Consider the following 72089-nt stretch of genomic DNA (forward strand, 5'->3'; position numbering starts at 1 on the left):
TCACACCTGAAAAATTACATTCAAGAATGCATGCACCTCATGTCCAAGCACAGTTTTTGAAGCTGGATGTCTTCTCTCATACATATGTGAAGATATGCATTTAACAAGTGCCAGTCCCTTACTATCACAGAGTGGCCAAGTCAAAAAGGTTCCTCAAAGTTTTCCAGCTCCTTTCAAAAATTGTGTTCTGTGCCTCCCTTTTTGGTCAAAAAGATGTTGAGAAGTGTTATCACTTGTCTGACAAAAAACTCACCCCCTCTCCCCTATTCATATCCATTTATATACACTTTCTGTAGTGCCAGCAACTGTATTTCAGCTTAAATACCATTTTCCTTTCCTCCCCCTCAGTATTATAGAGAACAGTCCTTCTGTCTCATTCCTGTTGACCTGCTTTATATCCAGTAGTTAAAACAGACATTCAGATCTGTTTACTGTCTCATTTGGATTTGAATCAGTAAGCTGGATGCATTGTTAGGCTATTGAATAAACATGGGTCACCAGAACATCCCTTTTTTTCTTGGCTATGTTTTGTGAAATATTCGAGGGAATAGTCATGTCCTAAGATTTCCTACCTGGCTGGTTACAGAGTGGCTGCTCTGGCTATGGTACCAGTCTGCTCTGTGCTACCGAGATTTGAGTAGCTATTTAGCATGTTCGAAGACAGAAATGTCAGCACCTTTTAAAGAGTTTTACTGTGGAAATCTGGATGCCTTTTGGAATATGGGCCCATGTAGGTAAATTTAAAAAAATGCAGAAAAAATTGTAACAAAATGTTCATTCTAAATAAAATCAAGAACCTTCCTAAATATTTAATTTACATTGTTTATTTTAGAGGCCCAGAAGGAAATCTGAGTAGATTACATTTATTAAGATTAAAAAAAAACTTTTGAAAAAGAGAAAAGAAAAAAAAGTAATCATTTTTCATTGGTGCCTGGTGATTTTGGTTTTTTTTTTAACTGTTTGCAAATCTTCAGTGTAATGGTTTGAAACCCAGTCGTGTCATTTCTTTACGCCCACACAGAGCTGCAGTAGTGCAGACACTGTAGCAGGCAAACCATATTACCAGCAACGGCCATTAAAACTCTTCCCACTCTAAGCGTGGGCTCACTTCACCCCCTCTCCTCTTTGCACCCACCCCACCACCCACCCTTCAATTTTCAATTGCTTAAAAAGAAAAGAGAAAGACATTGAAAAAGGAAAACAGGATGCTTCTTTTGTTTCAACGCTATTCCAGAGAGACCTGAACCTTTCCACCTGCCTGTGAATTGGCCACCTAAAGGTTAGCAAATATTTTATCATTTTCTATAGACAGAGATATAATTCAATTATAGATGGTAAGAGAAAGATTATTAAGTTATAATTGTTTTAATGTAATGGTTATTTCAATTAGGAATGAGAGGGATTTTTTCCTAAAATACATAGCATTTTGATAGCAGCCCCACTTCCATTTTTAAGAAGGCTTTAATCAGTATTTTTTCATCATTTAGTCCAACCTCCTAAACTTTAAAAGATGGATTAGGGTTATTATTTTTCTGTTAGCGCAACCTGTTGATTACAGACTGCTGGCTGGAGGTTTTTAACTCTTTCCTAACAAGGGAAATGCACAGGAGCGAGTTTCATGAAAGGACAAAAGAATGGAAATCCTTTGACGTTTTTAAATTTTTTAAGCATTAACAAATCTGTTTTTGTCATTGTGAAGCCACCAACAGTGTTGCAAAAATAACAGATGTGTTAGATACACATCTCTTTAGAAAGAAGAGATGTAAATTTAAAATAAAGCCATAGAATAAACTAGAAAGCATTTCTTAAGACTGGAACTGAGAAGAGTAGCAGTATAAGAAGTAGAATAGGGAATAATCTCCTATACAAATAGCATGAAGACATCAAAAGGGCCAAAGCAATGTTGTACTTGTACACTAGAATATATTTTAGCTAACAGTATTCTTACTGATGTTAAGCCTTTTGGATATTTTCACTTGCAGATATTCAAGAAAAGGATAATCAAAAAGATACAAAACAGTGCATATTTAATAACAATCAAAACACAGTTCGTGCTATTTTGCAATGAAAGGTTCTAGAGATCATTAAGATCAGCTGGTACGTTTTGTATGGCATATTATATTAATGTGTTCTATCAGATTTTTAATATTCTGGTAAAGTGTTTACAAAAATGAACAAAAAGTTTAGCTGATATAACACAACGATGATGAAAGTGTAATATCAAAAATATTTGTCCACCGGATCCAGTGCCAGAATTTCAAAGTTTGATAAGCTTGTTTTCTAGATGCTTTGTACTTCTGTCACAGATGAAGCAGAGCAAATCCTCAGGAACAATGATTTCACAACAAGTAGCAAAATTTTCCAAAGTCAGAATTTGAGCAAGAAATGTTATCACTGAAAGACTATTAGGGTTTCAGAAAATTAGGTAATTACACATTTTCATCCTGATCCTGCAGGGGACTGAAGCTCCCAGCTTTGGTAATAAAGTTATGAGAAGTCTGCACACTGCTGGCAGAACTTGCAGTCTTCTCAGATCAGATCCCTTAAGAACAAGTAAAAATGTGAAGTCAATACTTCTGTTATGAGACATTTCAAGATATGAAGTCTAACTGAGAAAAGAGCAAAGGCAGAAATAGTTTTAAAATAAAACAAGACTAACAGTCATTTCTGGGCTAATCAGAGAATGTATCAGGTCCATTTGCTAGTTTGAACTGAGGTCTAGAAATCTCCAGAATTAGAGTATACTCATAAACATTTTCCGTTGCATTGAACAAGTAGTGTTTGAAGTACCTGTATGAAATTTATTTCTGGCCCTGTAGTTCATAACTACTTCATTATATTTACATAGAAGTATCATTTAGTCAGTCAAAGGGATCTTCTTCATAAGTACTGGGCACCCTGTGCTAGCAGTCAGTGGCAGACTGGCAACTGGGAGTGATATTTCCAGTATCTTTATCTTCTGCTGACAGTAAGATACTGAGTGCTGTTCTCAGCATCTTTTTCCTCATATAAAAAATTACAGTTAACAATCTCATGGGATACTTCCTCTTCATTTAAGTTTGTAAACTACTTTAAAACATGTAGTTGACAGGATTTTTGAAATGTATTAGCTTACTCATATAAGAAGCATGCTTATTGCTGTACTTTCACTTGATCCCATCTTTGACTCTAAAAAGTCTTTGAAAAGTACAGGAAAAGGATACCGGGTTTTAGATACCTGGGAAGGAGCCCTTTCAGCCAGTTCGTGGAATCTGGAAATGCATGCTAACAGTATGTGGGCTTGATCTCTACAAATCCTCATCAAGACCTGAATTAAGTGTGTAGTGAGTTTGTCAGCACCACATATTCCCTACTCTGTACTACCTGACAGTAGGTTTATATATCGATAAAATAGCTATTATGCTGGATCTTGGGCCAACTGAAGTTAATTGTTTTTTTTTTTTTTTTCTGAGCAGGATAATGTTTTGAACTTGAATGAATATATGTAATCTTCCGTAGAGATGCTAGCTTAGGAAGTGACACCTAAAAATAGATTGGTTTAAAGCAGAAAACAAAATCACTTAATTTTAAACAGAACTAATGCAGTATAATACTGGTCCTCTTTATTAAGTGTACAGTGCAAATTACTTGTAGTCATTCCAGTAATCTGTTCACCTATATAAATGGGAGGAATCATAGCATTCTGTGGCAGGAGCCTGATTCCAGACTCTCTTATTGAGGATTTAGGAATTTCAGATCAAGCTTCAAAACACTCAGCTGAGCCCTGAAGCCTGTGTGATGGTGGAAAAAATTAATTCAATCACTTGCTTTAGTTGTAACTTGCTTTATTTATTCCTTTAAGCCCCGGGATAAGAAGTTTGCCAGTTTAGCATTTAGAATTTAATATGCTACTGATGGTATTCTAAATGATGAAATTTAAAAGCTCATATATGTTTGAGAGTTGTCAGTAATTCCAGCATATTGCTGGAATTATTAGTACTGTTCAAAGTAAGCGTCCTTTTTAAGTAAGCTCATTGTAACTCCAAATAATAGTCTCAAAGTGAAATAAAATACAATTGTCTTAAGATATGTGATAAAAGTGTAGAGAAACTAATTTTGACTGGTTCTACAAAATGCCCATAATCATGTCTTTGGATCATTTCTGTTTAGTGCCAGTTATTCTGTTTTCCTGTTATAAGATGTGTATCTGTAACTCCATTAGTTTGTTGACTGTAGCAGAGTCTTATATGGGAGAATCCATTCCTCTAAGTAATTACCTCCCAGCAGAGCTGAGACTAGTTGCTGCATTTAGTTACTTTTATCCATATGGACAGGACGAGTCTGTGAACCAGAAGCATGAGTCATTGCAAGCAGTTCCCAATGGCAAGTAGTTTTCTAGATTCACTGATTTTAAGTGTGTGCAATACCTTTAACTATTGTTAGAAGTGTTTCAGGGTATGATAGAAACTAGAAGGGTCTTAAGCTACAATACTTGGCCCTGGTAAGAGTTTATTTCCCCTCAGTAACTAAATGACAGGCAAGAAAGATAGGAAGAATGAGAAAACAGAAATATTTCTGTCCCCCAAATTAGAGACCTACTAAAATAGGGTCCAGAAACAAATTGAAAGCAATCCAAGATTGATAAAACTGTGTGGAATTAAAATCCATTTACATCTCTAACATTAGTCAACTATCTGAATTACTAAAGGAAAGGACTCCCAGTAAAGTGGAGTTTGTACAAACAATCAGAAGTATTACAGTTCACCAGTATCCAGTTTACAACAGCAGATGCAGGCTCTAGTTACGTGACACGGACAGATGCTCATTGTGGTAAGCTTTAGCATTTTGGCATTTGTGATACAGATCAGTAGTACACATGATGTTAACTAAAAAAAAAGATTAAAAGCTACATTTTCCAAAATACAATGTTGCTAAGGAATTTGTACATGCCCGATATGCTGATTTTGTAAAATTATGAGGAATGACTCTTGCAGTTTAGGATTTACTCAGTCTAACAGCAGTGTAGGGGTTAGACATTTCAATCAATCAATATTTTAACAGAGGTATACCTAAAGAACAGCTGTCCCGTAACAGGAACATCTGGGCTGTGCTATCCTTTTTGTTTGAGGAAGCTTAATAAAGTCAACTCACATGATCTAAACTCTTGAAATGATCTTTTCACTACTCTTGACAGTGTCTCATCCTGTTTTCCCTACAGTTTCTCACAAATCTGGGGAGGTATGTTAAGCATTGTTGAAGCATTTTGCCTCCTGGTTACTGCTTCCTACCCCATTGCAAGGCACCATTAGAACCTGGTGGATTATACCCACTCTGTAAAAGTCTGGCATTTCATATCTAGCAAGTGTCTTCCCGCCTCCATTGTTTTCTTTTCCAGCATGTTTTAAGAGCTATTTTTACTACGTATTTTATAAAGTTACAAGCAAATTACCTTTAGGGGTGTAAAGAGAATATTTCTACCACTGTATCACTTCAGTATATTTCACTGAATGATGCAACTGATAAAGCAGTGTACAAAATGCCTACATTTCAAAGACAGCTGATTCTGTTTATAGGTTGCTAGATGAATAATGATAACTGACAGGAAGAAACTGAAATGCTGCTTTATTTTCTTCAGTTTTATCTCTTCCTGTTTTCTGAAGGTTGTTACTATGACACAAGGTAGAAAAGAGAAACAACTTCCTACTTCTGATCTTTTAAGTCTTTGCCCTTGTTTCTCTCTCTGCTTGCATCAGGTATTGACAGAAATGAGACTTCTTTTACTGAAATGGCTGGCTCAATAAACGGTACGTAAACTGAAATTATTTATAGACAAAAGAGAATTCCTCTTCTGTATGCTCTACAGTATTATATCTGAGGTAGGAATCACAGAAAACTTTTAAAAAAGGCAAAGATTTCTAGTACAATATAGTACATTATTTATGTACAGCATGTCAAAAAGCTGCTTCTGTATGGTTACAAAAATAAACTAACTGTATTGTGTCTGGACATGTAAAACAAGGAGATCGAGCACTGCATCTGCTTAAAGACTATGATGCTCTTCACAGTGGTGTCAAAAAAGTCATATACAAGCACAGGAAATTTGTTGTTACATGTTCCTTGAATGTTTTTAGTAATAATGATGGACAGTTAATAGTGTGATTACATGTGACATGCAGAAGACAAAAAAAAATCTTTTGGTAGTATAATCTGAGATTCTTACAACAGTGCTGATAAAATGAAGTAAGCTTTATAAAATACATGTGTGATAAAGAATAAATTTATACAGGAAAGGGGAACACATTACATTTAAATTGTATTGCTTATACTGGTTAACAGAATAAGACAGGTTCTGTTATGTTGATTTGTCATCTGAAACTACTCCATTGACTTGACTGTGTTACACAGACTTACCTATGCTGGGTACCTGAAAGTATAATTCAAATGAGGGACAAAATAATTGCATTTCAATGGAATTTTATTGACCATTTATGATAACTTTCTAATAACTGAAGAAACTCACTGAAAAAATTCTGGACAGGCCAAATCCTGCTTTTAGTTTTGTTAACTGGAAAACTTTCCTTGTCTAAGTAGGATTCATTTTTTCCACTAGTAGGTCAATGCTACAAGTTACTTCAGAGCAAACTGAGCTCAGAACATCATGTAGGAGATAGTAACAGAACTTAGGGGATAATCAACAAAGGAAGATTTTCTGTTTTAGGCAAGGACTATCCAGAATTAGCCTTGGAGTAGAAGTAATTTGAGAAAAGCTATTTTTGTCAATGTGTAAAGAAATATAGTGGCTTTTTCTATAGAGAAACTACAGATGTGGAAAGTGTGATCTTATTCACCACACCAGAATACAAGGCACAGAAGATTCACTTATAAAGACAGTATGTTTCACAGCAAAGTATCACTTGCTGTGAAAAGCAGCAAACTACCACAGCTGGTCGAAATATATTATTAAAATATTAAAATTATGAAACTTGTTTATCATAGTTCAGCTTAATTGTTAAGCATTAGCTAAAATTTCCTTTAAATTTTCTGTAGCCATTAGCTTGTGATTAACATGAAAAAAATCCTGATTTTTCCATATGGAACATTACAGAGCACTGAAACTATTCTCAGGATTGTACTGTATTTTGGGCCCTGTATGTGAAATTACACAGATATTCTGGTACTTGGGAACTACAGGATTCATATTTAAAACATCTGTCCACGATAAGTCTTACTAACTTACAGGCTGGCCTTGAAATACCCATCAGCTATACATACAAAGTGGGTGTTCAAAGAGAGAACGTGCTTTGTGACGCTGGAGCAGGCTTATCTTGCTTGACACATAACTACTCAGTTCCACACTTCTCCAGAGGAAGGAGGGGAGCTCAAATTCCTTTTCTTCCTTGCGATCGGTTTCATCTGTTGTGGTTTAGTTGTTAGATGCTTTAGCCACATAGTGTTCCCTCACCCTCTTCGCATCTTATCTCCTGAACATTATCTTTTTCCCTCAACTTTTAGTTATTTTCACATCTTTAGAAAAACAACAGCATGCTTACTTTATGAGTACCATTGTCTCATGCCTGATCACTTGCTCCTGTTTTTATTGCAACTACAATTGCAATTTATCTGCGCTGTGCAGATAAATTACGCGTGGCTATTACATGTGTTTTTTCTGGAAATATTATGGTTTATGTCTGTACAATGCCTGGTATTTTCAGTGCTCCTGTTATCACAGTATCCACCTATCAGTAAAATTTACAGTAGCTGAATTGCTATATAAAGGTGACTGTATGGCTTAAAAAACAGCTTAAACGGGCTTGAAATGTCCATATTCTCATTTTGCAAATTAGAGAAATCCACTTTAATCCTGTAGTGCTAACCACACTGCACAGGAAGGATAATGACTTAATTCCCTTTATAAGCCATATTCTTTTAACATTCTCTTATCAGTATAGTCAATACCTATATTATAAAGCCACTTAACTCACTGTTCCATGCGGAAATCTGTAAAGTGGACAAGAAAAATCCATGCTTGATAACTGCGTTTAATTTACAAAATCCATGAGAAAGAAGGGAAGAGGCAAAATGTAACACATTGCTGTGTGTGGATCTGTTCATTTTGCAGGTTGTGTTTTCTGGGATTTTTATTATGGTTAATTACGATCTTTGAGTGAAGAAGAAGAATCCCACGAGGCGGTGGTCTCTGTTTCATAAATGGTCTAACCCAGAGCTCACTGCAGTTGGTGGCAAGCTTCTCGCTACTTCAGTGGATCAGCAGCAGGGCTGTCGTGGCACTTCCTGCGCAGTGCGACTCTCCTGTCCTTGCTCGAGACCAGAAGGAAGGTCAGAGAACACACCTGAGGGGCTGCATAGCTAGTTTTGCCTCCTCTTTTCCACTTTGTGTGTAAGCAAATGGGTTAGATCAGGGCGGAACTGGAAGGAGCCGTGGCTGTGAAACGTGAGTTACCAGCCAGCGACACAACTTCCAGAAGTGGTGCAGGTTGCGAGCATGCAGTGAAATGTATCAGGCATTAGGTACGTTGTTTTTTCTTTGCTCAAGAAGACTAATATTTACAGTTGTTTTGTGAGCTACACATAAGGAAAAACATAATTTAAACCATCCTTTACCATCGGATTATAGGCCCTCTACAGTGTGATTAAAGGCAATATCCTAATATGCAAAACCTTTTCATTTGCAGAAGAGTGTTAACCGAGAGGTTTGCTCTTTCAGTGGTGCATACATTTATTATGAAAACAACCCAAATTCCTAGTCTATTGATTAAGATACTAATTAAATTTATTACTGAGCACATAACCCATTAACCTTAACCTGTGTCCTCCTGTCATTAATAAAAAGTTATTTCCACAGCTTCCCCTTTTTTTCATGTGACATGTGAGTGAGACAGTTAGGAAGTAAGTGAACTTCTCTTGGATCTTTGCCTTATCAGCTGCTTCAACAGTAATTGAGGAATGTTTAAAAACCAGTAATTTCACTGAGATTGCTATTTCTCCTTTATATGAATTATTTGCAAAATTATCTTATTTTTTTCCACAAATTTCTTCAGTAACTCTATATAACAGAGATATTACTTTAAATAATGGTAACAGAATTGACATAGGGTGTGTGTCACGTGGCTCTAGTCCAAATTTCCAGCAACACTTTTGAGGAGAGTGCTTACTGTTTCCAGTAATGGTTAAAATGATCCAAGAAGGGAATAGAAACACCACCACTGACTATGCAGTAAGGCAGCAAATTGCAGATTTGACATTTAGCCACTGATTACGTTAGTTCAAATGTGCTTTTTGTGACTGTTTGCACAAGAACAGGCTATTATTCTTAACAGCCAATAGATAGAGAGTTGTGAATATAGCTGAATAAAATTTTGAATAATCATTCACAGATTGCCTTCTAATTTTCACACAAACTATAATTACAAGAGATTACACGGCTGTCTATATCATCTCTTTCAAAAGTAATTTTCAACTATCTTATTTTGATAGTTTCTGAGTTTGTTTCTAAGGAAAAAAAAAAAAGACTAGCTAAAGTTTTGTTAAAACAAAAAGTAGTCTGGACCAGCACCAAACCTGAATATGTTGGACAGATTTTCATAAGAATGGCTTCACTTCTTCCAAAAACTGCACCTACAAAACGTTTCAAGCTGGGATTGAAGATATCTAAAAATAAACAGTATGCCACAGCATTCCCTTTAATTAGACAAAATAAATTTGGGCTAAAATACAAAAGACAGCTTTAAATTATCTGACTATTTTGTTAAGATACATCTGTTCTACTTTGCATGTATTTACATAAGCCTTACTGGTAAAACAGGACGTTAGTTTCCTTTTGTTTCTGCATATTCGTGTTACATCAGCTGTGGCAGTGTGTTGAGCCTGAGCTTACTTAAACTGGGACACAGATTACATGCAGCCATGTATAATGTTGTGTGTTTGCAACAGGTTGCCCAAACTGGTTCTGCAGTCTGTATTCTCAACTTTTTTCAAAACCAGACAGGATAAAATCCTGACTACAGAGCTGGCTGTACTTCCAACCTGAATTGTTCCGTGTTTATATGTTAACAGCACTAAATCTGACTAATCCCTTAAACTTTAACTTTCCAAGACTACAGGATTTTTAGACAGTGAATTATTATTCTGTCCAATCTGTGTTAAATGCTAAGTTAAGTACCACTTAATTTTTTCAAAATGTTGTGCTTTCTGGATTAAATTAAAAGAACACAATATAAATATGTCATGTGAATATGGTTCCAGAAAATTAAAACTGTATTATTTGTGGGGTGCCAAGAGTAATATAACAAATATATTTGCTGTTTTTATAGCACCTTCCATTTGCAAATTTGATACTTGGATTTATTTCCGTGGGTACTTATAATAGATTTTAAGTGCATTCTTTATCATTCTTTACACTGTACTAAACCACCCTAGCTAAGAAATGAAAGATTAATCAATGTAATTGGAGAATGAAGTAATTATTCTCTGTATAATGCAAGTATATAAGACTGCCATACTCTTAAGTGCTACCTTTCCCAGTCCGGTGGTTGGCTTATTGTTATACACAGTAATAAAAAAAAGAAACATTTATTTTATTTAGCTAGCTGAGGATTCTTCCCTATTTTTTTTTCCCCTACAGATACATGAATATGTGGTAGATTATCTTTGAAATGGAGGCACAGAAGCATTCCTGTTTTACAGCTGCACTAGCAGAGCAGCCAGTTCCAGCCTCGTCTCTCCAGCCTGCACAGGGTTCGTCTGGCCGCAGCCAGAGCAGCGCGACTGCCCAGCCGGAGCCAGCGCTGGCACAGCCTGTCTATCTGAAAGCCCTCACCATACCGCTGTATCAGCCTGTCCAGCCAGGATGCTTTCAGCCAAACAGTCAGGCAGTGACTGGCAGAAGCTGTGTAAATCTAGACAGCAGTAACATACCTCTAATCCTGAATCCACTTGTTCCTTCAGAAAGGACAGATCAGCCTCAATCACTTTTTCAAAAACAGCTTGGGCAAACTCTAACATTAAACATAGTGAGCACTTTACCAGTTTTATTGTCACCAAATTCTTGTGTAAATGCATCTATTGGAAACGCAGGAAAATCAAAAAATGCTGGGAAATACATCTGTAAACACTGTGGACGAGACTGTTTGAAGCCAAGTGTCCTTGAGAAACATATTCGCTCTCACACAGGAGAGAGGCCCTTTCCATGCACCACTTGTGGTATTGCATTTAAAACTCAAAGTAATTTGTATAAACACCGACGAACACAAACACACGTCAACAATACCAGACTACCCTCAGACTCTGACAACAGTGGCATATTGGAGCAAAATGAGAAAGCAACAGAGTGTGTCACATCACACCAAGGCACCAAACTACACAGTAGTGCCCGTGAAGATGAGGGGGTGCAGATTAAACAAGTAAATTCAGAGACGAATGTTGTAAAAGACACTAAGAAGCTTTTTAATGACCTTCCACTGCCAGCAACAAGCGATTCATCGTTTGCTTCAGAAAATCACGTAAGAACTAATCAGTCCTTTAGTTCCAAGATTAATCAAGAGGTTCCTGAAAAGGAATCTTTACCATCTCCAGTGGTTCTGCAATGTGCTCAGCCCCAGAGAAAGAAGATACAGGAGCAAAGAACTCCAGCTGCCAGTAAGCACCTCCAGTTGCAAAGGCAGCAAGCAACCTATTCGGACAAACAGTGGGATTACAAGCCATTGGACTGCAAGCTAAAGAAGTGTGAGAGCACTGACTCAGGGTATCTGTCACGCTCGGACAGTACAGAACAACAGATGCCACCATCCAGCCCGCTGCACAGTCTCCATGAACACAGCACTGAACTGGAAAGTGAAACTGCCTTCAGCAGCTTAAGGTGCACAGCCGGAAGCAGTGCAAAGCTAGATTCAGCTGAGAAAGCGACAGCCCTGATGCTAGAGAAAAAGAGGCTGGAAGAACACATCTCAAAGCTTATTTCTCATAACAAGAGTGTGGTGGATGATACCCAGCTAGATAACGTTAGGCCCAGAAAAACTGTCCTCTCTAAACAGGGAAGCATCGATCTGCCAATGCCTTATACATACAAAGACTCCTTCCATTTTGACATCAGAACTTTTGATGTAAATAGGAGAAAGAATCTTTCCCTTTGCTCAGCAAAATCTACCTTTGCACCCCTAGAAAAAGGCAAGCCGCTGTTTTTCCATTCAGTCCCCACCCAGTTCTCCACAACGGTAGACTCTGTGCCTGTTACAAGAAGCAACTCTCTGCCCTTTGTGGAGGGCACCAGACCGGTACATGACAAAGCAGGTTGCTCAACCCCCCTTTCCCTTACTAAGCAGTCTGTAACTACAAGCTCTTCTAGTTTGGTGCCTAGCAACAATCTTGCTGCAAATTCGGTGGATTTTCCTAGCAGCCATCCCCGAGCACTCGTCAGACAAACAGCAGTGGATGATCTGCCGCTAAGTAACGTAGCTGATTATCCTCCTCCCTCTGAGGAGGTGCAAGGGAGTAAAAAGCTTGGGGCTGGAGGAGAAGTAGTAAGTGCTAAAAATAAGAAACAAAATCAAAGGAAATTAAAGATGTTCTCTGAAGAAAAATGGCAAATGTATGGAGATGAAACATTTAAGAAAATCTACCAAAAAATGAAAAGCAGTCAAAACGCCAAGAAAATGAAACAAAGGGCGAATAAGATTACAGATATTACAGGCTTCACTCCTGATTCAAAGGAATCAGCCAGTGGTACTGAAATTACCCAGGAAAGAAATGGCAGGAGCTCTTTAAGTGACAGTCTTTCCTCCCTTGTGCCAGCAGATTTAAGCACTGTTAAATCAGAAACCTGTCCTAATGGTAATCATGCTCTACAGAACATGTCCTCGGAGGAAACTGCAGACGGTTTAACCTACGTAATGGAAACATCACATTCGGTAAATGCTGGTGCACATACAGTAATGAGCAAAACTTCCCGAGACCTCAGTGGCAGTGACACAGATACAAACACAGGTGGCAACAACACATTACAAGCGCTGAGCAGTTGTGAGCTCAGGCTTCAAAATACACCGTGTCGGCTGAACAGCAGCGTAATGAATGATGACTCCTTGCCAGTACAGAGTAGCAATTGGGAAGATTCACAAGAAACTGGGAAAGAAGCCAGTCCATTTGAATCAGAGTGTAAAAGTACTTCAAACAGTTATGGAAACCATCACAGGAATAAGGAAACCGGCCAGCATGCCCTGGCATCCCTGTGGGTCCATTGCAACAGCAATAGAGAAGCCTCAGGGAAATCTCAGAACTTACCATCAGAAAGAAAAAAGCCAAAAGTTGAAGTGGAAAGGAAAGAAAACATTATTTTAAAGTCCTGTTCCAGGCCCAGTAGTGAAAAGAATGCGGTAGACGAAACGGAGGGAGTCTCTTGCAGTCTCGCTCAGTGTCTTTCCACAGCGCCAATGAAACTCTCAGGTAAAGCAGAACAAAAAATGAGCACCTCTGGAGGTGCTGAGAGCGCGGAATATATGAAAACAATCGGACTCCCCACAAACCCTGTTAATTATAGTGACAGTAACCTTTCACATTCAGCAGGGATCTCAACAGCTTCATTTGTGGGATTTCTGGGGCCTGAGTTAAGGAGAAGTCATTGCAATTCTTTCGCCTTGCACAATGCAACAGATAAAGATGTCAAAACACATCTTGTGAAAACAAAAGGAAAAGTACCGCTTTTCAGTGACAGTGTTGTTGATATATCTGCCAAAATTCATCATCTGCAATCGGGTCAGTTAACTCCAGTCCCACAGAAAAATGCCTTTTCTCCAAAATATATCCTTAAATTGCCACAAGACAAGAGATCCTCAGATCTGTCACTTCTGCTTAGATCAGAACAGATTACACCATCTGTGTCTGTGACAGACACCTTCACCAGCCCCCCCTGCTCTTCCAGCAGCAGATCACTCAGTTCTGATTCTAATGACGTGTTTTGGTCCCCTTTAAAATCTGGAGTGAGACAAAAAGCCAGCAGAGCCGAGCTACGATGGAACATACAGGCAAACTGGAAAACTCCAGCGTTTTGTTCACCAGTCAACTCACAAACCACAAGTATCTTAACCACAGTAGATAACACCTTTTATAACCAAAACTTCAGGCAGAAGGAAATGATAAAAGATGCTTGGAAAAACAAATACAACAAAGATAAATTAAATTACCAAAGGCAAACTGAAGACAAGTGGATAAGCGTAACTACTTCTTCTGCACAGACCCCCCAAAAGAAAATATGTTTTACTTCTATGTATACAAGTGGCTTTTTCATATCAGCGGATATCAAAGAAGAAAAGAGGGTTTTACATCACCTTTGCTCAGGCAGCAACTCTCTGGTGATGACGTCAGGCCACAGGGCAGCTTCCAGCAAGACCCCAGAGCAAGCGATCCTGGCATGGGGCACAGGCGGCAGTCCATGCATCCTTAAGGACCTTTCACCAGCGCTGCAGGATGTGGAGCATTCTCAGAGCTCAACAGACAGCTCTACTTATTTTTGCCATTCTTTTGGCACTTTTTATTGCCACACTACTCACTGTAAAGAATTGCCAGCACTTCCCCACAATAGTTTGACTTGCTACTCTGGAAGTTTAACAGTATCGAGCACAAAGAGCACCTTCCCATCGTTGAATGCTGAACCTCGATTGACTTGGTGTTGTTTAACAAGAAGCCTTCCTCTGCCTGCTGAGCAGAAAGGGAATGCAGACTCTGCTTATTCCTCCATGCACATCTGTGACAAGGAATCTAGCGATGAATGCACACTATCAAAATACGATATTTCTTTTTTCAAAATGAAAAATATTAGCAAGACTGTGGCCTATGGCTTAACAAACAGGAGTTTAAAAACACTGGTTTCATCCTTTTCTAAAGGACAACACATGCAGGAGGTAACATTATTAATCCTGTTCCCTTTCTGAAGATGGTATAATTGCCAAAAAAAACCCTCTTTTATTACAAAAATATGAGCTAATTATCAAAAATGTATTCATGGCCATATACAGGCATTTGTGGGTACAGAGTTTACACGTTACATCTTTATAGGACTAGTTATCTAGTCATTCGGTGCATGAGCTGTACATACTTTTGTGGGAGTATTTAAGTTTCTTTTGCTTGAGAATTTAAGTAGGAATACTGTTTAGCTAGAAAAGTGTAATTTCTGTTTCTTAAATTTTCCCCTTGGGGTATTTAGTCTTCTGTAACAGCGTATTTATTTCACTGCTTTCATTTAAAATTAGTATTTGCATTGGAATAGAACTTTGGAGACAGTTAAGATCAAGTATCTATTATACTTGGAGATATTCAAAGTCAAAGATAGACTATGTATCAGAGCTTGCTCTTTTTTCTTTTGTATTCTTTTTCTATTTTCTATTTTTTAAGATTTGAAGCAATAATGAAAATCCTTCATAAAGACAGACCGAAAAGTCATCAAAACCAAATTGCATTAAACTCTCTAAGGTGTTTCTAAAGCTTGGAAGCTTTTCTTTTTTATGTTAAATGAAGCTAGACTAGTCTATCCGTACAGATCCTAGAACAGCTTTGTAAGAGTAAGCTTACTTTCTGTATAATGAAAAGAATACAACGGTACACACAGTAATGCCGAACAGATACACAAAAGCAGTGAGGTTTTTTAATTTGATTTTATAATAATAGATGGACACAGTGATTAGAAAAACTAACACAAATTCTAGGAGAAATTCAGAGTAGCTCAGGAGCTATGCTTTTTAGTATAGATTTCCAATATCTCAATTAACGTAATTCAGGATTTTCCTGTGCTTTCAATTTTTTCAATATTCTCAACAGTTAAGCTCAGCAGCTCCTGGTGGTGCTTTTGCAAATATTTCAGAGCAAAAGAAGAAAACAATAGTTTGCAAAAGGGAAAAACTCACAACAAATAAACTCAAGAGGAGCCACAAACAGAAAAAAATTAAAGTCACCCCCAAATGGTAAGGAATATAGTTTTCAGTTTCACTGGATACAGACATCATTTTGCTACAATAGGTATAATAAAATCCACAGAAAATAAAAAGGCATCCCCACAAGTCAACCTGGTCGAACCTGGGAGAAAAATAAATCTCTCAGAGAGAGCTATTCCTATATTGTAGCAGTTCTATAAAGGTAAATTATCAAAAATATGAATGTACTGTTTACTATCAGTAACAGACTTTTCTAAGCAAAACAGACAAATACCAAAGAAAGATGACTGGTCAGTTGACTCTCACTATGCCTTAGAAATGGTTCTTTTCTGTCAAAATTATCAGTATTTGCTTGTGTTTGAAGGGATCCAAAATACCGCAGTTTTTATTCCCATTACAGTGAAAGGGAACATGCAAGACCCTTTTGTCCTCAGTGGATATGTATCTTGAACATGTATTCACAAGCAAATGCAGAAGAATAAATATCAAGTTGTAACATTAACATAAGCAGCTGCAGTTTAAAGGATCACTCAGTTTAAATAAAAAGCAGGAAGAATTTGAGTATAAAACTATCAAAGCACCATTGCATCAATCAGCACAGTTCCTCCGACTTTAATGGGAGTTCATATCAGTGGAAGATTTAGCCTTTAATCTTTCAAGAGTGACAGGCAGCAGAATGTCTGATGAATTGTTTTAATAAGAAACATATATTGTATGCATACATCCCTCTGACTTTATTTAATGACCAAAACCAGACAGAATTACTCCCTTGTGAACAAATCAGTAGCAGTAACTTAATCACAGCATCTAGTCTGGCAACTAACACTGCAGTTTTGAAGGATCAGAAGAACAAAAATAGAAGACTTGGGTCTGTGCTATCCAAACAGTCTAGTGTCATTCTTCTAGGACTTTTTTTTTTGTTCTGTTGGTCTCAAGATTGATACATTTGGCTGTATCATATAGGTACAGGAACCAGAAAGCCCAGATCACGCATTTAGGTAGCTAACTGGCCAAACTGTTAATCACTAAATATATATATATATACACATATATATATATACATGTGTGTATATATATATATATACACACACACGTATTAGAAACATATATATGTTTATATATGTTTTATATGTTATATATATGTATACATATATACACACATATATACATATGTGTTTTATATGTTTATATATGTTTCTAATACACAAACACCTAAATAAGCATGTCCTTTTAGATTTATTTATTACTCTGTGTATAGTGATTGATTCTACTGATACAGGAATGGGACTTTCCAATATACTTCAGTCTGGAAATCTGATCCCACATCCTTTAACATATTCTCTGTTCTGAATCATTAAGACTAACTGAAAGATCTAGCTAGAGAAAAAAACAAAACAGTTGGATTTTGCAGTGTGAGTTCTCTAAGAGACTGAAGTATTTATGTTGTTTATTAGTGATGAATAGGTAGCACAGAAGTGAGATTAAAAAAAGCAAAAGAGCCAACAATTTATGCAGTCTTGTACAGGTGATCCTGATGTAATTCAAACATTTGAGAAGTGTGTCGTTTTAAAATTCCAGCTATAGGAAAAAGGTCTCTGGAGCTGGTATTCCTGAATCCTTTTTTTCCCTAAGAGAAAAGGATATAGGATTTACTAAACCCTACTGAGGAAAAGCTTTAATAAAATGATTGTGGGTCTCTGTTGCCCAACATCCTGATTTTTCTGAGCATACATAAATTAAGATCTCTTTCCTAGTAGTAAATTCCTGTTAGACTTAAATTTGCCCGATGCCGTGGTATTATTCTACTATGGCTGCTTTTAAATAGCATGTGTTTGTTTACCTTTTCACTGAGAACAGTACTATTTGCAACACAGGTACAGGAGGAGGCATGGACATGGATATGCTCAGTTGAAAACTAACCGACTAAGCAAGCAACACTGTTTTCCACATAGAGCAGTGGATGTTTTGAAAAAGGGCTACCCATCACAACCCTGTAAATCTAATCAGTATAAGAAGTGTCATTCTCCTCAATCAAAGTTACAAGGTAAGTATTTACTTTAAAAATAGTTAGACATGATAATTATATTCTAGCATTGTCACCTCTCTTTTACTTCAAGTACTTATAAGGGACACTGTTACAACATACTTCCTCTGGAAAAAGCTCTACACTTTCTCACTGGTAGTTCATGCTCTTGTCACTTACTCTGCATTTGGGTACCAAAAGACACTAATTTGAAACAGCCAACAGTCACTGAGCATACATTCTTTATTGCTGATCACACCAACCACCATTGTGCAAGATGCTCTCTTGAATCTCCCTAGCTGCTCTTGTGTAAATACAGCGGAAAAGGAACAGGACATTATATGAATTCATTTTGCACAAACACCACACATTGTCTCAGGATCACACCGTTCAACTACAGTGGCCCTTCTGCCTGTACATCTTGAAATATGTGGAAAGCACTTATGTCATAAATAATGATAATGAGGGGACGAATGTCACATTTTGAAACTTTGCCTCTTAGCTGCTTTACATATCATTTGCCTGAGCCTGTAAGTACAGCTAAATAAGTTAATTTGAATACATTTAAAAAAACACCCATTCCACGGATGCATAGACAGGATGATGATGGTGACATTTTTAGTATGTTCTCTTGAATTTAACTAAAGAATACTTAAGTAATTCACTTGAATGTTTCTGATTGTGTCCTCATTCTTCATATTTCACAGATTGGTAGATTTTTAGGATCTTGCATAGGTTATCTCAGTAATTATGTTTAAAACGAAGAGGGGACAAAATAGAGTATTTTATGATGATAAAAGGTACAGTTTACCAGAGCAACTCATCAGAGAAGCTTCCTGCTGTTGAACATTTTGAAATTTTACCAAGGATTATTTGAGCAATACAAGGTGGTGAACACAATTTAAAGAGTGCTTATAGCATGTACTTAAGATACACAGATCAAAAGTCAAGAATTCAAATAGTCTGGAGAATTCAGGAAGAAAGGCTCTGTAAGGATACATGCAACATAAATACTAGAGACACCTGAAAGTACTATGGAGCTAATCTACAAGTTAAATGCTAGTTGTTAGTGTAACATTTTAATGCAAAAGCTAGCTCTTGATTGTACATAGCTCTTACAACACTAGAGTATTCAAAAACTGAAAGCTATTAAATAGCTTATGACTGTTGCAAAAGCAGATGACAGTGCTATTCTCAGTTGCACAATGAAGTCAGTATACAAATATATGAACAGTATGAATTGCACCCCCCCTTTCTCAAAATAGAAGAACTATCAGTTAATTATACAATATCTGCAACTTTGCACTTTATGCAATCTTTACTTGAGGTAGTTTTTGAAAAAAAACCCTGAGAATTCAGTTCTCTGGTCTACTGTTACGCATGTTACAAAACTGAAGTAAAGCCATGTCTTTGATATAATATGATTAACAGCCAGACACTACATTTTACTTCTAGTCATAAATAAAAAGCAGGCCTTCTGACTGACTAGCATATGCTAATGCTACCAGTAAAATGAAGAAAGCATGATTTTGCTGAGAGGTTTTAGTCCTGTCTTCCTACTTTTGCTTTTGCCCCCTTTTCCTAATTGCTTTAGTTCTAACACAGAGTTCAGATATATAGTACTACCTGTGAAAAGCTGACATGGTCATTATGTTGTTCAGAAAAGTAGATGCATATCAAGTAACAGATTTCTAGCAGTATTACTTATCAATACCATATGCCAGTGCACCTTGGAATTTTACACAGCTAATTCAGTTACTCCCTAGCCATTCCTTGACTTGCACCAACATACCTTGTTAGTTTTCTTTTCCTCTTGCAAGAAGAGTCAGAGATTTGCTTGTTTAGTCTAGCAAAATTAAGGTAAAAAGTATAAGACTGTTGTCTGCATCCCACAATGCAGTGGTGAAGCCAGAGAAGAGGATACCCAGTTTAAACTGAAGGCAGAAGAACTAGTGTCAGCACAAGGAAAGACACAGTATGGGTACAAATAAATTTAGTCTTGGAATTAAGTTTTTAAACTACTAGAGCAGTGAGGTCCTGAAATAACCTTCCTTTAGAAGCCTAAACAGTTCAGTTTCTGAAACAAGATTATATGTTTATGGTGTGGTGTGGGTTTGGAGTGTGGACTTGCTAGAGGAATTTGCCACCTTTCTGTGTTTCAATGAACAGCTCCTGGCCCCCAAACTTTTACTTAGCAGTATTAACGTAAATGGTGTTGATACCACAACCATCTTGGAAGCAGAGATGATATCTTGTGTTAGCTCATAGCAGATATGAATAACAATTGCTCTGCAAGACAGTAATGGCCAATAAAATGCCATACATACAGTAGTTGAGATAAAGTATCAGGTTTAAAAGACAAGTACATTGGAAATGTACATGAAATAATAAATACATGGAAGTTAGTTAAGTGATATGATGGGAAGCTTAGTAAGTTCTAGCATATCAGTGGAATAAACATAACAGTAATTTCCTCTTTTCAATAGGAAATTTCCTACACCAGCAAAAAGAGGCATCTTGTTCCACCTCAGACAAGCCACTTTGCAGAAGGAAGAAAGAAGGAAAGAATAACTCAGGAATATTTTCCCATGCTGAAAATCTAACCCATGTTAAGCAAAAAGACAAAATGGATAAAAAAGTAGGTATTCTACCTTAATTTGTGCATGACTGCTTATTACAAAAAAAATTGCTAATTACAACTTCAATTATACTCAGCTGTTTTAAAGTTGACGTTTTATCTACTTTTTCTGCAACCCAGATTTTGTTTTAAAATGATGTCTTAAAGGTATTTTGGGGGCTAAAATACAATGAAAACTTACTAATGTTAGAATTTGCTCTTTTAAAAGAACAGCTAAACTTGTTTGATTTGAAATTGATATTTCCTATGCTTGCTCTCAGAGGATGGGTTGGCACTGCCAGTGGAGGTGCCAGGAGATGTAGCAGATAGCATATGGAGACAGAGCCGGTTAGTCTGAAACAAGGAAAGGAGGATAGAAATGGCCATGTAGCAGTGTAAGCGCGGGCTTCAGCTACAGATACATTCGCAGCATCACAGTAGGGCTTCTTTAGCCCCTTTGTGGAAGCCTGTGGTACTGTAGTTTCAATGCTACTGATGATAGCTGCACTAGGTAGATTGGCCTTAGATGTGTCTGCATATGCTGCAAACAATGCTTTTGTATGCAGTGTCAGCACAGCTTCTGGGAAAAGTATTCCCTGCTTATCCTGTTCTTCCACTTTTCTGTAGACTTCCACCAGCCATGCTTGGAGAAAGAAGCTACTGAGCTGGATGACTCTTAGGTTCTTCTGTAGCATAAGCAGTGGTTTGTTGTGTAACATAAGCAGTATCATATTTAGGAACCTAACCCTTAAGATGTTCTTTACAAAGTAATTGTATTTCATAAACATATCTCCGCATCTTGGATACTGCCATATTGCTTGCAGACTCATCCCAAACCTTTTGCCCATGTTGCATATACATCTTTGCTATATATATATATTTTAATATTTTTATATATATTTATACACACATAAGTATAACTTAATGAAAAGAATATATATACATACGTATTTTTATGTCTTGGATGATAAGAATGCAGCTTGAAACCCCTGTCATTCATAAATTACTACCATGATCTGTCACCTAACCAAAAAAAAAAAAAAAGAAAAGAAAAAAGTATATCCCTATTACACCCCCAAACACACTGGGAAAAAAAGTTTTCCTCATCAAAAAAAGGATAAATAGCTTGGTTTGCAGTTGATATTATGCCAGGTGATATGAATTACAGCAGAGGTAAATTTCTTATGCTGATATAGTCAACTTAATTACTCTTTTTACAAAGCATGGAATTGCTCTAGATTGAAATTTTTAAATATAAACATTTTTTTCCCCATAATTTCTGCAGGACATTTCTGGGCAAATCAGGGAACATACAAGAACAAACTTCTCTTTTCAGAACATTACACCTCCTTTGGAAATATCTGTGACAGCTCATTCCTTTTCATCCACAGTTAATACTGCCATGCAGCAAGTCAACAATGACGTAGAAATATGCTGTTTAGTGACACAACCACTCGTGCTCCAGCGATCAGTTCCAGGGGAGTCACAGCCAAATGTCTGGACTGACTCAATGGCATCTTCTTTTTGGTCTTGTCCTTTTGATTTTCCAAATACAGGCACAGATGGGCAGATTGACAGCACAAGCTCAGAGACTACTGATCCGCTTTCCTTACGTCCAGAAGCAACCCAGGGAAACATACTAAACACAGAGTCAGAGAGTCAAAGATTTGGTGCATTAGACCTGGTGATCCAGGCCTCAGGAAAGGAGAAATGTCCAACTGAAGAAATTACATATTCATCTCCAAAAGAAAACTCAACTGCCAGTTCCCAACCTGGATGTTCACATATATTGGGATCAAAAGCAGAGTCTCTTCTTGAGTCAGACACAAGGGCTAACTTACCCAAGATAGCATACACAGAGTGTGCAAACTTTTCTCAAAAAATCCTTCATGGAAATACGGACAAGAATGGAACCTACCTGCAGTCAGATAACTACAGAAGGCCACATGAAACAAATACTGCTACCTTTAAAGAGCCCTCAATTACTCTCAGGTTCCCCGAGTTCAAGACTTATTCTGCAACACCTTCCAAGACATGCAAAAAAAGAGGCTTAGAGATGATGAGGAAGCAAACCAGAGTTGAATATGATGACACTAGCAGTGATGACGAAGATAGGCTTGTTATAGAAATATAGCAAATAGGCTGCTAAGATGCTCAAATGATGGTCCATTACAGAAGGAAATGCCATGGAAATTTGATCTACATTTCTAAAGCACCTTTAGATCAGAAAAGCCATTCCTCAGTGCATTAGGCAGCATTCTCTTCTGAAGAGAGACCTTTATTTCAAGGACTCAGACTTTTTTTTTTAAAAAAAGCTTATTTGAAGCAAAGCAGGAGCTGGCTTCACCCATTTAAATGCAAATGGTAAACCTATATTTATGAGGAGTTTCCAGTATTGTTAACTCTCTTACCAGTCTTACATAAAGCCCACAAGTGCTAGCTGCTAGTGTTTTTATTATTAAAAGGCTGTAGTGTATTTATTCACTAACAACAATACTATAGCAACAGCTTCTTCAATATATAAGCTAAGATTTCCTGGAAGGGTATGGCTGTATTCTCCTCTATGTATTCCCCTCTCCTCTTTTTTGTAGTCACTGCCATCTGTACTGGGAGTGATACACTGGCATTAAGGGAAAGATATATTCCCTAAGTGTCTGTGATACTGGCAGAGTCTGCAAAAATGCTGATCTTTTTCCATGTTGCACAAATGTTAATGCTTCTTTGTGACCAATTACACAAGCATGCCTTGCTTTGTGTTTTGTATCTTTTACGCCAAGATCTACTCAAGTATTTAGTTCTTTAGTACTGTTGGAGATTATGGATGTTAGCTATTAATATTTCCTTGTAGTAAAATTTCTGACAAGGATTTTCTTGTTATATTCATCAGATTGTGCTCCAAGAAATTAATCTTGAATTTTTCATTTTTATTGTAATCTTAACTGCAATTATGCTATTTTATCAAAGGGAAGAAGCTATATGACTTAGCTTGTTTTCTTTTCTTACCTTTTTTTTAACAAAAAGTTTTGTGCTACAAAATCTAAAATTCACTGGTTTCTATGTGAATAAACAATTAGATAAAGCTTAATTTGACCAAATATATTCACTTGCTTGATTAAACCGATAAACATTAAAACCATTCCCCTTCTACATTATATTCAAGTTTTGTACTTAAATTTCTACCAGTTTTTGTATTGTGAATCATGCATAGGGTTTTTATGGATCAACCTGCATGGGATATTCGGAATTGCTTTTACGTTAATCCTACACAGGTAAGCTTAGGTAGATTTTACCCACAAAGAGATCTAGTATAATGCATATTAGAAAAATACATATTTATAAAAAAAGATGCTGAAACAACTAACAGAGATAAAACCAACTACTAAGTCGCATGTAATATCTGTATTTTCAGATGTGTTACAAAGGGTGGTAACTCTTGCAGTTGTCCATACAGACGGCTTCATGTTTAGCCTCAAATTATGTCTGTAAATTTATTGTTAGAGAAAACAAAAATCACAATCAAAATAATATACCAATTCCAAATTCTAATGTGGGAAAAATGTTAGGAAAAAATTCTCTTCTTTCAGAATACAGGATAAGCCATGAAGGATATCTTTCCCTTTCTAAAAATGTTACAATATTACACCTGACCACAGAATTTTCAGTAGCATTACAACAACAACTGATATAGAAAATGCATGGAAAAAAAATCCAACAATATTAGTTTAAGGAATTATGAATTTTTGTTCTCCTACTTTATTTCTCGTTTATCAAATGCTGAGATTTTATAGCACAGATAATAGATTAACGTTGCACACTTTCCCTAATTTGTTGGGTTGTGATCAGATTTAGTCTGTAGCCCAGAATGACAGTGAACTGGCCTATTCTTTTACTATATGTTAGGATAGACTTCCGTTAACTTCAGTTTTATTTCCATATACCACAGACTGAGAGGTTATGGTGAAATAACAGCTGAACTTAGGAAGCTTTGTATTAAGAGCTCAGCAAACATGGGTGTTAGTTCTGGGTTAAGAGATTAAGAAGCATGAATGGCATTGACAATGGTGGACTGCAAGGCCCTGTAAATTGCATATTTTGTTGACTGAGATGCCGTACCTAAAATACCATTTTGTTCAGAATGGTGCAGCTAAACAAAAATGATATAGCTACAGGTTGCTTCTACCTTGATTTTTCTCTTTATATTGTTAAATTATTTTGTCTTAATAAAAATAAAACTTGAAGATCAAAATAACACAAACACTGTGCTATTTATTAAGAGTTACTTCTAGAATCAAACTGCAGTGATGCAAGTCCAAGAATGTCAGAAGTCTCCGGGTATTTACTGAGTAGTTTGCAGTCCATAAGCTTTCTGCAAACACATCTTTTCATATTATATTCACATTCTTCACAAATAGGGACATACTCAGTGAGCTGCAAGTTTCTGTTCATAATTGTTGGGAGAAGCTGTCAGCAAATTAGAAAAGGTCTACTGGATAGCCTATACTTAAATTCTAATGTTTTATGCATAAAATACCTTGAAATATATCTTCAACCATGCAGCAGTAATCTTAGTACATGCACTAGTATTACAACTCAATCATTTAACATTTAATTATTTTATATATACTGTCATCATAATTATACTAAATTTCTTAGTCTACATCAAACCTTAGCAAAAGAACTAACATGTTGCTCAGGAAACTTCTGAGGCAAAATTATTAGCAAGAAAAAAGTGTTGACAACATCACTAATATGACAAGTTTCACTATGTTTGATATTACGAGGACAAGAAAGATCAAAGAGAAATCTCTCTTTAAGTCTTTCTTATTTTGTTCAGTGTTCATGCTCTAAGACAAACTGGAGACCAATGTTGTAGAGAGTTATCTGAGCGAGTCCCAGATACAAAGAACTTAAATAGTACCAGTTCAAAGAAGACTAATATTAGAACACTAATATTACTCTAATTTGGAAGAAAAGAGAGAAAGAAGCAGGGAGAGGAAGGGGAAGGGAGATGCCATCATAAAAAATACAAAAAAAATACAAAAGTCCCCAGAAAAAAGACAGGGTTGCTGAAATGCCTCTTCAATAAATAGCAAGCAATGTATACGTGATTTACATGGAGTAAACCCAACATCTGATTCCCTTAGGAAAGCTATGGGTTGTTGTCAGTAAATCAGAATAATAAATTCAGGCTGTAATCATTCTCTTTTTTCTTATTTCATAAACAGTGAAAGGGTCTTAAAAAGCAAACACTAGCGGGTATAAACAGGGGAAAAAATGTAAGTTAACTAGCAAAAAAGCCAGTAATGGTAAACATACTGTACTTGAAAACTTTCAGAACACATAAAACATCATGTTCAGATGGAATATATTCAGCTGGTTCAACTTTATAGGCTTGAAAATTGCACTGAACAGGCTCCCATAATTTAAACATCCCATAAATAATAGAGGTGTGACAAACCTTAATTATCTTATTTAAAAGATTCTGCATATGACTGACAAGTTGCAGTCCATAACAAATTCAGCTCAGCTAACATTTCTGCTCTACCTCAAAATAAAGGAAAAAGGAAGATGCTCTACATTTTACCAAGGAATAACCTTATCTACAATCACTCCTCACTCAGAAATGTTAAGTCTCTTTAGTGAGCAAGTAGTTTCAGAAGTTACAGTGAAGTATATACACAAAGAGAGTAACTCAAGAAAAATATCCCTTGCAGTGCTGTACCAGACAGAGGCATGTCACTGAAGTAGCACGTCCATACAGAGAAAACTATTCTCCAAGGTCTATACCCAGAAAGTTTTTTTTTTTTAATTGTGGTGAAGAAAACTGATGAAGACTGCTTGAATATCATTCCTTTTCCCTAGACTCTTTGGACACCAGTTGTCTGATATGAACACACAGGAAGTCGAGGATCTGGCTGTCCGTTTCACAGAGACTGATGACAAGCAGATGCTCTGCGTAAATAAAATTGGCTAAAGCGCAATGATTTGGATCAAGACACGGACAATCAGTGGATTTTAAAAGGCTGGTAAGATATAGGCGTTACAACAGCATGAACTAGAGAAGACTGTAGCCAGCTAAGCTAAAACAGAGTAACAGAAAGAATGATTTGACACTCTGAAGATGACAGAAAAGAACAGTTACAGAATGTCCGGTATATTTCTACATCTACATATATCACATATTTTATATAATTATATACACACATGATATAACTATATAGTATAAGGTACATACATTTCAACACTTAAAGCTCTAAGTGTACTTGATGTCGTTCCATCCACCCCACCTCAAATTAAAGCCCTGAAGAGGTTCTCATGTAGAGGGCCTCATTTCAGAAAAGCACCTACACACCACCTTAATCACGTACTCAGCCCCTGCATCCTGCAGTGAGACTTAAACAAGAGCTTGAAATTGGGCAAATGCTCTGATAGTGTTCAGTTGATAAGCTGTCTTTGCTTAAAGGGAAAAGTGAACGTGAGTATTTTTCCAATGAACCAGTCAAAGTTTTGGAAATGTTTTCTGATGGAATCCTTCGAAGTTACAGTAAGATTCAGAATCTGTAGAGAAAGCAGGAGAAAAAAGGAAACTGCTTACAGAGGTATACACAAGTCACATTGTTCTCAGAAATACTGCTGGGCAGACTTTATTAAAAGGCTATACTACTGTTACCACGCTGGTATTTGCACAAATACCTTCATTAGTTAATCATACTAACAAAAAAGTATATGCATGGTTCCAGTTGCTTTCTTTAGCTTCAGATCTATATCCATCTTCATTTTCAGACTCCCTACGTACCTTTGTTAAGGGTAACATAGACGATTTTTTGAATTTTTATCAGAATTGTTCTAGACCATTCCATTAAAAAAATCTGACAAAGTAAAATTTCAAATGCTTCAAAGTTCTACAAAGTATCTTAAGAAAAAATGGATAGTCTTTTAGAGCTGATGGAAAATGTTAGTGCCTATTAAATCTGAGCCAGCTGTAAAGAAAAGCTCTGGCAAGCTCCTTTTAGAGAGCAGAAGACAAGATAACCAACACATCAAACCAGACCAAAAGCCACTATATTCACCTCTTGCTTGTTCAAGAGTTTTCTTATTTTATACATTTATGGATGGGTAATGAATTTGTTATATAAAATTTTTAGATAATGCTTGTGGTTAAATGATGTGTTTAAGTACAATTTCTAGACCAGTTATGTGGAAATATTCTAATGTTGGACTCAGAAGCAGTATGCAGAGAAATATTTATCCTGTGTACACTTCATAGTATTAAATATAGCAATTTCTTTGCCATACAACAGCTGCAGCTGAAACAAAAATGGGATGATTTTAAGTTAGCCTACTATTTTTCCTTATATAAGTAATCCTTGATATTTTAGCTCAGTTACATGGTGTAAAAATGTCACCTAACATTAGAGCTGAAAAACAAAAATTAAAATCATAGTTCCTTAAAAGCACTGATGTATCTGTGGTGGTAGTTTTGGCAGTAGCAATAAAGAAGCTGGCAACTCCAGCGCAATCTTTTTAGCCATACCAACCTTAAAAAAGATAGATCTGAATCACATACATCAATGTGTGAAAAATGTCATCAATGTTCTTGGTGTAAGTTATGGAATTAGAGGAGTTTGCATATCCAAATCCAATTGGCCATGTGGCAAACAGTGTATTTTGGCTTCTGTGAATATACTGTATTCACAGAAGAATATACAACGCTATATTGGCAAATTATTCCCAAGTTTTTACACAGCAAAAACATCAATCATGCAGTGATATATTTAATTATTTTGCAAATGTAGCTGAACATCAAAGCCACATGAGGGCACCAGGCACAGAAAAATCTGTGGTTCTATCCTTCAAAGTTAGCAGCATTTCTGATGGCTCATTGCTTTGCTATAAACAAATCTGAAATCCCTTGGCGCATCAGTGCATCTCATCATGTTTTTTCTCCTTCTGTTGAAGGATGAATATTAATAAGGAATGCTAATTACTGATAAGATCTATATTCAACACTTACATCTACTAAAATGGACTGTAAATAAGTGGATGCTTCTTATTTGCCCTCTAGATATGAATAAGAACTATTCCCTATTGTTTCAAATGTTTACATTAAATCTAACTATTATTTCTACTTCGCTGATCTGCCTGGCAAACCCTAACTCACGCACAAGGGTGGATCAAAGGTGTGTGAACCAACTGGAGCAAACCCAGGGGTCACCAACAAATATAACCATATGCCTTAAACACATAATTTATGAGACAAGACAGAATCAGCAAGAGCTGGTTAGCCAACAAGAGATAAATCAAGAAGATATGTGCAAACAAATTCAGTAAAAAGTTATGGGAAAAGACTATTGCAATATTCTGTTTTCCACATCCATTCTGAAAGGATAAGAAATGATGAGTTTAATCTGCAGCAAAGGAGAAATAACCGAGAAAAGCTCCCTATTTTAGGAGCAACTAAACATGTAACAAATGGCCCAGGGAGGTTACAGACTCTTCATCATTTGGGGACTTCAGTAACAGTTTAGGCAAGTATTTCTTATTATATGGGCAACATAGATATAATTATTTTAGGGCTAGGACAAACTTTCTTTCCAGCCCTCTTTTTTACTAATAAAACCTTGTTTGCCAATAGCTTCTCCAAAATATCATGCCTGAAATATTTAGTATCATGTCGCTGATTTTGTATATGCACTATTGACAGACACACACAATTACATCTAAACACATTTGCTTTGCACAACTTGCAGTGTATATCTGGTTTTGTATGTTGCCTGTGTTTTATTTACAAATGAATTTGCTCCCATTCATGAGTGTTTATATTATAGTCATTACCATGTACTTAAGTAGCTTTCCTAAACCATTAATTTTACCTTAAGGTTTCGTGTGAAACTACGGCTACATATCAAGACTCTTGGCCTACATTTTTCATTTACCATTCGCATTCCACAAAAGCCACGTGGATGAAAAGGTCAATATTACTTTTTTTCTTTTTTAGATTATAAAATACTGTCAGATTTTAATAGTATGTTTAAAGTGTCTTGATATAACCAGATAAATGTCATGTAGAAGCATATCATGTAAAAGCTTCATCTTCCAGAGAACTGTAAAGTTATGACAGCTTTTCTGTTAAGTTTAAGCAATAATATAAAATATAAATACGTGGTTTTCTTTCTCACAGTCTAAGTCAATGCACCTGTTTACTGCTCACAACAACTGCCTAGGTATGTTCTGTATTTACTTAATGTTTGAATTTAGAAGAACTCCAAGAGCCAGTTAAACAAAGGATGAACTTGCTTGGACATTTGTGGATGCTTTGCAAGGCAGTCAAAAGGGATTCTTGTGACTATTCTGGCTTAAAAAGACACTATATACATCTCATTATCAGTCTCTAATAATTGTTAGGGTTAAAAAAGAAAGTCCCCTCCCCAAAAAACCAACAAGATGATTCTAATACAGTCAATAAATTAGTCCAAAATCCAGTTTCTTTAACATTGCAGGTTTGTGTATATATATTTGTAGCATCTTTTTTTTCCCACTTACCGAAAAAACAAGCAATTCTTTAAGTACTACATTGGAGTTATTAATATAGTATTTACTTAATACAACAATGACTGGAAGTGTTTCAGATTCTAAACAAGTTCAGATACGTTAAAGTCTGATTCTTTTTTAAGATTATTCCGCCATTAACAAAATGAGCAATTGGATGAGAGCCATGGGAGTGTCGTTTTGTTTCATAACCTCCTGTGGTTTTGTTTTCCAGCTGTCTTAAATGCTACTTAGGTTCAGTAGTACTGGTGATGAGGCCAATTGTTCTATACAAATGTTGAAAGCTAAACCTTTCTGGATTCATGCTCAAGCACCACAAAGGAAAGCCTCTTACACAGGATAAGATGTATTTTCAGGGGCAAAATTAAGCTCATGTTCTCAATACCATCCACCCCCAAACCTGCTTTTACCATGGTAGAGCTAGAGCAAATGTCTACCCCTAAAAATCTTTCTATGATTTATTATTCTTTACTGTACATATCGTATTCAGATTTTTCTTAAAAACTTCCCTCATTTCATTGTACATTCCCAAATAAAACATTTTATCTCAAATACACAGCTGGGAGTATGACAGGGTCATTTGGATGAGCTGCTGTTGTCCTCTCTCCCCTTTAAAAAGGAGCCACTACAGAAATTTCCCCCTCTCCATCAAAATGGTTTATGCAAAAAGAAAAGAACAAAACCTATTCCCGTAGCGTGCTTTGGCAGCAACCTAGGTTAGCAGCTAAATAGGGGAAAGGGAGCCAGGGTTGCTACTACCTATGTTAGGAAGCCATAGTCTGAGAAGAGGAATGCTTTACTGGGGAAAAAAGCAAAGGCTATAATATTTAGCTTGGATCTCAAAAACTGTACATACAAATGCAATTATGAAATTCGTGTAACTAGCAATTTAGATAGCTATGTGCACATACATGTTTATGTATGTTGGCTGGAAGGAGGAACAGGCAAAATGACACCTCTGAAAATGTAATTTGACCATTAATTCCACAATGCCTCACAATGCTCCCACTACTTAGAAAGGATAATTTGCACTGAGCTCCTCAAACGGAAAGCAATACAAGCATATAAAACACATCATCACAGCCCCTGCAGCCCACAAGTGGTTTTTATTCCAGCACTATACTCATCCCTCTTATGAAGAAGTTTTGCACAACTTTGTTGGTTCTAGTTATGGGTTATACTGGCTCTAAGTGGAGCAAATATTCAAATGGGAAATGATACAAAGGTCTCAGACCTCAAAGCAGTAGTTGTCCAGAAGCAAGAAAGTAAATATAGCTAAGTAAATCACAAAAAAGCTGCCTCATCCAGTGCAATATTATAAAGCTCAATCCTTAAAAGCTCAATCCTTAAAAAGAATTTGCAAACTTTGATTTCAAAATATGAACAAAAGCAAAACGGTCATTATTCTTAAATGTTTGATATGAAAAACACAAAAACTACTTTTTTTCATTTGTACCAGATGTGCATATGCAGATGTGGCTTGCTGGACAATAGTCAGAAACATGGAATTAGGGAAATTAATAATTAATAACATGCCTGTGGAAACATGTTTGGTGCTTCAAAAAGAGTTTAGGTGCTATTAGATCTGGGAGAGTCTCCTTACCCTGAAGATATTGTCAAATTTGAAGAAATCCCAAGGAGGAGAGAAAAACTGATTGGGGAAATAGATGACTTGTGCAGAAAGATTGGTTCCTTTAATCTTCTGCTATCAATTTCACTGATGCCGTCCCACTAAATTCACTGAAGACACACCCACATAACCAGGAGAAGAGCTTGACTAAACAATATGATATGAGGAATTAGAAATGTTTAGGGTTAGTTTAGTTTCCTTGGGAAGGAAAGGAACTGGTAAAATATTTTAGGAAAACAACAGGCCATGTAATAAGATTTAAACTGAACAGAAGGAAAATAAAGCCAGAGAATGTTCCACTGCAATTACATCTACTAAATACCTCCTCTGGGATACTTGAAACGAGGCAAGGAAAAGCCACTCGTTGTGCAAAATAAATCTACACAGGAGGTCACTAGAGATTGTGATCAAGTAGTTTTTCTCCTAGTAACCTACTAATGATTCCTTGTCATTCACAGAATCAGATATGATGTCTACACCCATTGTTTCTCTCCACCTCAATTTACATAGTAGTGACTAATGCGTAATGAAAATTCATCCAAGCTGCAAGTATGTTCTACAAAGAAACTGCATTGTTTTTATGTGCTGAGAAGTCTACCAGATGTTCCATTTTGTATACATCAAGAACACACTGTGTAAAAAATAGCTCCGCAAAACACCATTTTCATTATAACAACTACTGAGTTCTATTACAATGCCACAGCAAAAAAATGTGTCCAGAAGGAGAGCAATCTTACCAGTTAACCCTTGCCTCCTGGATAATATGGTCAAGAGAAAGTTCCCAAGAAAGGCCCCCCAAAAGATGTATTTGCTGATATGTTGCTTTTGGAAGTGACAGCAACTCTTGCCAATAATTGAATAACTCACGAGCCACCAGCCAAAGAGATTGAGAGCATGTGCATTTACGCCCAAAATGCATCGAAACCCTGCAATTGGGAAACTACATAGAAATTCAGAAGGTGGGAAAATGGTTGGAAACATTCATATTACCATAGTGTTCAGGGATGACAACAGGAAATTTAGCCTCATTGTAAAAAGTACCCTGGCAACAATCAGTTAAACCTTTTGTTCATGATTAAAAGCATACACCAGATCTCTGAGATCATTCACACTTCCCAACTGTGACTTATGTCCTTGAATGTATTTTTCTTCTTCCACTGTCCAGATTTTCCCCTTAAGATTCTCCCCTCTAGTCTTAAGACTATAATCTTTGTGCAGAGATATCTTTCAGAGTCATCAACTTGAATTTACACTAGTGTGATGAAACTCGTAAAGCAAATGTGACCATCTCCCTTCATTTCTTAGTGAACAAGCATTCAAGATCCACATCTGCTGGTAGTGCTGTAGGCAGAGAAAAAAAAATTCTCCATGAGTAGACAAAGGGACTGAACAACTTTTATTTGTTTAGACATTATTTCATAGAATTATTCAGGTTGAAATAGACCTCAGGAGATCATCTAGTCCTATGTCCTGCTCAAAGGAGGGTAAACACAAAAGTCAGACCAGGTTGCTCAGGGCTTTCTCCAGTTGGGTTTTGAAAACTTCCAAGGGTGCAGATTCAGACTGCTCTTTGGGCAACATATTCCACTGCTTAATTATCCTAAGAGTGATTTTTTTCTTTATAAGCAGTTGGAACCTCTTGTTTCAAATTATGGCCACCGTGTCTTGTTGCCCTGCCACACACCTCAGGAAGGAGCCTGCTTCCATCTACTTGGTAACTTGGTATGGACAGGCTGCTATTAGGTCCCACGAAAGCCTGCTCTTCTCCAGACTGAACTTTGCCTCAGCCTCTCCTCACAAATGATGTGCTCCAGTCTCCAGATGATCTTGGTGGCTCTCCACTAAACTTGCTGAAGTTTATTGTCTTTCTTGTATTGGGGGGCCCAAAACTGGACACCGTAATCTAGATGTGGTCTAACAAGGACTGAGTAATGGGGAATAATCACTTCCTCAATCTACTGCCTTCCTCCCTCCCAGGGCACACTGCTGGCTCATGTTTAGTCCAACAGAACTCCCAATCCTGTTCAGAAGACCTGCTACCCAGCCAGTACCACTGGTGGCATTAGTCCATCCCAAGTACGTTTGTCCTTGCTGAATTTCGTGAGGTTCTGGTCAGTCCATTCCTCCAGGCTATCTAGGTCCCCCCAGGCGGCAGCCCTGCCTTCAAGTATACTGACTGCTCCCTCCTATTTGATGTCATCTGTAAACTTAATGAAAGTGCTTTCCATTTCCTTTTCCAGGTCATTGATAAAGATATTAAATAGGATATTAAACAGATAGGGCCCAGAATAGACTCAGGAACTCTGGTGGGGACTGGACTCCAGGTAGAGTACAAACCATTAACGAGTACCTTCCGAGCCTAACAATACAGTCTGTTTTTCCATCCATCTAGTACTTCATCTGTCTAGACTAACATCCCAAACTGGATACAAACATGCTGTGGGAGACCATGTCAAAAGCCTTGCTAAAGTTAAGTTAAACAATATCCATAGCTCTCCCCTCACTCTCGGATCTAGTCGTTTTAACACAGAAGGCAAGGAATCCATGCTAGCTATTCCCAGTCATCTTCTCCTTCATGTGTCCAGGAATTTCTCCAAGATATGGTTGGGCTTCGCATGCCAAGCAAGAGATATATTTTACTTATCCTGTGAAAATACACCTGAAAGATGCATGTCTGATACCATTTAAGCGGGACAAAGAAGAAATGGGTGGCAAGTTAGCTTGATGCTATATATGAGCATCAGTATTACATGAGTAGGAATTCCAGAAGCACTCTGTTCATTGTACTTTTATTTCATCATTACTGACCTCAGCTGAAACAGAGTTAGATTAATACCAAACATTAAAAGCAATACATGTCTTAGCCTACGTACAAAGCACACACTCTGTGCTGAGTTATTCGAGCCATTTAGCTGACTCTGCTACCTACCTTTATAGCTCTGTATAATGTTTCTAGCTTCAGAAATCAATAGAAGTCTTAAGTCAAAAAGGTAACAGAAACAAAACCAGTCTCTGGTATAGCAAATAATCCACCTAAAATTAAATGGGATTTAATTGGCCTCCCAAGCTCTAGGTATGACAAATTTCAGAACGATGAGATACAAAACATTTAGAAGTCAGTACTCGAAATAGCATCTCTGATGGAAAGTTTCCAGATTGGACTGTAGCAACTGTAACTATGTTGCAATAAGGCAAAGTCTAAAAAATCCGCTAACATATACAAAGAGAGACAGCCATTTCTTCATGCTTCCTCACATGCGTATTTCCATCACCCTTGGTCCCATGCTGTGTGACAATAAGAGCACTTGAGTCAATAGAAAACTATTCAGTTGACTATCTGTAAGCTCTTTGCATGTCTTGTATCACTTGAAATATCTTTGCCTTTGAAAAGTCAAATGCATTTTACATTCTTCCAGGAATACCAGGGATAATGTTCCAACAGACAGTTCACTTGGTTGCTGAATTACCTCTTTTTAAGTGTGTCAGATAACTTTGCTGGAAAAAGAATACATTTAAATTACCCATGAACTGATCTTTCAGTTATTTCCCATAATCTACATGAATGATAGCTGAGATACTGATTCAATAGCAAAGCAGCAAGCTACGTGCCATGTTTCAAACACCTTCTGATAAGAAAGCCAAAAAGAGTCAGTTAAGTGCAAGAGTTAAATAACTAGTGCCTATAACTTGTGCTTAATTTCTTCTTAAGTTATAAGAAATTAATCCCTAAAACATATACAGCAGTGGCAGAACACATTTATAGCCTCCTCTTCTTTTGTTTCACTACATGTATTCTAATGCTCTGAGATTTGATACTCAAATAAAGTAGCTTAACTGGAGACAGCCAAAACATGTATACTTGCTAAAAACAAACATAAAACTTAACAAGCTTTTCTCAGTCAGCACGTTCTCAGCAAGTACTGTATCTTCCTGGAGAACTTTTCAGGAACATGTTTTATTTCTCATTCCATCTGTTATGTCTTTCCATTTCGTTCTATTCTCCTCAATCCTCTTTGCTCCAAAACCTCGATTTTTGAGCTGGAGGGACCTGTCTACACACTTGTGAGTTCAGGAATTACTAAACTAGGTCTGTCCAAACTCTTTTATCTAGAGTTAATACTGCAAATGCAGAAGATCAGAATAGATATATTGACTTGGCTGAAGTAAACCAATCCAGAGTCCGGTCATGCTTATATGGAGCTGCACCCAAGCCAATAAGCCCGGCTGAGAAGTTTCCGTAAGTGACAACAAAAAGGAGTTTCAAAGCACTTAATAAATAGCTGTGGCATCTGACTACCTGGAACATACCCCTCGAGGACTGGTTTCAGTGCAACATTTCAGGCATGAGTACAATTTTCATCTACTCACAAAGTACCTAATTCACCAAGTCCATCTTCACTGACCAAGCTAACATGCTTGAGAGAATTAAGAAAAAGCAGGAAGGCAGGTCAGGCAGAGTTTTAATGAACTTGTTGCTTCCTTATTTTGAAATTCAAATACATGAGGAGGGAAATGGCTGGGGCATGGGTCATTGTGGAAAAAACACTGGAGGAAGGACTCTGCTAGCTATCTGCCAGAGGACAAATCTGTTATCCAAGCAACCAAAGAGAGGAAACATCATTCTAGAGCACAGAAATTCAGGACACAAGAATGCCTAACAGCGATGGGCTGGGAGACTGAATGTAGCTGCAAAGTTCAGATAGCAGAACTTCTTCATCAGCCACAGATAGTTTAGGGAGCTAATTCTGAAGAGCTGCATTTTTAGAACAGAGAGCAGCACCAAAGGGAGACCTCTGGTGTCAACTCCCTTTGCTAAGAAAGCAGCAGGATGGCAGAAGCTTGGGAGATTAGCTGATGAACAGATGCTGAAACCAACGGAGATAACAGTCTGAAAAATGGGAACAAAGACACTAGGGAAAGTGTAGGTTTGTGAAGTGTCTCTTGGTGGCAGTATAGGGCAGTGTCAGGAGGAGGGCATTAATGGTCCTCAAGTGCAACCATTATATCTCTTGGGAACACCCAGAGCATCACAGCAAAACCAGACCGAGAAGGTAAGTCTCTCCCAGAGAGAGCTGAGTGGAATTTACTATTAACTATTTATTTGTACATGGCACCAATGAAAAACCAGTCACCTTACAGAACGGAAACAGATTCACAGGTGCCTTCCTCTCCTCCAAAAATGAAAAATCTAAATTACGCAATGCAGGCAGAATTCACATAATTGGGGAGACAAAGGTTTCATAGAATAGCACAAATTATTAACACAGACCACAAGTCTGCATTAAGCATATTCAACTCCATACAAAAACATAGAAAGCAATAAACTGCTCCAAGAGTTCCTAAGCCTCTTTTTTTGTGGTAGAACACTAGCTATCTTGCCAAAAAGCAGAAATATAAATAAGTCCTAAAAGCAATGGAATCCTAATAGTCCTCTGTCAGACTCAAAGAATATCACTTCATCATCTAAATCAATCAAGCCATAAGATTAATAAGAAAACATTAAACTTTATCAGTGATTGCCTGCTGGATTGTATGATTCTTGCAAACCTAAATAAATGCTTCAGTCAATGAAAGTAAGATTTCCTCCCCCCACTCAAAGCCACAGATCAGATGAGGCTTTAATTTGGTTGTAGAGTTGATATGTTCTGGTATGTTTTAAACAAAACTGAGTCTGAGTGTAGAGGACAGGCTTACTAAATTGACGAGATTGCTTGCAAATCATATTTCTGTGAAAACTCTGCTGCTTTCAAGTTCTTGTAATATGAAAGGTTTATGTTTTTCAGTGTTACTGCTGATACTGACCTTATGTGCCTTCCCCCAAACTTACAAGCAAACTATGATCGCTACCATCTACCAATCTAACAGTCAAGTTAAAACTTCACTTTCAAAAGAATCAGAAGGATACCTAAAAGCAACTTTCATAATCCTCTCCAAGAACTTCCCAACACAGTGAGATTTACCAAAATATTTTTCTTCAAACTCTATTTGAAGGGGATATAGGATACAAATAAATGTATATGGCAAGATGTTCAGACAGGAAGTAGATACCTTTCTGTGCAACAAATAATTAGTTTAATAGATTACGTCTCCTTCCTTCCTGAAAAGATCTCAATGCATTGGCAAAGGTAATCAGCTAGTACCTTTGCTTTACCTGTTTAGGTGGAGCATTTATGATAACCAACTTGATGTACTCTGCATAATTTCCATAGTATTCAGATTATACAAAGGGAATGCTTTTCTACGTGTCTTCCTCTGAAACTAGCATTAGATGGAGCTCTGGCAATAGCACACACTTTGAGAGAAAATGTAAATGGCATTGTTTGTGAATATTAGTAGACAATTTTGTCCAACAACAGAACAAAAATATTTGCCAAGTCATTGTAGCTGAACCATTTTATAACTCATCCAGTCAAAACTGATAAGAAATCAATTCTCAATATGATGGTTCTGTGCCAGCTGTGTAATCTCATTCACAATTTCACTTCACCTTTAAGTGTTCTCAAAAGCCCTCAGGACCTCCCCGGGAGGAAGCCTGCAATAAAAAAAATATACTGGCATTTTTCTGTCTTGCTTTGTTGTGCTACTTTGCTTTGAGATTCTCAGTTGTTTGAGATTCTGTAGTGTTTGTATTCTCAATTGCTAGTGCAGTTCAGTATATTGAAAATTTCTATACATCTTTTTTAGGCTGCCATTGCCAAACAGGCCCTTTTATTCACTGAATAGAACTGTCTACTAGCAATCCAAATTTCACGTCAGGTTGCAGAACATTTTAAAATTACTATAAATATTTCTTTACTGTAGTCTTTTATTTCACATAGAGCTATGCGTAGAGGAATGATTATAGCAAACAGTATCTGCAGACTTTTGATGTATTCAATGAACATTTCTAGCTTTACCTAACACTGGATTTTCCTTCAATGAATCATTCACATGGCATGTATCAGCTCATCAGTTTCATTTTCGTGTTAGATATGCAGGCCTTAACATCTTCTGCAGCATTTTATAACATAGGAAAGGATATGGTCCTTTATGAAAAATAAATATACTTAATTCTTAATGCCAACACCATACTCAATGTGCTAGGGAAAAAAGCTCTTTAAACTGGTAGTAAAGTTTTTAGGCTTCTTTAAAGGAGAAAAAACATCCAAAAAACAAAAACAAGCATGACATGACTATAATACTATTTCACAATTCACACATAAACCACAAGTTTCCAGTTTTCTGTTGACAGAGAACAGCCATCCACAGTGTTAAAAAAGCAGTTTCCCCGTTAGTTGCCCTAACAAAGTTTCAAACTATTCATACACACAGGCATAAATCAAGAAAACAACAGTGGTGCAAGATGTTACATGTAAGTTATACTAAGACGTTAAAGAAAAACATCTGGGCATAAAATGTAAATATAGCTAGCTTACAAAAATAGAGAGGAAAATAAAACCAACCACACATTTCAAATGCCCAAAATACGGAGCCTTTATTCTGCAAGAGCATTGAATTTTAACTCCAAACATCCATCTCAAATAAAATGCAGTTAGCATTCCAAATATCACTGAAACAGAACACAAAGGTTTACATAAGATACGGCTTTTTGTTCATCTTTTGGGGCCAATATAAGATATAGTTCCTTAAAACCGGAAATCATCAGTATATCTTCAATGATGATTAAGAATCAAAGCTGAAGGTTAGTAGAGTACGTCAGCATTATGTCTTTTATATTTCAGTTGCACTTAGAGACCAAACACTGAGACAGCATTCACACAAGAGACCAAGCGAATTTGCCTCAACCAGCTTATACCCTAAGTAGACAAGGCTAAGGAGCACCACTCACCCAGCTTTTAAGATACTGCCAGAAAGAGATGGCAACATCTCTAATCATAATGGAGAATGTCTATCAGATTTAAGCTTAAAAGGTTTGGTTTAGCTTACTGTATTGCTGTATCTTCTGGTCTTGAATGATGGAGCAACCTGGACATGTTTTATAGACCCTGAGAAGCAGAAAAAAAGAACAAAATTAAACAAGTAAATACACACCTCATAAACAAGCAGATTGCATCAATGAAGGAAAGTTAGAAAATAAACCTCAAAAGGTACTATGATTTGTAAAGCAACCGTGTTTCAGCAATGTCTAAAACAAAAAAGGTCTTCTAGTAATAAAAATCAAAAATCTTAATCTTAAGAGCATAAAAGACCAGAACTCAGGATTTTTCAGGCTGACTTAGTTCAGATCACTTGCATGAGCAACATACTTGAGTTTTGATTACATAGCTAGATTTTTTGTTTATTTATTTACTTTTAAACAGGATGCCTGCTTGGGTTTAACTTAGTTTGTAGAAAGAGAAGTAAGGAAGATTTTAAAAACAAACAAAGTACAAATAGCCAAGTAAAAAAAAAAAAGTTATGAAAAAGTCCCCTCTCTAGGGGCTGGTACCTTTGGTACCAGATGTGTACCAGATGTGGTACCAGAATGGTACACATACATCTTCCCTTAGAGCTAATGTAGTAACCAGGAGCCACCAGACTGTTATCCTTGAAAGAGCCCAGCTAACAGATGATGAGACTCAGTCTTTCACTGATATCAGAGAGATTTATTGAGACAGGGAATCCTGGCTTCAGTTCCTGATTCAAGAAGGGAGTACATGATCCCAATTATAAATTGTACTGTGACTGCAGCAAATGATGGCTTAACAGCATTTAGAGCTGAAGTTTAAAATCCTCATGCAGTTTGCATAAAACAGATGTGAATTTTCAAACTAAACAGAGTTTTGCTAAGAGGAAAGAAGCTGAAACAACAGCAGAAAGCCCTGTGTCCTCCCCTGCTTCTGAGGAATCAAAAAGCAAATGATGGCTGTCTGACAGCTAACGTAAAACGTTTCAATTTTCCCGCTGATCTGTTTTCATTCTCTTTTTCCAGCAAATTTTCCCATCCTGGTTTTTATATTTTCAAGAAACTCCACCTATACATGACTTTGCTGATAAGTCTAATCTATTTATTTAAAAATATGTTTTTTCCCCGCAGATATGCTTTTTTTGATACAGTCCTCTGTGTTGAAATTATTGTCACAGATATTGTAATAACTTGGGCCTTTGCCTGGAATCTGCATCCTTTCTTACCCGCTGATTTCTGTATAGAAGCCCTAAAGCATCTATAATAGGATCTCAGATCACCGACGTTTTTTTTTTCTCCTTCCCCTCCTAGACCATGTAACATGGCATAGCCATATCCTGGTGAGACCATCTATTCCAGACAGATCAGTCTCGGAGGTTAACTGCATTTTGGCTTCACCATGCTTTGCTTATTATTACAGGCTGCTCATATTGAGCATGTTCTGTACAAAAAGAGTTACACTGTGAGTTATTTATTCTATCCGATGTCAGGCAAAAGTGTTTCATAGAGTATTTTCCTTCTTTAGTCAATCTTTTCTAAACCATCTGATCTATCAGTTTCACATCTGTCCAAAACTATAGTCTTGACCAGGGAAAATACAAGCAATTAGAATGGAGGAGGTAGGAATTGCTTCTCCTCATGCACGTGCAGCATATGAACCAATGACATCCTTCTCCTGGTTTGGCCCTTTAAGTTGATGTTACAAAGCAAACAGTAAAATGAAATCAAAAATAAAACAGCTGCATGTCATTTCAGGAAGGCCTGTATAGCCCAATGCTCTCACAGTCTGTTCTTTAGCTGCGAACAACTGATACTGATCATTAATTTGCGAAGTCACGGTGAGTGTCAGGAAGCAGAGAACAACAAAATAAAACCGTGCATAAAATAAAAGGGTTCACCAAAAGCTGGCAACTAGACCTGAACCTTAATAGAAAACCACAGATTTACAGCAGATTTTTTTTCTGCATTGGAAATATACCATACTCCTTAATTAAAGTTTATTATGTTTCTGCCAAGGCACTGACGTGAATATATGCAGAAAGTGCAATGGAGATTTATCATGCATGATGTGGCATTGCCTTGAGTGGTGCTGGACTGAGAAGTGTTTTTTTAAGAACAGTTTGAACTGTGACCCAAACTTTTCATGAACAACAGTCTCAATGGGTTTTGAGACATTCAGAAATTACAGGAACTGTTAGTCTGAAAAAAACCTATCCAGCATGTCAAGAAAACAACTTCTAAATTTTGGAAAAATATACATGAGAATAATGGCATAACACAGCGGTACCAGAACACAGTTAAGAGTGGATCAACTGAGGATTCAAAAAACCAACCAAACAAAAAACAAACAAACAATAAAGGCTTCTTATGGTTTTAATGCAAAATCATGGGGGATTTACTGCATATGAGAAGCATACCGAGTTTAAACAGTGTTATGCCCTTTATCCCACTGAGAACTGCAATATCTGGACATTTGGCGTAGCTGCTGTGTCTGTGTATACTCAGATTGCTAACAGGAACCACAAACAATACCTCTGACAACTGTAAATCAGTTACATTACTTGTGTTGCTTTCTCATAACTTCTCCTCCCTGATCTTGCTTTCTCAACTTAGTTTACTGGCACAACTCAGTAGATTAGTGATTTTATTAATACTTTACTTTCTCTGTTAGATCTTCTTGGGTGGCCAGTTTACAGAAGAATAACTAACTTTAATTGTGCAAGTCTCACTATATTTGATGCCAATCCTCTTTAGCATTTTTATTATATTCTGCAGATTTAAAGGCCCTGATACATTTTTAGAATCATAAATATAAGCTATTTGAAGAAAGTACATTAACACAATAGTTAAATACAATTTTTAATAACTCATGCATCTTCTTGCCAAATAACTAAAAGCAAAAAGCTATCTGTATGAGTCCATATCTGATCAGATACCTATTAGATTAGTTATTCAGTGAGTAACTGACCCAGCTATTACTCAGCTAATATCTTATCCTATCTGACTGGAGCCAACAATAATCTTCATTGTCCTTTTACAGCTATCTTATAGTAAGACAGCGACTTCCTGCCCATCACTATTATTGCAGTGATAGACATAGGATCATGGGGGCAAGGACTTTATAGTTCGTAACAAAATCCAGAAGAGTCCTGTATCCTCTTCAGTTAGATGCCATTACCACATAGCCACAGCCAGTCTCAGTTTAACTGGTACAGACAGAAGGTTAATCTTTGTTTGCAAAAATGGAAACATCCACAGCAGAAAATCTGACTCCCATTCCACCTATTCCAAGTCTCAGAAAATATAAGCCAATGAAATAGAGAAGTGCCACAACAACAACAAACTGTTTCAGAGCCAAGGACAATACGTTTCATTATGGCCTTTCTAATGTGTGAAATGCTGTTATTCAAAACTCAAAATGCATGGAAACAATTGCCCTTAAAAGTGGAAAAAGTATGATCACTCCTCTTTTCTTCTAATACAGACACGTGTGCACACAGGCAACCCTTGCTAACAGCTGTGATGTATTTGCTCTTGTTAGTTGTGCAAGGTAAAGAACAGCTTAAAACATTTATTTTTTGGTAAGTGAAAGTCAATAAAAATACCACTTAGAACTCAACTGATTAGAGAACACTGCTTTACACATTCTCCCAGTTTTACACTGGACTGCTAATTACTCTCCAAGCATTGCTTTCCAACTAGTTTTGCATTCACATTATCCATTTCACTCATTGAGGATACCTAAATTCCTTGCTTATTTGAGACAGGATCAAAAGACCTCTAAAATACACTATTTACTATATTGTCTATTTTTTCCATAACCACAAGGCCTGTCAAAGAAGGAAACTAGATTGGTTTGATGTGATTTGTTCTCAGTTAATCTATACTAGCTGTTACTTCCTTATTTATTAACTTTTATAGTTTGTTTCCATGATTCTTCTGGAAATAGAAGTTTCAGCGGACTGTCCTATATCCTCTCTTTTGTACCCCTTTCCCTTTTCAAAGATTAATACCATCCAAGCCTTCTGAAATCTTGTTTGTTCTCCATAACTTCTTGAAAACAGCAACACACTTAAATACTAATACATTCTACTACTAATAATATACCACTTTGCATGTATTATTCAAAGCCTCATTCAACATGCTAGGTTAAAGAGATTAAATTCAGTGGACAAAAAATACATACAGACTGTTAACAGAATCATACAAATCTCAGTCTTTCTTCATTCCCTCCCTTACCAAATATTTAAATCAATAAAACTACTTCAAAAACTTGCCTTTTGTTCTAGATTACCTCAATACTATTTTTAACACTTGCCACAGTGTATTTTCTAAAACTTACACAAAATAACACAGTACTCAAAAATAATTTCAGATTGCTTCTCTTCTCCATATCTTTAACAGTAATAAAACCATGGCCTGAAAATGTTTGCAGCTGAACAATTTCTGCAAGGGAAATAGCATAATACCTAGAAAGCTCAAATGACAATCAACTAATCTAAACAGCCTGGTGCCTGGTTAGCTATTTGCATTAAAGGAGCTCTCAGAGGCACCAAGCAGAAGCAAAATCCTAGTTATGCTGACTGTTAAGAGGAACATACTTGACCCTTGGGAAGAGATTTATATCACAATTTCTTTTCCCATCATGTTTCTTTATTCCTTTTCTCTGCTTCCCCCCATTAATTCTACTATTGTATTTTTTTACCTTTTGTTTATTCCTCCCCCTTCTTCCTTTTGGTGTCTCTATAAAGAAAAGTTACTTCTGTGATAAAGAAATTAACATTCTCTTTTTCCCTTCCTTTGCCTATTGTCTTTCCATTATCTTTTTGTTTATTCTTTTTTATTTTCTTTCTAAAACACTGCTACCTTACCTCTCCCATCTTGGTTAATGCCTCAGTATTCTTCTTCCCTAGCAACTAACATTCTTTTGGCATGCACTCTTTTCTCATCATCTGACTTACTAGCACTTGCTTTACCAATTCTGACAAGGTAGAGAGAACTGCAGTTGTGGAAAATGTGAGAAAAGCAAAAGCTACATCAGCTGTATTCAAAATTCACATGCGTGTATGCTGCCCTTAATGCTCTTCTACCTGTCTTCCTATCCTGTTGTTCCACCCACAGAGGAGACAGTTTATGGACTTACTTATATATACAAAATTTCTGGTGCGCCTGAAGCATTCCATTGCTCTTCTTCCTAGGCATATGTTACTAAAATGGATGTGAGGTTGAGATCCTCCAGAATAAGTAATGTCAATGAGAACAGGTAAATAGATTAAGAATTCCCTTGCTATACTAGCCTTGCATTTGTCTCTTAAGTCTGTATGTTTTGTTTTGCAGGCTTTGGTCCCTTCTGGAAAGAGCTGCTTCTTTTAAACCTCCAGAAGGATGCTGCCAACTCTTGTTCTTCCAGCAAATGAGATCACACACAACACGACCACAGACATCAATCGCAAAACTATGCCTACCTTGGAAATCTGTGCTGTTATTTATTTTTAGTTATTGACCTGGTAATCTGGATCTGAATAGCAATGATCTCTTTGCCATAAGATGTGCTAGGCCCTCAACACACCTAAATGGATTTTTATGATGCACAAAAATACCTGTGCACCTTGTGCACACTACAGAAAAGGTCAGGTCACAGTGCACACGCTTTGGCAATGTGTGAGCTTCCTTAACCCCGTTTAGTTAGATCTGCATTAGCCCTAGGCCATACAACTTGCACATGATAGTCTGCAGTTGTTACCCCAGCATTCACGCGACAGCCTCCTGCTCCCCATGCAGATGGTCTTTCTAGGTAGCAGAATGATTTAACCTACCAGCCTCTGCACCAAACTTGAATACTCACAGATGACTCACAACACAGATGCCCAACGTGGCCTTGTCTCTGTGCTCAGATATATGTGGGATTTCATCCCACCCATTCAACAAATGGACTGAAGAAAATTTGGAGGATTTTAATATCATGCCAGTGCATAATATAATGTATTCACAAAACTAGGTTCACTAACTACAGATTCAGATTCAATTAAAGCTTATCAACAAAGCAAGCTGCTCCCAGAGGGCTAGGTGTGAGCAGTTTGTCATGTCACACTGTTTAAGTAATACAGGTTCATTTGTCATTTTATTTTCCCTTTACTAGTTCATACAGGCAGACACTTGTTTATTTCTCTCTGAAAGTCTTTTCTTAGTGAGAGATAAGTTACTTGGGGAGAGGAAAGGTTACATATTCAAACACCGTGTCAAGATTGTTGCTAGACTGATGAGTCTCAGCTGTGGATCCTGCAGAAAACAGATGGTGAGAGACCTGTACTTGTATTTGAAATTAAACTTACCCAGAAGTTGCAATAGGGATAAACTAACTTCATAGGTAGCTGGTAACTCCAGCAGAACCTTATATCTTTCCTTTTATACTATACTACAAGGGAGCACTAAAAACAGTCTCTTAATAAATAATGTTAAGTTCAAAGTTGGCCAGCAGATTTGCCACAGAGTGAAGGTAGTTATGACCAGCCCATTTGGTTTTCATATAGGAAAATAAATTATTGGCACGCAGTATACTGACGGCTGCATGTTTGTTGATAATCTTGTCCACCTGGATGCTTCATATAAAATGAATTATGCTTCTGTTGTTGATGGGTAATTTTCTGCTTTTTACTAAGCTTTGTTCCAGACCGCCCTTACTATGTGACAAGACTGTTGGAAGATACTCATCTCATCTACATATTTGTAGAGAGCTGTTTCTACCTATCAGTGGTCCAATGCGGTTTTGTTAATTTTTGCAAACCCTTGCACATCACATCACTAAGGCACACTAAGGAAAAAAAAAAACCCCAAACTGCTTAGCTAGGCAAACAGGAATTGCTACCGCACAAAGGAGCCAACCATTTCTGCAAAGTCAGTCTCTAAGTTAAAACCCCGTAGATATTGTAAAGCTCCCTTCATAACCAGAAGGGCTGAGAACCACACGTCTGGCAACACAAACATTAAACTGTTATTCCATCAAAGCTGCTATGTCACTGGACAAGTCCAGCAATAAAAAACGGCATCATTGTAGTCTCCCAGTATACTTCAGGCTGTTGCTCCATCCAGATCCTAGGAGCACAGCAATGGCAACAACAGACGCTCACCTCTTCAGTAGTCCAGTGTACCCCTGACAGCGACCTCTCCATGCAGACTCTGCTCCAGACAGGGCTGTCCATTCAGGGTTTCTGGTCCTTTGGCTTTCCAAACAGTACAAAAAATGCCCTCTTCCAAGGCACCCAAGCATGCTTCAGCTCAGTGCACTCCACCAAGGGAAGCTCTCAAGGAAGTGCTGCCGGAGAAAGACATACACTTCACTTTTTGCATAGTAGTCTAAATGCTCAGGACTAGCACAGTCCTCGGGACATGCCTAGTCTCCAGCCACCTTCCTCCAGCTTACCTTTACACCTCCCCTTCCTTGGATTTGCCTGACTTCTCCTTTTACTCCTAGGACCTTCCAGTACTACAGCCTTCCCCAGCCTCTCACACTACAAATAACTGACCACAAGTTTCCTGCTAGGCCATGGAGGAGGGAAACTCAGGCTGGAGCCCTTAAATGGGCACAGCACTCCTTCCCTCCTCCCATCACCCTACGGGCTGGCTTCTGCCCAGGCTGATTTGCTTTGGTACTCATGTTTGCTTCCCACTGCCAGTGCACCTCAGAAACAAGCTGTCCCTCCCCAGGACGTCTGCCTCTCTGCCCTTCCTGTCTTTAAACGCGCGGTGTTCTTTTGACAAGACAGCCACCTCAGGTGTCAGCCTCTAGCTTCTTCTCATCTGCTGGCAGCTCTCAGTACCTATTCTTTACAAGCACAAGAAGTGTTCAGATTCATCATATTTTGATACGGAATTTTCTTTGTTCAGTAGCATGACCAAACCTGAGTAAATCTCAATGAAATGGATTGTTTCATGTAAAAATCATAGTAACTTCTCTTCTTATAAAATTCTGCTACTCCACAAAGACTGAGATTGTTTGGATCCCAGAAGGGAGGTCAGGTTCAGATCCTGGGGAGAGTGCCGTGTCGTGGTAACAACACTTAGGGTTTGCGCAGCATTCCTTATCCAGAGATCTGAGCTCTGTCTCCAGTATATTACAACAGCAGGATATGTTATCTTATGCAAACTCCTTCCTAAATTTCACAATAGCTGAAACAAGCAAGAATCATTAAATATGTGTGCTATTGCTCTACTGCTATGAAGGCTGAAAAACAGACATACAGTTACTTCTTTCCTTTGCTTTACTTTTGTCTAAATAAATTGTCATCTGGTCAGAGCAGAGACATTTGTCCTCGTCAGCATTTATCAAGTATCCACATTATTTTTGATGGTATATAAATATTAAAAATAATAAGAAGGGGAAAATAGAGATAGGTAACAGAACTCTCCCCCTTTAAGCGAGTTACCAAATTACAACCAATACAAAATGCTCTGTTGCCCTTTTACTACATTTGGTTCAAAGGCCACTAAAGTCAATGGGATTCTTTCCACCGACATCAAAGGACTCTGAATAGGGCTGTCTGTAAAGGAGGGGAGACAGGATTAACTTCACCTTTCTGAATATAGATTCTAAGCAAAAAGTAACTTAAATAATAATCAGAAGATAATGTTTTCTTGAGAAACTACTCATTTCAGCACATTTCTTTTCAGCTACCATCTATTAAGTTGCTTGCTTTGTGAAAATGATGCAGAATGTGCCATTAAATGCACAGTGTTTGCAGCCTTATATAATCTTTTCTTCCAATAACAGAAAATAACGTTGTTATTACCGAGGAAGTAGGAGAATGGGAAAAGAGATATGAATGTTGTACGAGTGTAATAAAAAGGTTGGATGCATTTACTTAGTGTCATATCTGTATTGATCAGGCTTTGCTCTGGGTCTGCTATGAAGCTATAAGAACGGACACCAGCGCCAAAGATTTCCCCATTGCTGCCCAAACCCTACCATACATTTTAAATACAGGCTTTATTACTAATATAAATACATCCTAGAAGATTAGTTTTTAAAGTGGTTCCTCTCAGTAACCAACCTTATTTAAACACAGTTGGAACTTCTTTGTAACTCAGGACTATTTTCTGAAGTCACCTGTGTGATGAAGGCTAAATGCTGTGAAATTACTTCTATGGTCTCCAATTGCTTTGCAATGACATGAGTGTATTATTAAAATGGGAATACAAGGGGCAAAGAAGTACTAAACAAAATCAAGATCATGTTCCTAACTGAAATGGCAGTCCAGGGTTTTCAAATATAAAATCTGGAATCTGAACTTGCTTTTCTTAACATCATCCCTTTCAGCTGCTCCACATTCCAGGACTCCTTCAGCCTTGACCTCATCTCTAAGATGTACTCTCCCTTCAGCCAATTTTAAGTTCTTCTCAAATACACAGTATTTACACCCAGTGATGGGGAAGATCTGCTTGCTGACTGTCTTCCTTTAAGCTGCCTGGGTGGCCCCAAGACTGGGGGGAAGTGTCCTAGCACAGGAGAATTCCCATTGTGTGTGGAGACAGTGTGGCTGCCTCTTACAGCCCTGCTGCTGCTCCTGTGCAAGGGCAGGAAGGAGTACGGAGGTGGGAAGATCAGAAGGCATGAAAACACCACTCATTTTGCATCACATGTCAACATAGCCAATACTGATATCCAGACATCCTTTACAACCACCCGAAGTCAAAACTGACCCCGGATTTTTAAAATGTATTTATTTTATTATTATCTATTAGCTTAACCAGCATTCCTGATTCGTGACGCCTAAAGGGTCTCAAACCTTCAAGTCATCAGGTACTACATGACACAGAAAAATAACTTGATAGTCAGTGTAAATGAGAATCAGGCCCGTAATGCTCAGAAGTATTAATTCCTTTGATGAGTCTCTCTTTCTTCCCGTGGAGTTTATGTCTTATCTTCTTTTACAGCTTAAATAGGGTCATTTGACCAAAACCTTGCCCTTCTTAATTTCTGAACCCTGATAGCTAATTTCAGAATATATTTTATTACTTCTTTTGTTTACATAGCACTCTGTATCAGTGCTGATAGGGCCTACCTTAGCTTTTCAAAGTTTAAACAGCACACGGAAGAAAAAGTAGAGCACTGTAGGAGAGGCCTTCAAAGTATCATTTAAAAAACAGAACAATAATTTTTAGGAAAACTTGGGCAAATCAACACATACAACTGCCTTTAATGGCAGTTATCCACACTACATATATAATTGTTATACAATGCTCATTTTTAACTTCTTATTACTAGGATTACATTATTATTAATGAAAGATATGTTGCAATGAAAAAAAGCTAAATTCATTATTTAGAACTCAGAATCATGCCATTATTACCTGTCGCACCAGCAACATATAATCAGGACTTCCTATTGGCTGCAGTGGGGAGTTTTGTTAAAGAGTAATTAAACAATAAATCTCTACAGTTTTCCTTTTTCAGATAAGTTATAATGCAATCATAAGCATTTGTCAAAATCAGTGCTGTAGCCAATAGTAGCAGAGTACAATATCTAGAACTTCCTGATTTGAAGCAATTGATTTTTCTACTTACATAAGGCAATGGATCTAACTTCAAAAACATTCAATTTTTTGAGAGCAGTATTTTGTCACTACATCTTTCAAAATAGCAGCAGCTATACAATTATGATGCCTAACTGTAACTCTGTTCATGCTTTGAGGGCAGGACTCCAATACACACAAATCCACAATCCATCAAAGCAAGATGTATAAACATGCACTTTTAAATCTTACAGTTTACGGCAATTACTCATCCTTAAAGGTAAGTAAGCACTTGCTTTGCTGTATCGAGCCTGACCTCCAGTACAATGCTAAGGACAGTAACTTACATGTGATCTATTTTTTCCCCACTATATTAGTTATTAGAACATTAGTGAAGATATTTAAGATTAGCAGAACTAAAATCACCAAAATATTTTCACAGCTCTGTCTCAGTACTGGAATGTTGTCAATACCCGAGTGAAATACTTGCAGCTATGTCCCCATGAACTGCACTCACTGCAGTGAGTACAAGGCTTAGAAATTTACTGAAATCTTGTCCTTTCTGACTGGGCTTTGGAAACAAGGCTTGATTAATGCTTCTGATATTTCAATTTGATATTGCAATGTCTTGTCATTTTCACAAACTACGTGAAACAAAAGCAATTTCAGTTTCCACTGAGAACGAGAATCTCAGTAAAACTTGAGAAAAAGGAACTTACTAGTTATAACCCAATCTTCGACAGCGATCATGCTTTTGTTATTAGCCAGGAATATGGTAAACTAAAGTTCTGCCACAAATTCTCAGACTTCAGAAACGGCCAAAAGGCAAGGTCTGACAAACTGACAGCACCGGACATTGTAATGGGGTGGGTTTTATTTATTTATTTATTTATTTTTGTACGTGCTGTTACTGAGCAGTCCACACCAGAAGCTGGAATCGGGGCAGGGCTGCAGAAAGAATGTGATGTGGTGGAGAACAGTGGTATGCCTTTGGATAACATAATCTGAATGATTCTGTAACTAGCTTTCCACTCACAAAAGAAATCTTAGAAGATATGCTGAACTGGCACAATAAGTCAATTAGTTTGCAACTCTTTTTGTTAGTACTGAAACATTTTTAAATAAAAGATCCTGCTTTGATTTAAAATATCCACAGTGAAGTTTGCTAACCTTTGTCCATGTGCTATCTACAAATATCTGTTCCCTATAATATGCTATAACACACTCACTGCTGTAAGAAAAGATAAAGCAAGTTTCCTTAACCCTTAAACACGGTTATCTTACATTACAATAACAATCTGGGAGTATTGTCCCAGGCACAAGCAACCAGTATTGCACAGAGTAAGAACCCCTTAAACCCGGTGGATTTGTCTGGCAAAGAAGTGCCTGTAATTAACCAGGGAAAAGCAAGCGCTAGTGAACCGATGACTTGATTTCACCTGGGCAATCACTAGCAGAGTCCGGGAAAAAAGAAAAAAACCCCAAAGCCACCCCAAGGCACGCTCCCAAGCCCGCCGCACAGCTTGGAGCCACGGCGCCGTGTTTCATCCCCCGAGCAAACGCCCCCCCAGCCCCGCCGAGAACAATGGGGCCGGGCGCTCCGCACGGGACGAGGCGCGCCCCGCGCCGGCGCTAACAAAGGGCGCTCGCGGCGGCTTCCGGAGGGGATGCGCGGCCGCTGCGGCCGTACCTGCGCGGGCGGGAGGCGGCGGGGGGCGCCGGCCGCGCCGCTCCCCGCCCCCGGCCCCGGCCCCGGCCGGCAGCTGTCCGCTGTGGGAGGCGTCTGCAGCTGGAAAACAGCAGCTCCAGTTTCTCATCGGATTTGGGGGTGGGGGTTGGAGGTGCATGTGGGAAAAGCCAAGCGATGGGTCTTCCCCTCTTTTGACAACACTCTCCCCTTCAGGACTAAATCCGCACTGGAGGAAAGTAGCTACAAGTGAGAACCACTAATCACACCTCCGTGTGGGAACTAAACTAAGTGCTGGGAGCAGCGTTTGCAGCGAGCCCAAGGATACTCCCTGCCGCCAACCTGAAGTGATTCCTCCGGGAACGGGTCATTTGCCCCCGCGGCTCACCTCTGCCTGCAGCTCACAGGCGTGCAATTTGGGTTTAATGGAGCTGGGATTACTGTTCCTCTTTGGACTTACAATTACGTCGACTTCAGGTAAAAAGAATTTATTTATTCGCTATTTCCACGCATGCACACAAAGGCTGATTTTTCAAACGGCAGCAGCAATAGCCCTCTCCGATGCGTGCTGGAGAACCAGACGGCAGAGCCAGCGTTGGGCCGTACGTGGGTTTAGGACAATCCACCACCCCGCTAGCGATGCACCGCAGCCCGCCGGGCTCCGCGGGCACCCCCCCCCCCCCCCCCCGCGCTGCCAACTGCACACATAACGGAGCCCGTGGCAGCGCCGAAGCTGCGGCGGGCTGGCGCTGGCCGGGGCTGCAGGGCGGGGGCGCGGGGCCGGCTGCGGGCAGGCGAGCGGGAGCTGAGCGCTGCTCTTGCCTTCCCGCCGAACAGGGTCCTCGCTGCCGCCGCCTCGCTCGCTGCCGTTGCCGCTGCCGGGCAGCGCCGAGCCGCGCTCCGCGGCGCTGGGGCAGAAGGAGCGGGAGAAGAGCGAGGCGGCGGCGCTGCTGGGCGGCGGCAGGGCCAAGGCGGACGGCGGGGCGCTGCGCCGCCGAGCCCGGCGCTGCACTTGCTACACCTACAAAGACAAGGAGTGCGTCTACTACTGCCACCTGGACATCATCTGGATCAACACCCCCGAGTGAGTGCGGGCGCGGCGCGGGCGCGAAATGGCGGGCGGCGAGGGGCCTCCCCCGCGCGGGTCGCCGGGAGGTGACGGCGCTGCGCGGCGGCCCGGCCGCGGGCGTGGGTGGGCGGCAGCGGCTGGGTGCCCCGCTCGCCCTCGGGGCAGAGCGCCGCGGAGGGCCTGGGCGGGCGGCGGCGCCGGGGCTGAGCCGCCTCCGCGGAGGGTAGCGCCGTCGCCCGCCGCCGGCCGGGGTCAGGGCGGGACGGGAGCAGGCCGCGGCGCTCCCCGCGCAGCCTGCGTCCCCGCCGGCGGAGGGAGCGCCGCCCGGGGCCCTCTAGCGCGTGCGCCGAGGCAGGGGCGCCCGCGGGGCCCGCGCCCGGGCACCAGCGCCGCTGCGGGCGCCGCCGCCACCTGCCGGCGCGGGGCGCGCAGGTGCCGGGCAGCGCCGGGCGAGGGCGCCGGCGGGGCCTCCGCGCCGCGGGGCGCTGGGCGCCGGGACCGCCCGGCTGGCGTTAGTCGGGGGGAGACAAGTAGTTCTTCTGCCGGAGAAAGCCGTTTCTAATCAACCTCTCTTCGGGGAAGGAGAAGTTGTGTGAAATTGTACTGTCTTTGATAGATATTCACGGGGGAAAATACTTTGACATTAAAACAATAATTTTTGAAAACCACAATATACCAGACATAAAATGTTGCAAAAGGGTTTCTTTTACAATTGTGCTTTGCGGGAAGGGGGAACATAAGTGTTTGCTCCAACTCGTAACAAAAACAACTTCTGAAAGCATTTCCCATAAAGTAGGAATGCCAAGTTTCGTAAGGGTCAGCGGGAGGTGGAGCACGAACGCAGAAAAGCAGCGTCGCGTACCTGCAGTGGTTAATGCAAAGCGGCCAGCCAGGAAGAGTGACACTTGGCCTAGAGCCTGAAGGCTGGAGTCCTGCTCTTCCTAGACTATTGTCTGTGTCCTGTCTCTTTGAGTAACTAAGAAAGTCTTAAGGATTTGTAAAGATTGTTTCATAGGCTAACAAGTATCAGTCCTGTGGCAACTACAGCAGTCAGTTCACTTTAACAGTTAGCAGGAGATCAAATGAAGTCTGTTTTTAGATTCATCCAATGAACCTCAGAATTAAAAGTACTGAGACCGTATGGTTGTGAACTTCCACATGCCACCACCAAGAACTCCACTAACTACAGTTGGGAATGTTTGTACTAAGCGTGACCTGCATTTGAATCAATTGCAAAGCTTTTAATCAGATTACAATGACAAAAAGGAATAGAAGAAAAAAACAACAGAAAGTAGCAAAAATATAAGTAAGATGGGTTTTAGATTACAAGCACATGCAGTCTGTCAGTGCATTCACAGAAGTTATTCAGTTCTTCAAGTCCCATACCTCCGTTAATCCATCCCAGGATTACTTAGAATTATTTTAGCTAAATATATATGACTTGGGATATTTGAGTCAGAGCTTCTACAAGTGAAACGGGGAAACTACATTCCTTTTTGGCCACAGACTGAATAAATAGAACTCTGCTAATTTAAAACCCTATTTTTATAGGATGTCCTGTTTAGGTCAATGAGAACTGTCATTTTCCCTCTGCTGTGAAAAGTATTTTGGATACCACATTGTAACATTAATAGCCTGCATGCATTCACTGATGCAGAGAATTTTTTCCTACCTGGAAGTCCTGAGTGAAGATCAGCAAAGAAAGAACAAAAAATTCAGAATGAAAATACATATGGTTTCCATGATCTCAAGAAGCCTGACAATTCAGTTTAAGAGTCTATGATATGCTTTATTTCCCAACACTGTTGGGAGTAGGTTAACCAGGATGCTAGGGGCCCTCTAGGGTTGATAAACAGTTGGTGGATAATCATGGCGAGTAGGGGAATTAGTCCAGTAGGAACTAAACTTTTGGGAATCTGTAATTGCTCACTAGAATTGGAGAAAAGAGGCACTCTCAAAGTTGGTGGGCTGGCGTTTCTAGAGGGTGGAGAAAGGCAAGTGGTGCACTTCGGCTGGAAGCGCCAGCTGTCTGAACTGGACTGCTGTGCTCTCCTGCTCCTCTTGCTCTTCCTTGAGACTTCCCTGCTCTAGCCTGCAAGGGGAGCACTGAAAGGAAAGGCCCTGTTTACAGAGTGGGTAGATGTAAAAATCTCCCTCTAAGCTCCAACAGTGCGGTCTTGGTTGTCAAAAACCCTAGGATTCTTCCACAGAGGAAAGCTTCTATATATGAGGGAAGAGATAGTAACTGAAATAGTATTTATGGAGACATTTGACATTTCTGAGTATGTTCAATACAATAGGAATGGGACAGGCTTTTATATCACATATCTGGACGAATGGGCCCTAATTCTGGCCTGGTCTTCTACCTGAACAATGTCTCAATAAGTCAAAAGGTATTTCTGAATCTAAAGGAGAAGAATCAGGCCTCGTTACACAACTTCTAAATGGAAGCAATTGTTACATATGTATAGACTGCACGGGCTGTAGGTAGACCTTCTATGTGCTGTATGCATGTTGTTGAAAGTTTCTATATTTACTACTAAATGTTTGGCTCAAATACAACTTTGAGGACCACACAAAGAATGGGAGGCCAGAAAAATGGCATTAAAGACTGGAGAGGTTTTCCTAACATCTGTTGATTCTCATCTTCTTCCTGTTTACTTACCTCTCATGTCTTTTTCAGTTTTATTTCCTACACCAAACAGTGGTGCTGTACTTAGTAAAAAGTGGTACTTTTTACTAATCTTTTTTCTTTCTCATCTCCCTTGAATTACAGCCTTCTCTTTATCATTTCTTATTCCCATCACAAATTCCTTAATGTTTTCTTTTTCCAGGTTACTCTCTCCATGTACTTTACTTCCTCCTCCTGTTTCTTCCTCATCACTTCTCCCAAAAGAAGACACTTTTAAGCATTGTTTTAATATATTCAGAACAAATATTGGTCATGGCCCCTCTTTTTCCTCCTTCCCTGGAGAAGTGGTTTCAATAAAAACAGTGTTGAAAGCATAGTACCAATACAGGGTATATTTCTATCCTTGCTGAGAAACCTCTAAGATCAGCAGGGAGAGAGCTGTTGGAAAGCACAAAATTGCAGAGTATGCTGCCTTTGACTCTCCGTAGCCATCCCAAATTACATGAGAAATTACGTGCACACACCTTTGCCTATTGCTTTATACTTGTCCATCAACCACTAGGGTTAGTCCAGACTCCTGAGTATGCTAGTGTTATTTCGACATACTGTAAGTCTTTTTTGATGGGAACAGTGAAAATATTAAGTGGAAAAGAAGAAGTCCTAAGGAACGTTGGTAAGTCAGAGTAGAATAATGCAATTATGTCTTGCAGACAAAGGCTGCATGAAGTATTTTATTAAAAACTGGTTTGTTCTCAATGCTAAGACTGCAAAATAATTCCTTGAATAATCAATGTGTGTATTATTTCTTTTTTGTCAAATGATTAATTATGTCTGCCTTGATATATAATTAAAGACATTTTAAAGCAGAAAGAATAAACTCTGTTAAACAGTACCACTGATGTAATACAGCTACAACCTGTAGGCTTATGCTTAATTATATAATTTAGAGAAGAAAATGTAGGAAAGACATTTTAGATCAGTCCATCTTCAAAGGGGTCCTATATTTTGAGATCACCTGAGCACGTGCATCCAAAGGCAAAATGTGTTTCAATTAATGATATTAATGTTGCTGCATGAAACACTACAGATGCTCAGAATAATTAGGAAAAGGTCAAATCTGAAAACTGTAGGAGAATAATACTATGATGGACATACAATATCAGATACTAAAATGGTCTTTAATCTATGAAAGAAAAATATGAGAACTCGTGGCAATAATCCAGAGAGTTTTAAAGAAGGGTTAGCATGGTAAAGGCATTTGGCCACTCAGGCTAAGCACCAAAAGAAGTGATAATTTCTTGAAGTGTCTAAATCAAAGCAATTTTTTTTTCTAGATGGCATTCTTTATTTTGGTATTAGATACTATGATCAAAAAGGGGAATAACTGAATGAAATTCTACAACCATGTTAAAAGATCAGCTTACATGTTGATCTAAAGGTTCTTCTGTCGGCCAATGACATAAATTTCTGAATCAGTAGAGTCGAATGGACAAAGTGAAAGGAAGAGTTTGATTAATATTTTTGTGCTCGCCCACTGATCCTCTGCACTCACACATGTTCAGCTTCCTCTGTGGAAGGACAAAGGCATACACTCACTGGTAGTCTGTGAGTGGGATATGCTGGTAGAGGATAAGGTGAGTGTTTCACAAGCATGTGCTGACACATTCTTGTCCCATCATAAAGAAACATGAAGTTTCTGTAACATTTTTTAAGTCACATATCCTAAATTTTGATGGCCATTTAGGAATATGAGCAGGTCTAAGTTGACAACTCCAGATAGTTCACCTGTAAAAGTCTGTCCTCCTGACCTCATATGACAACCTATTGAGGTAAGAAAGGCTTTTCATGCACCTCCGTTCTTTTCTGCCTCTGCTGAAAGTGCTGACAAGTGGGTTTGTTGTTAATCCAAGGCTTTTCAGAAGCTAAACTGACAACAGCAGCTGGTTCCACATATGATCAGTTGTCTAACAGCTTTAAATTAATGCTTTTGCTCACTACGGGCCTAGGTCACCATCAGAAGGCCCTGTTAGAATGGAAAGGATCTTTACCTGGTCATCACTTCACTCAGTTTTGCTCATATATAGAGAAGATGTGATATCTTGGGATGTTGTTACAAAAGAGAAGACTCCAAGCCTATCGGATACTGTTGTTCTAATAGGATGTCCTGCTGGCTTTTTCATTCCCATTGCATCATCTTTTTTTTACCCGCATCTCATCAGTGATTGAATTTTGTTGAAAAGAAACTCACATAATGTAATTTAAAGTGCTTTTCATCCTTATGGGTATTAGGTGGTATTATAAATTTAAAATATTAGATTTATCCCCTTTTTTGAGAATTATCTTCTTCATTAGTTAAGCACAGACAAGATCCTGTATATTACTGGGAATGAAAGAACACAGCCAAAGCTCTCCTGTTCAGCAAAACAATTAAGCATGTGCTAATAATCTTAATATATCAGACTGAAAATACCTGCTAGGCAAAGGCATAATGATAAAGTGGTGGCTGCAAGCCAGGAAAGTTCAAATAAGGAAGATGATCTGTCTAACAGTGAGCATGGTTAACCATCAGAACCAAGTGCCAAAAGAAGTGATGAAGCTGATACATGAATTTTCTATTGAATTGGGAAGCTCACTGAATATTGCAGTGTCCACCAAACTTTGAGAATATGTATTCCACTGTTCAGATAACTACAGAGGCATGTAACAACTATACTGTGGTCCAACAGTGCCATTTTATTATCTTCCCTCAGTCAACTTAAGTATTTAAACATTTTTCTAGTTCTTCATTCCTTTTGTTGGGTGATGATTTTAAAACTAGCCCCGAGATTTACACTATGAAAACATAATACTAAGTTAATATAACTTAGTTCACAGCTAGTACTAGTTCTAGAACTGTACTTGAACTAGTCTTTCATGTTCAAACTGCTACTGAGCTAGATATTATGATACTGATTCGAACCAAGAATCTCTGGCTCTATTTTTTTAAATTTCCTTTTAGTGACAAAACCATTTAGCTTATACAATAAAAATAATGTAGTTGTTACTAGCACAGTTATTAGTGTTAGGATATTATGGAATCTTCCATAGCTGTATAAAATTTGCTATGAAATGCCTTTCTGATTCATCAAAAAATGAAAAACTTCTTGGAGGGTCTTCAAATGCAAGTGCTACAACTCACAATTGAATCAGCTTTCACAACAATTAGCTTGTCTGCAGCAACAGACAGATAAAGCAGATAAACTTCCTCATTTCCATTAGTTCCTTTTAACTGATGGGGTTTTTTTCTTTCTCTTCTTTCAGTTAAAAATTTTTGTGACAAACTAAAAATAAATGAGAGATTTTACATATCTCTAATCCTAAAAATTGTAGGATTTTTGATGTTAAAATGCTGCAGAACTATTCACATCAAAGGAGGAGTATTTCAAATAGATTTATTGGACATAGTAACAGGCTTCTGCTGATACAGTTATATTTTATTGTGGACAAATTGGTTTGATTTTTTTAGGCCTGTTATTCAAACATAGATTTTCTCTTTTCATATTTAAATCATATACTGACTTCACATTTTCAGTTAATACACTTTAACTTCCTGGATTCATGGGTAGACAAGCCTTTTGAAATGTTCATACTTTTCCATTACAACAAATAAAAATCCAATGATTTCAGATCCTTTTTCTTATACACTTCAGTTTTTGCACATTGACTTCACAACTCTGTTGATTCCCTCTAGTTTGCACACATATTCCTCGGTAGACAAGCCATCTTGCTTCTCATTTGTCTTTAGTGAAACATATGCACTTCACTACTGGGAGCAGTGCACACTAATTTTCACAATTAAGAACTCTGAAACCAGTGAGATAAATATCAAACCGAAGGAAAACAGCTTGAGAGTATTTCAGTACTGGAATATAATTACACAATCTTCTACTTATAGGTGAAGATATAAAACAGCTGGCTTTTTCTGTGCCTACTCTGTTTTAAAGTACATATATTCATGGTACTCTCTTGAATGAACAAGATCCACTGTTTCCATTTTAAAGTAACTTTAACAATCCTAGATTAAATACCTTGGTGTGGTTCTATTTTTTAGCAGCCAATGCTGCCTTTTGACATTTTCACATTGAAACACCATCCCAATCTACTAAGGGCCCATTCCTGTTCTACTAAGGGCCTCCAATTCATGCTCTCGTTTTGTGTTCTGATCATTTGTCCTAACTACTCCTAAACTGTCTCACTGTCATTTGAGCATCCCTCATCCTGCTTTGTTCAGCCTGATCCCTCTGCTCCTTCGGTCTCTCTGAAACATGCACACCTTGTGTGCCTTCCACAGCCTAAACTAGAATAGATCCTCTTAGTCTTCCTGTAAAGCATATTTTCAGTACTCATAGTATTGATACCTTACCTATAGTATCCTCAGGACGGCCTGAAACTGGTCTGGCTCTGCAGACTGAGTTTCCATGTCACTGCGGGAGCTAGCCCTGCAGAGGAGGGGGTCAGGGATGACACACGCTAATGCTTTGAAACTTCACTATTGCTCTTCATGTTGCTCAAATGCTAAGAGTAAACAAAGAATAACAGTTTCCAGGGTTGTCAAACCACAGACACTTTCATCAGCCTTAAATTTTAACACACTATGTTTATTTCCCCCCAGGTTTTTGATTTGTTTTTAAACCAACAGTGCGTTTTTAACTATACACACTGTGGGGAATGGTAGAAACATGCACTGGAGAATGTGTTCTGTGTAGACAGAACCGTGGTATGGTGGGTTCAGAAGCTAGTAATGAATTCTCTGAGAGTTACTTTGAAAAAGCTACTCTTTGCCATTTAATTTTATTTCATTCCTTTCATTCTCATTTTCCAGCCACTTCTGCCTTTCAGGATTTACCTCATGCCTTCTTGCTTTGGAACGAGCCCATTTACTGATACTGTCTGCCGGTCAGAGGAAGAAAGAAGAGTAAAGGGCGGTTGGGTCTTACAGGCGGGTGGCAATACTGCACCAGATACATTTTTTTATAATTAAGAGTCCAATAGCTTGTCAAAACCTGGGACCAGGTTAGGACTGGTAGGAGGTACTGAAGGATACGAGCAGTACATTTTCAGAGAGGTAGTTTTATGAAACACTGGCTCAGTTCATAAGGTAAAGTGAGCTCTACCCAGCCTCTCTGGCTACTTGGGGTGTTAATGAAAAAATACACCCCCATGCTTGCTTCATATTGTTAATCTCAAGAAATGTACCTCAGCTTTTCACTGCACAACCCAATTTTTTTTCTTACCATATCTGATATAGGAAACATGTAATATTCTTTTGACAGCTACAGGAAAAGCATTACTAGTAATAAATATGAAGTTTCTATTCTTAAGACTTTTTTTTAAAAAAGAAAAGCAGATTATTTTGATTTTGCCATTCATTTATGATTTAGCTGTACTGCATGTCTGCTCTACTCTATTACTGAGTTGTCCTTCATTATGAAATTACAGGCATTTATATAATTTCCCTACAAACATACATAGAAAAAGAATAATATTAGGTATAATCTTGTAATAATTAAATAGCAGGTCCCCTGCTGTCACCTAGAAATTAAAGAGTACACTCACTAAAATATCAATTCATTCATTTAGTTTTGAATAAAAAAATTAAGTATATGCTTAAACCGGACTAAATGGCTTTCAAGTCTTGGATTAGAAACAGGATTTACTGAAGCCTAATTCTGCCACTCCTGTATAATGCTGAACGAAAATAACGTTTGCATGTGTGTTGTCTTCTGTGTTTTGGCAAGTGAGGAACTCCTAGGAAGATCCCCGACAAAACCTCCCACAAAAAGCATGCTGGGAAAGACCTTTCCTACAACAGTCAATCTAAATCAAAAATACCACTGATAAGATGTTAAAAAGACAGTATTTCCATCCATTTTAGTTCATAATTCAGTCCTTATTTATCAGGGATCAAGTTAAGGGTATAGGACATGATGAAATTGCTTTAGACAAAGACAGCTGTCTCTTAAGACTAGGTAATTTATTTGTGTCCACTTTTTGTTTTATGCTGTCTTTGCTCCACAAAGCTTCAGATTCTTTTCTGATATTTCTGGCAATGTGATATTGGCTGGCAAATGGTTCAAGTGTCTTCCTCTGTCTTCATGCAATATTGCAGTAAGGTCTCCTGAGTATGGGTGTTTTGCAGTCATTATGATATGTTCTTTACTACATTTGTTAGCTCAATGTGGAATATTGTAAACTGCTGAAGCTAACAGTAATGTATCCAAAAAAGCAATTGTAGCCTGTTTTGTATTATATTAGCTTTGCTTTAATAAGAATATTATGGGTGTTATGAAATAATTACATATTTTATGGAGCATGCTTGCTAATATATTTATCAGAAACAGGGTAGCTAGCCCATGCATGCTAGGTAGGCCAAATTGCAGTCATGGGAACCCTTCCTCTTAACCGTTTATAAAAGCCACAAATGTAGTTATTCCCAGTAAGGATCAGCAGAGACATGTGCTGCCAATTGTGCTGGATGTTGCTTTTGAGTTTGCTTCAAGCTTAAATTATGCCGTGTTTCACTTTTACCAAAGAACATGTAAAATGGGAAAGCAGGAGGAATGCAAGATGGCCTAGTTTTTTTTAGAAAAAAGGCACCTTTCTGCCTCCAGGACATTTTCAGCTACCAGGCACTTGCAGTCAGTAGAGTTAGTAAACTGAGCTCTTTGTAACCTCCTTCTCTAATCACCATGAATGTACCATATATATTGTAAATTTATCTCATTTACTTAGAAGATTGTATTACTGGAATTACCTTGTTATCACAGGGATCAAAATATGGCTCATTTAATATGGCTTGAATAATTGGTTTAAGGAAATTAAGGTGTATAAAGCTTGGGAAAATGACATTTATTCTGCGTCCTTTTGCAGAACTAGGATGTGTAAGTTATCTAAATCAGGCCTGGGCTAACAACTAACTCTAAATATAAAATGACTTGAAAAAATGAGTGTTCATCATAATTCTCATGCCCAGCAACTAATTGGACTGCAGCCCAAATTATTCTTGTCCCTGTCATCTCCTAGCCCCTACACTGACTGCCTCCAGTCCACATACCAGTTCTGCTCTCCCCCTAGTCTCACTTCTGTTCTGAGCCTCTCCATCTCTTTTCAGGGCTGTTAGCGCAGGTCTCTTCTCCCTCTCAGGCCTCACGTGGCAAGAAAGTAGAGACATGCCATCTTCTTCAAAGAAGGAGAAAGAAACAGGAGGAAAAAATGAAGCTGCTCTGACCTGCCCAGCTCTTTCACCTTCCTTCTGAGTGTGCTCCTGAGGGATGTATTAGAGCTGACTGTCTCCTGGTGTGGCTCAACTGGCTGCTCTGTATCACTGTGCCAAGGAACAAACCAGGGGTGTCTTCCACATGACTGTTTCTCTTAGGGACCAGCTCACTTTATAGAAATACTACTCACTGTATTTGAGACCGTATGCAGCCCAGTGCATTCTTTCCATTGATTGTGCTAACACCAGTTCATTAAGTCTGCTGACATAAGCAGACAGGCATGTAGGTTGCCATCAAGATAGTGGAGTTTTGCTCTAGCCTATCTCCCTGCTGTAATCCTCCTAGGATGGCATGTTAAGGGAGATACCCAGACAAATGATCTGCCTTATCACAGAGACATGAGCCTTCAGATTGTCTCATGGCACTTATTTGGGTACCATGAAGTCCCCGTAGGAGGTAGATCAAAGAACTCCTGTGGTCAGTGAGACTGAGTGGTGAAGCAGATACACACAAACCTTGGCTTATTGCCTAAATTAGCTGTAACTAATTCATTGTAACTAATTTTGGGTCCTTTAAAAGCTTAAGTGTTAACTAAACAAATCAGATTGAAAAAAACAGTGAAGATAAAACCAAATTCAGCAATATCTTGGAGCTACATCTTTTTGGATATCAGTAGCCTATTTAGGTATCTAGGGGCATTGACTGCTACTAAAGTGAGGATGTGGGAAGTAAAGGTATGGCTACAACTCATAAGCACCTGTTTGTCTCCTCTGAAAGTAATTTTAACTGCAAATATCTAGTCAGAAAAAAGAAAGCATTATTTCTATGTGTCGTCATAAATCTGTAAATAGATGAGGGACTAGGACAGTTGGTAAGAAGGAACAGCCTATTATATCTCTCAGTTGTAGGAGTCTGTGAATAATCAAGTAGAAAAAATGCAGTGAAATCCTTACAATTTTTGTGAACACAGCATGTAGTTAGGATGACATGAGACCAGCAAGTCAGAGACTTCTTTAAAGAGAGTGTTCCCCTGGTGGCTTACTTAATAAATGATGATCAAAGGATAATATGGGAAGAATACCTGTTCTGAACTATCTGCAATTAAAAAATATGCCGGTTGCAGAAAGAGTTGGAGTGAACTTTCAGAGCAGCCAATGATCTCTTCATCTACAGAGCTGCATAGTAATACTGCTGTAGCTTTATACGAAATTATATACAGAAATATCTGTTATTTCCCCCTAACATCTTTCATTTTGGAGACATCTTCGTTCACATAGAGAATATAAAGAGATCTTGCTTCCTCTCCACATTCTTTGTTCTCAGTGGTCCTTACAGGAATCTCATACATTTTAAGATTGTCTGAAAACACCGGAGACTCTTGGGAGCCTGGCTGGCCTGGATACTTGCCAGAAATATATTGCTGAATACTGAAATCACAATATCTAAGATGAATGCTGCAACCCCCTCATCCTTCTGTTTTGGTTGAAACTCACAAGTGCCCTGGAGGTATCTACTGTGTTTAAGTGGCTGGAAAAGCAAAAAATAAAAGCAATTCATAGGTCAATTATAACATAGCATGAGAAACTTAGTCACGTTGTAATAATTAAAATAAACTAGTTGGATTTTGGCTGTCTGAATACTGACCGTTCATGATAGTACAAATGAGGGACAGTGGGACACTGACAATGCTTAGTAACAGTAAAATGTTGACAGTGATTACCACTCTGTATGTAGAAATTGTGATTCTAGTTCCCTCATTTTGGACCTGAGCATTGCAGCACCATAAAATTTGCTGCACAAGCAGCCATTCATTAATCATGTGCAACAATCCAAGATGAAGCATGCTGCTAGGCAAATACTTCTGATATTTGTTCAACTGAATCTCTCTGGCCTCTCTTCTCACTTCTGAAGTAGTGAGAAAGAGGCATGAACTAACTTGAATTACTAACATTTTCAGCTACTGGAATGATAACCATGCATATACTAACTTTTGCTTAAATGTTGCAATTTATGAGTTTTATCAGAGTAACTGACAGGCAAGAAAACCTCAGCTCTTTCTGAATACTACTGGAAAGACTGTGGGTTGCTACTGAAGCTTATGTTTTGGTTTTGAATTTTTGGCTTAGAAATCACAGACAGGCATATTGGGAGGACTGTACCAAAAATTTAAATTTCCCATCTCTGGTTGGCAAATCTGCTTATTAGCTTACATAAAAATGTTTGCTTGGGCATTCTAGTTAAAATTATTACACTTTAAAATATCATTACATTTGCATGTATTTCTGGGCCACTGAGAACAAAGTGCTCTTGAATGCATTTTCCAAGTATGAAGCATACTCTTGTAAGCATCAAGCTTACGAATTCTGTTTCATAGAGCATCGGGCTCTTTGTAGAAAGGTCAGAAGCAGTACCTAAAATATCAGTCCCCTCCTTTGCTTAGGGCTGTGATTCATGGTTCTTATCACTTGTAATTATGCTATATTCCCCACCCCTGCCGATTTGCTGGATTTTACTATCTCATAGCAAAGACATCAGACTGGTTATGGGTCCATTCCTTAACCAGCGTAGTTCAGACACTGATGTATTGACATAAAATTGAATTTGATGACAATTCTAGCTAGTTCATTAATTTGCAAACTGCAGCAACTAAGGAGTAAGCACATGTGCCCCTGTGCCACACCAGCTTTGCAGACAGAACCTCAGACAGAGGAGCAAGCAACAGCTCAGTCCTGCAGAGAGTCTGATTTAGAGCCATTAGAGTAAGAAAAAATAGTACTGTATGTTGGAAAAATAGGAAACACTTTTAATAATGAGAATAACATACTACAGTATTTTATGTCCTGTTAAGGACAATGTGGGATGATATCTGCAAAAGCTGTAAAAAGCTTTTCTATCCCCTCACAACCTTTCTGCCATGAGGTAGGGGTTTCAAGTTTGGTAAGACCAAGCAAAACTCATGTTTTCATTTCAGCCTAAATCTGAGCAAAATGTTGCATAACAGAATTTTACCAGACAATTTTCACAGAGGGTTCACCATACTTAAAAATATAGGCATTTTCTGTTCCTGCCTCCAAATACCACCCATTACTTCATAAACAACACATATATCTAAAAATAAGACAATAAAGCAATTGTTTGTGTCAGAAGTTACCTACATTAGCCATTTATCATTCATTATTATAAAGTAGATGCCAGTATAGAATTATTAATACTCTTCAACTATAAAATGGGACTCATGCCTACTCCTGAAGACAGCAAATAACTTCTCAATCTACTGTTTGAGAACGGGAGGCCACAATCAAGTCCTAAATAGTCTTTTAAGATTAATTTGCATATTGTTAGTCTTTCCCAGTGTTAAGGCATAGACAGAATGAAAGAAGTGGTGAAAATATATAACAGCATCCGCATATAGATGAGGCAGAGCAGCATCTACAGGAGAAAGACCTCTCATGACCTCCAACACGCAGAAATACTGCTTATTTCTATCTTTTTGTGATTTTCTTTTACATCAACCTTGCCAGTGTTTCATCAAAAATTGTTGCAGACATTAGGAAAATAATGTTTCTGACACTTTCAGCCCCTCATGAGTGTGGGAGAATGGAAAATTCGCAGATTTCCAATTAATAGCCTAATAATGTTTTTAAGAAAGAAAATGATAGAAGTCCAACTACACAACATCAGTCATTCTAGACTGATTATTCAGGCTTTGTTCTGTAACACTGCCACCCTAACCTCCTCTCCTGCATCAAGATTACATCCTTTTTTTGGTTCTTCCCTCATCCTTCTTTCTTTTGAACAAGAGATTTTCCTCTCATTTTCAGTGGATTCATGGATTGAATTGCCCAGCCCTCAAGTGCACTGAACTTTGGTGGGTTTCCAGAGGTTCCATGTGGTGTATACCTGCTATCAATTGCCATTCTTAAACACCTTGCAGGAGGAATAATTTATGATATCAGTCAAAACTATCCATACATTTCTGGGATGCTAGCAGGCAGTGATGAAGCATGCCCTTTTCTGATAAACAATACTACTGAATACTCCCCATTAAGAAGTAGAGTATGCCAGACCGCAGGGAAATAAAGAGAATTACCTCTTACTATTTTTTGATATGCTCCTGTAAAGAACTGAATATGATCTCCTATAGAAAAGCCTTAGTGGATATGTATCAATGTGGCTTCCATGTGAGGAAGATTATCTACCTGATTCTCACACCTATGACTCCAGTGTCATGTCCCTAAACATAATACAGCAAGCCAGTCATGCTGACAGTGCTGAGTGATGAAGATGACGATGATGTGATGGTACTTATCTGATGGAAATAAACACAGCTTCTTTCACTTCATACGAGTTATGGAATTGAACATGCCAAATTTTGTGCATAGTAATTTCAGGTTGGGAACCTATACAATAAAGAATTAATGAGAATTTAAATAAGCAGTAACCTGGGAATGTATCTGTATCTGCTGTTAGGTAATCAAAATTTTTGTATGTAGCCAGTATATTTGTGAACTAATTCTACCATTGATTTATTTTTCTGCTACTTTCTAACTTTGTAAAAGCCTGAGTACTTTAAGCAAAAGTTGTGATCTGTTACAGGGAGAGCTTTTTACGTGAGCATAGGGTTTAAGTTTTGTGCCACTGTTTATTAGTTTACATCAATAGGTCTGTTTTCTAAAACAGGAAAAATATGAAATGACCTGTTAATTGGTTTGTAAAATATATCAGGATTGTGATTCTCATGACAGGAGGACTGTGCCATATGGGCTGTCTAACTACAGAGGCAGTTTTAGAGGCAAAAGGTCTACAGGCCAGATTCAAAGTACTTTCCAGTCTTCGTTTCGGTGCTCTTGTTTGGATGCACATGACAAACAGTGTATGCAGTTTTGCAGGAGAATGCAAGACAGAAGAAGGTGAGTATCCTTCCTTAACACTGCTAACTGTCTACATGATTTGACTATTTCATGAAGCTAAATAATCAAGTTGCATGTCTCAGACTAAAGGATTAACAAATGTATTGTTTTTAAATAAAATTCTCATGTCTAGTATTTTGAATTTTATTTCTGGTGTTTCTTTTTATGATGTGGCATTTTTGAAACAGCAGATCTCCTGTCCAGTTAAAAGAATAAGCAGAGTAATTCAGGGCCTGCTTAATATTGTACTATTTTAGATAAAAGTCCCAAGTATTATCTATGCTTAAGAAAACTGTCATTTATCACTTTATAAATAGCTCTGTATGGGCAACTGGTGAGATCACAGTGAAGAACTTAGCAAATCTCTCTTCCTCAGAAATCATGGATCAGTGAAAACAACAGAGAAGAAAGACCTATGCAGAGAAAAGGAACATGCTTTCATTCAGTAGCACAGAGAGCTTGGGAGGTTCTGAACCATCAGGTATGTAATAGATGCTCATGTTCTGTTTAATGTTGAATAGAAATATTAGTTTTCCTTTTTTTAATATATTTTCTGAAGTCTGAATTCTTTCAAATGAATACTATTACTTTTTTTCTAAATGAGGCTTTTGTTTTTTAATAACTGATTATACACAGAATTACTACAGCCTTCCCCGTGCTGATATAGCTCCTTCAAAAGTTGGATTCTCTGGCTATAAGCCAACACATTTTCTGGCAACAGTCCCACATTTTCTTTTTCCTTAAGGCCAGGGCTGTTCCTGTCTATCATCTTTTTGCTCATTTAGCCCTGCAAAAACATAAGCTACATGTCCCAGTGCAGTGCTCTAGTAAAACTTAAGTTGTCGAGGTTCAGAAAATAGAACAAACTTTGTGGAAAAAATATTTAGAGGGGAAAGTAAATCTACTTTAGATGTCATATATGAAGAAGTTACTGTGACCTAGTAGCCAGTTTCAAAAAGTTCCAATTCCAAATCTTAATACTAGTGCTATGTAAGAAATGTAAAATGATTTTAGTCTAATCAAATACTTCTAGTTTTGGGTGAAATGCAGCAGCCATTAGAACTACAGAAGTTAAAAAGAGAAAAAAAAAACCCTTACTATCCAAACCTTTCTAGCGCTCAGGGGAAGCACTTGGATTATAAGTCTCCAGGCTGACTTTCTCCCTGTGATTATTTAACCAGAGCTAATTAGACATCTGGGTAACATTCACTGTGTGCACATATAACCATGGAGACGATCAGGACACCACAGTTCTATCAGGATCATAAGGAGTTAGTTCAGAATTATCAAGCTTTCTTTTTTTTTTTTTAAGGTTTAATGTTTATTTGCTGAAGCTCAGAAGCAAGAACTTAAACTACAACTCTCCCTTGAGATGGACAAACTTAATGCTTCAGTCTGATGCCAGTGGAGAATCCAGAAGCATGTAACACTAATTTCATCAATGCCAATTTGAGGGCACATGAACCTGTATGAAGAAGCTTTCTCCCATGCTCCTCTCATGACAGTCTCAGTAAAGGATAATCTTTATCACGTAACCCGGCAGGGAATGTATCACCATGGAAGAAAAATTCAAAGGAGGATCCAAACTGCAGCAACACAAAGTTTCAGGAATCATTTTTCTACCTGTTTTTAAAAAGTACAATAGAAACATACTGTTCCACTTACTGCTTGCTATCTCTCTGAAGAACCATCCAAAGCTTTATGCAGGCAATTGTAATGGGAGAATGTGATGAGTTAGAGAGAGGTTGCCTGTACGTAAGTTCTCATGAAGAATAAATCGATAAAATATTTCTCTTGTTAATGTATGCAAGCCTGAATGATATTGTAACTTTGTGGCAGATGTTTAAATGACAGTATCTATGCAGAATAAATATGAATGGCTAATATAAATATTATTATAAACTATAGCAAGTTAAGAGTATACATTGAGTATTCAATAGATTACCTAATTTAGGCACAAATTATTCCTACACTGCACAGTTCCATTCAAAAACATTTACAACGATCATTTAAGGAGGCACCGTAGCTGATGAACAATTTCAATTATTCACCCCAAAGAATTTCCTAAACATGCTACTGTAAAACTGTGGAACTTAAAATCTAACTTCATGCAATCAGAGTAATTTCCTGTACTAGACCATTTGCTATTCTAAGCCCCTATGTATCTTACCATCCACAGTATATACATTCATCTTTGCTAATACGTTAAAAATCACATTTTTAGCTCTTCATTGAAACATCATCACTGAACGACTGAACAACCTGGAAACTTGGCAAAAAGGAAAATATCCACCCCTGGAGAGTTTTCAGTGTAAATGATTTCAGCAGAAATTATGGACTTTTTTGATAGGGGGAGGCAGGAATAAGCCAGAAAAAATGAGTAAGTTTTGCAAATCCTGTTCTTTAATGTAATTTAAAAAGAAACAGAGGAAATCCCTTACTTGTGGCATTACAGAGCTTTTCTGGTTTGACCTTCATGCAGACTTTTCCCAGGGCACACAGGTTAAATTGTAACCAGATGACACTAAATTATATTTTATCAGAACACAGATGGAGACCAAAAAACCCCCTACAAAACAAAAAGAAATGAGCAGAAAAAATGGTTATATAGACTTAAAACAGTGGTAATAGATTTTGTTTGAAACAAGAAAGGGAGGTCTTTGCCAAAATATATATATTTTTTATATATGTGGATATATTTCATAAATAAATTATTATAGTTATAAAGGTAAATATATCTTCCAGTTATTGCATTTGTATCAGTTTCTTACTTGCTGGCATGATTTTGTACATTTATAGAAAATAGATTATTTATTGTGTAAGAACACTTCACGTAACTGTTTTCCCAAAATTTCTGAAAGGCACTGTATAGTTTTGGGTTTTCTTAAAAATAAGCAAGCTTTGTTATAAAGAATAATTAATATTCATTTAAAAGCAATAACTTTTTTTTTCTTTTTTTGTGAGTGCATATGCTTAGGACATACAAAAACTTGCCATCTTCAAATGAGTTTGATACTTCTAACAGTTTGAGAATTGAATACAAAAATAAAATTTATTTGATTATAATTGTAAATTAAAAAGTTACATTTCAATCTTGTGCCCCATTTGCTGCAAACGTAACTCCCATCTGGCCTAATTTGGATACTGGGACAAAAGAAGAGGCAGTGGTCATTTGGATTGCGAACTCTTTTTACCAATAATGTTCACTGACTTCAGGTTAATTATAATTACATTTTTTTCCAAAATTGCAAACACCTGGCACCCCAGTGCTGACACGGCTGTCAGTGCTTCCTTCACTGATACAGCTTTTAGATCAACTGCTCAGTCTATATTTGGATTTCTACTCTCTTCCCCCAAGTTGATTCAATTTGAGTGTTACATTTGAAGATAGATTCACACCTTCCCCAGCCCCACCTGCTTTCACTCTATTTTAAACTTTCAAAGATAAAAACCAAATTCAATTGGGTTCTGTCTCTACCAGTGAGTTAGATCTGGCCTTTGAGTAGTGGGTTGTGGGTGTTATTGTTGTGCTTTTTCCTTAAGAAAAGATAATCTGACATTTTTCTGTGTGAATTCCCCTTTCAAACAATTTGGTTTTGGGACTCCACACAGTAGCTGAAAACATTGTGCCAATGTACTGCTAGCAGTTAGTGTAAAAATCAGTCCATCATGAACACAGCAAAAGAAAGAAAAATCACAAATAACTTATATCAAACCTAGAAGAGACAAAAAGAACCCGAAGTCTACTGCAGATATCTCCAAATGAATCTATAAAATGCAGCATGTACCTGATCATTATATGCCCTGAGTTCTGGAGCGGAACTATCATTATTCCGTGCAAGAATAATAAATCACCATCAGACTGTTATTATTTAATTTTAAACATTTATAGAAAATATCACCATTGATATTCCTCGGCTCTTAGGGACTCAGATTTCAAACCAGCTTTGTAGGTTTACATTTTTCTAAGTTTTAACTAGTGGATGTTAAGAAAATTTGAAAATCCAATTCTTTAAAAATTACACACAAAAATTCATTTCATATACAACTGATGAATATTTTTAACTAAGAAACAACTCTTAAAATGGGATAGCATAAAATGATTATTTGCAGAAGCTAGAAATTAGTGTCTTTTTACATGTAACATTAGCTTAGCATAGTTAGGTGTACTCCAGAGTTACTCTTGTTCTGGAAAATTATTTTGGAGGCCACTAGTGTTATTTTAGTTTTGTAAAAACAAAGTAGTTTCATTTCTTAGTCTGTTCCATGTACAACCATTTATATACAGCTCTGCTCTAATTCTGTCAACACTACATAGTTCTCATTCTAGATCCCATTAATAAAATGCAGTTTGCAGTTGCTAATAGCAATAAGAACAACGACTGATGAGAGGTCTCGAAAATGATGTG

At 38.0% G+C, this 72089-nt stretch overlaps 2 protein-coding genes across 2 annotated transcripts in view; both read left to right on the forward strand.

Annotated features, from left to right (window-relative positions):
• The first annotated feature begins 1222 nt into the window (after positions 1–1222).
• ZNF831 (zinc finger protein 831) lies at positions 1223–24791 on the forward strand. The gene is made up of 8 exons (XM_026105313.2): positions 1223–1279; positions 5733–5783; positions 8099–8316; positions 10622–14888; positions 15802–15944; positions 17789–17958; positions 20424–20575; positions 21840–24791. The coding sequence occupies exons 4-8, from the start codon at positions 10653–10655 to the stop codon at positions 22686–22688; spliced, it is 5550 nt and encodes a 1849-aa protein (XP_025961098.2). The 5' UTR covers positions 1223–1279; positions 5733–5783; positions 8099–8316; positions 10622–10652; the 3' UTR covers positions 22689–24791.
• A 26985-nt stretch (positions 24792–51776) lies between these two features.
• Positions 51777–72089, forward strand: part of EDN3 (endothelin 3) — a 20988-nt gene continuing 675 nt past the window's right edge. Inside the window, exons 1-5 of the mRNA XM_026105320.2 lie at positions 51777–52290; positions 52651–52897; positions 67516–67680; positions 68057–68161; positions 68993–72089. The exon at positions 68993–72089 is cut by the window's right edge and continues 675 nt beyond it. Of these exons, the coding sequence (XP_025961105.1) occupies positions 52239–52290; positions 52651–52897; positions 67516–67680; positions 68057–68129 (537 nt within the window). The 5' untranslated portion in view covers positions 51777–52238 and the 3' untranslated portion in view covers positions 68130–68161; positions 68993–72089. The remainder of the gene's footprint in view (positions 52291–52650; positions 52898–67515; positions 67681–68056; positions 68162–68992) is intronic.

Source organism: Dromaius novaehollandiae, chromosome 16 (genome assembly GCF_036370855.1).
Source record: "Dromaius novaehollandiae isolate bDroNov1 chromosome 16, bDroNov1.hap1, whole genome shotgun sequence".
Taxonomy (NCBI): Eukaryota; Metazoa; Chordata; class Aves; order Casuariiformes; family Dromaiidae; genus Dromaius; species Dromaius novaehollandiae.

What these genes read in the sequence shown, in the direction of transcription:
- ZNF831 (XM_026105313.2), top strand. Translation starts at nt 10,653, where the DNA reads ATGGAGGCACAGAAGCATTCCTGTTTTACAGCTGCACTAGCAGAGCAG. An exon ending in AAGGACAACACATGCAGGAG is followed by an intron (nt 14,889 to 15,801) that starts GTAACATTATTA and finishes TATTCTCAACAG; the next exon opens with TTAAGCTCAGCAGCTCCTGG. An exon ending in ATTAAAGTCACCCCCAAATG is followed by an intron (nt 15,945 to 17,788) that starts GTAAGGAATATA and finishes TTTGCAACACAG; the next exon opens with GTACAGGAGGAGGCATGGAC.